At 45.8% G+C, this 71,670-nt stretch overlaps 4 long non-coding RNA genes across 4 annotated transcripts; 3 read left to right on the top strand and 1 right to left on the bottom strand.

Annotated features, from left to right (window-relative positions):
* The first annotated feature begins 12,020 nt into the window (after positions 1–12,020).
* LOC146754387 (uncharacterized) lies at positions 12,021–16,040 on the top strand. Its single transcript, XR_014939044.1, has 3 exons — positions 12,021–12,133; positions 14,768–15,287; positions 15,493–16,040. It is a non-coding gene; the product is annotated as an uncharacterized LOC146754387 (long non-coding RNA).
* Positions 16,041–35,747: 19,707 nt separating this feature from the next.
* On the bottom strand, positions 35,748–39,620 carry LOC146754386 (uncharacterized). Its single transcript, XR_014939029.1, has 3 exons — positions 39,003–39,620; positions 37,531–37,618; positions 35,748–35,867 (listed from the first exon to the last, which is right to left on the bottom strand). It is a non-coding gene; the product is annotated as an uncharacterized LOC146754386 (long non-coding RNA).
* Positions 39,621–55,963: 16,343 nt separating this feature from the next.
* Positions 55,964–56,705, top strand: LOC146754385 (uncharacterized). Its single transcript, XR_014938996.1, has 3 exons — positions 55,964–56,041; positions 56,169–56,240; positions 56,587–56,705. It is a non-coding gene; the product is annotated as an uncharacterized LOC146754385 (long non-coding RNA).
* Positions 56,706–59,086: 2,381 nt separating this feature from the next.
* Positions 59,087–60,828, top strand: LOC146754384 (uncharacterized). The gene is made up of 2 exons (XR_014938995.1): positions 59,087–59,197; positions 60,533–60,828. It is a non-coding gene; the product is annotated as an uncharacterized LOC146754384 (long non-coding RNA).
* Positions 60,829–71,670: the final 10,842 nt, after the last annotated feature.

Below are 71,670 nucleotides of genomic sequence, written 5' to 3'. Positions count from 1 at the left end.
TCTCAACTGGACTTTCTAGAAATGAGCTAGGCAGTGAAAATGGGTTTGAAGCATTCCTAAGAGCCCCGCAAGAGAATGCTGAGAGTTAATCTGGCACCCTCCTTTGGAAACGTCCGTTGTCCGTCAGCTCTTCAGCTGTGCCCTAACACCTCCCATTGCGCTGCCACACCAGGATAGAATTCCAAGCCCACACTGAGTCCTGGAATGTTGTGGTGCCGTGTTGGAATCAGATGTGACCACGTGGTCTTGGCTCCCCGCCTTGTGGGGGGTCATGGTGGACCAGGCTGTTGGCCGTTGGTGATGTCATAAGCGGCTGGAATGAGGGGAGGAGCGGTGCGTTCTGTGTTCCTTTGTGGGTGAGCTAGTGGTCGGAGTGGTTGGTTGTCTTGTTGTTCTTGTGCCTTTTGTGCCGTTAGTTAGTTAGTTTTGTTAGTTAGTTAGTGTTGTTAGTTAGCGTTGTTAGTTACTGTTGTTAGTTAGTGCCGTTAGTTAGTTAGTGCCTTTAGTTAGTTAGTGCCGTTAGTTAGTTAGTGCCTTTAGTTAGTGGCTTTAGTTAGTATCTTTAGTGCTTTTTCTTCTCACCGTCGTGTGCAGCAGCTTGTAGGTAAGCTGAGCTGACGTGGGATGGATGGGTGGGCAGTGAGGTGTTGAGAACTGCTGGCTGTTTGAGCTCACAGCACCGTATTGCTTACTCTTGACCATCAGACGTAATTTTCCCCGGTACACACGTTCCAAAGGGGGTATCAGTAAAGTTGGCACCTGTCCCGTGCTTCTTCCATTGTCTTTGCTCAGTAGTGGAAGCATTGTAAAGTTGCTGGGCGGACAGGCATCACGTAGCCTGAGACTCAGCATGTCTTGCAGCAAGTGGGTGGGACAGTTGTGCTGTGTGTGTTATTCCATGACTGTCTTAGCCCTGCTCACTGACCTGCTCTTTCTCTCTCCTCTCCTCACCCTCCGCCCACTGCCTCGGTGCAGCTTTTGCTCTCATTTCATCCGAGCAAAGCGACAAGGAACTGCTGCAGATAGCTTGTGGTGATCTCACTGCCAGGTACGTGCCATGTTTTGTCCCCCCGCATGGTTTTGCCGCAGGGTATGCGTGGGTAGCTCTGAAGAAGTCTGTCCATACTGTGCTGTGTGAATAGAGAAAACAGAAGTGTGTTTCTGCTCTGTTCCAGCTGTTCACACTTGCTGTGATGGGTGCTGCGTGCAGTGGGATCAGCCGTGAGCCTGAGTTGGCGGCGACAGAGGTACAGTATGAAGCTCTGGCCGGTCTTTTTTCCCTGTGTTGAGCCATTAGAAGGAGCTGCAGGTGTACTCTCCTGCAGGAAAGAATGGGCCAAAAAGGGCCTGGCCACTTGTCTGTGCCAGTGCCATTGCTGATTAGTCTGGGTAGAGAGAGATGCATCTTTGCATGGCCTGGCAATGCACGCCAGAAAGGGAAATAACTGTGATGAGACGTGCAGCTCCTTCTGAAGTGCTCCTGATAAGGACGGAGCGCATTTGCTGCAGCTTTCTTTGCAGATGTGCTCCTCACCTTGAAATCCTCCTGGTTTGTCCTCAGTGCCCTGACCACGGCCTGTGCTCTGTTTTGCAGGCTGATAACATGCGGGAGCCGCAGCTGGTGCGTGCTATGTCATCTTTAAACGTACCAGCGATTGCGGCAGCCCATGTTATTAGGAGCCACGTCGCCCAGGGGCCGGATGAGCTCTCTCTGGAGGTAAGCAGTTCCAGGCGTTCCTTGTTGTTGTGCACAGAATTAGTATAGAGTGTGAACGCCTTGGGAATACTCTCATATTTTGTGTCGTAGAAGAAGGCTTTTGTTTTAGCTGTGCTGAAGCTGGGATTGATGTTTCAATCTTTTGCAGGTTGGAGACATCGTGTGCATTGTTGATATGCCACCAAAGGAGATGAGCCCCTTTTGGAGAGGCAAGCGTGGCTTTGAGGTAGGCACACATTTTTGACTAGAGAGCACAGCTTCAGTAGAGTCGGGAATCTCCGGTTGGAGCTGCTCTGCCTGCACAGGATGGCTTCTGGATGCAAACAGTTGCCCTGTGTCGGTGTCAGAGGACCTTCCCTTTGGCTCTGGGCTTGGGCTAATGCCCACCTGTCTTTTTGTTCTTATTACAGGTTGGTTTTTTCCCTGGTGAGTGCGTGGAACTCATCAGGGGAAAACTGCCCGAGTCCATCCTACATTCATTGCCAAAGCCAGGTGCGTATTTTACATTTGACAATGCGGGTTAGTAAAATGGGGTCTGAACGTGGCTTTCAGGGGGTTCATTAATGCCCGAGTTGAGCAAGCTTAGAAAGAGAACTGCATTAAGCTCCTTGGGCACCTCCAGGGATGGGGAAAATCCGTTCTTGCGTGTCTTTGTTGGGAACATGCTTTCTGTTGTTACGTGTTCTGTTGAATGTGTTGCACTCGGCCTCGTCCAACCGAGCCAGGGCTGAAATGAACTTGTTTTTTTGTTTTGTTGCGCAGAGCCAAAGAAACGGGGCAAGTTCATCTCCTGCCTTCGTTCCCTGTTGAAGGCCTGCCCCAGGAGAGCGAAGCAGCCTGAGCCTCCAACATTCTCGGGATCCATGTCCCTGCTTGACATCGTTGAGAGGTATTTAGCCAACAGGACTTGAGGGCTGAGCTGTAGGAATGGAAGCATCCTCTGCTGTTTGAAACAGAGCGCTTTTCTAAGCTGTGTTTCAGCAGAAACCAGGCATTGCCAGGAACAGGCAACTATTGGCAAGGGTTCGGTGCAGCTCTTCCCTCACCCTGCACCACGACTGACAGCATGCTCTGTTTTCTCTGCAGAATGAGTTCTCCCAGTAAGAGGGCAGAGTCAGCAGCTTGCAGTTGGCGTTCCTGCTTCTGCCTGGGCAAACCATCCCCTGTGGCCAAACGCCAACTGCAGAGCAGTGCCAGGGAGCCCTCTGAAGCTGAAGTCTTGGTCCTGGCAGGTAAGCATGCAAATCCAGCTTTCAAATCACTGCTTGTCAGCAACACAGGTAGAATTCATGCTTTCAGTGGGCTTGTACATCCTTCTGGCATTCAAGCCTGTGCCTGACATCTTCAGTTGACCCCTGTCTTTCCCAAATGAGTCTCTTGTCAACACAAGAGCTGGACCTGCACGAGGATCACTTTCAAGACAGTGACACTGTTGCTAGAAGCCTATTTGCTTCTGCCCACCATCACTGCATAGCCAAATGTCAAGAACCTGTTTCATGATTCATCTTGTGAAACTTTGACACTAACTGCTGTGCGTCTACTCCTTCCTAGGTGACCCGAGCCCTTGTATATCTCCAAGGCGCCAGGCATGTTACGATGCAGCATCCTGTGATTCCATCAATGAAGTACTGTTACTAAGCACAGGATGCTGCAGTTCAGATGAAAGCCTTCCGTATAACATCAGTTATAAAGAGAAGAATGCCATCATCGTTGAAGCTCTCGTTCATCCCATACCTGTTGAAGCTGCTGACCTGAGCCTGCCAGACTCCTCAGGCACCAGCCTGAACCGAGTGCCTTTCGAGGACAGCCCAGCCCAAGCACAGCACGAGTGCCCCGACAGCAGCACAACCATGCAGGCTCAGGTCAGCATTACAGAGGAGAAGCCAAACATCTTGGAGGGGGAGGTAGAATCAGGCCAAGAGTCCCAGGCTCCGGGCAACAGCACGACTTCTGAGACACTCTCGTCAGACAACAGAGAATGAGTCCCATCTTTCCTCCAGACCTCACACCCCCTCCTTTTTCCTATTGAATAAAGGCACGCTCGTGCTCAATCAACGCCTTGACTGAATTCTGAGTTTTCATTCGCAGAGATTGGGATGAGTACAAGAAACAGCAAGACAGCTCAGCTTGCAACGCTCTGGCTGTGGGGTGCGTGCAGGGACACTGTAACCATACAGGGAAAAGCTTCCACTGCTTCCTCAAGCTGTAGTCCAGCCCTGCTACTGCTCTGTGGCACAAAGCCCTGAGGGATGTTCCATATTGTTAACCTAAGTGAAGCCAGCTTCATGCACTGTGTTTTGTTGTTGCTGGGTGAGAGGGGGATGCACGTTGGTGAGAAGATGAGCATTGCTGGATCTGCCACGAGTGTCCCTTCTGCCTCTAAGAATATGTCCTAAGTAGGATGTGAACACTGCTGGCACTTCCTCATTGCACGTGCTTGGAGGATCTTCAGTTCTTGCACATTTCAGGATGTCTGTCAGTGACTACGAGGAAATTCTCAAGTACTAGGAATTCCATGAAACAGTTGGAACGGGTAAGTGTCATCTTTGTACAGAAACAGCACGCCTAACAGTCTGTCTCACCACTCTAGAATTAATCTGAGAATAGATTAACAGCTCTTGTCAGTTCTTTAAGTCAGGTTTCATTTGTATAAATTTGAAATTCGTTTTTTAAACCAGTTGGAAATTGTAATGTTATATTAGAGAAGAATTCACACTCAACTTTAAGCATCTGTGTTTTGATTTGTAGGTGGTTTTGCCAAGGTAAAAATCGGGCGGCATCTTCTTACTGGTGAAAAAGTTGCACTAAAAATCATGGGGAAAGTTACTGTAGGGGTAAGCCAAAAGGCATTTAAATATGATAATATCTTCTGTTGGAGTTGTGGAGTTCTCAAGAACACGGGGGCAGGTGGGATGGTACATACGAATGCAGCCTACTGGTCCCATTGCCTTTTGAAAGATGCTGTAGAGCTGGAAAAAGTTTAACAGAGCACCACAAATCTTGTTGCTGGTTGTTCAGAGGGCAGTATTCTCTGGCTTTAAAATGGAGGAAGTTATTACATCATTACATTACATTACATTATTGTTACATTATTACAGCAACTTTACCAAAATGCCAATGAAAATGCTGAATGTTTTACTTTCCATTTTTCACAGCTCTGTTTCAGAATTTCTATGGGAGTGATGTCAGTCATTGCTGAGTTGATGTTGAATTGTGTACTGTCCCATATGTGCTTGTTCTGTTCCACAGCAGTCAGATGTGGTACCTGGTATGTCACAGTAGTTAGCGATTTCATCGCTTGCTTTTATGGTCTCTTAAGGATGACTTGCCTCATGCTAAAACAGAAATTGATGCCATGAAGAACTGAAGTCATCAACATGTTTGCCCATTGGATCACGTAAGAGAGACATCAAAGAAATATTTATAGTCATAGAGGTAAGAAATAGTTTCTGCTTTCTGTGCTGTCTTTCTTACTTATCTTTCTCTGATACTCTCTAAATGCATTTTCAGATAACCTTATCTTACAGGGAAGCTGTTTGATTGCATTGTTTCTAAGGACCGCCTTTTGGAAGAGGAAGCTCCAGTCTTTTTTTGACAGACTGTTTCAGCAATTGCTTCTGTTCACAGTCAGGGTTATGCCCAGAGACCTCAAACCAGTGAGCCTGAACTGCAGTCAGTCTTCCATAAATAATAATGAATGTGTTTTTATTTTTCTGTTGGCAGAGAGAGTTACAGTACTCCACTCCATTCCAGTGGACTGCAGGAGAGAACTGAAGGGGGGAGAAGTAACACAAAGTAGAACTCATGGGTTGAGATAGAATTATGTACTGAGATAGAGAAAAGGATAATAGTTATGATGAATGCAAAAGCAATTGCTCACCACCTACCAATCAGTGTCCAGTTAGCCTCCTAGTAGTGGAAGAGATTTACATGAAGTTATACCCCCTTCAAAACTCCTTCCACAATATGTCATATAGTATGGAATATCCTTTGGCCAGTTTAAGTCAGCTGTCCTAGTTCTGTTCCTTCTCACTTCCTTGGGCTCTCAGCTGAGATTGACTGTGGCTCTGTACAACGCTGCCTGGCAGCAACTGTAAGCATCACTGCGCTATCTCCATTGTTTCTCTAGAATGAAAACGTAGTATTATATCAGACACTGAAGAAGATAATTCAGTCCCAGCTGAAACTCAGACAATAACTTGTGCTTAGGATTCTTTCCCTACAGGAAATGTTAGATATTTATTGCTATGTGGTACTGTGTTCTGTAGCTGAGCTGGATTTTGTTATCCTTGAAGAAGTATCTTCCTCTGAAAGGGGAGTAAAACATGATGCTCCTAATGAGCGGAGCAGAGACACAGATCTGATCTGAGTGTTGGTTTCACATTTTTGTGATGCTCTTTGCTGCAGTTTGTATCTCGAGAGAAGCCCTTGTGGTGTCAGTCTGTTGTGTAACCTGCTCTAGTTTTGTGCCTCAAGGAAGAGTGATCCTTTAAACAAATGGTGGCTATACAGAGGGTATGGGGTGAGATGCATTCCTCTGGCCCCATCCAATGGATTTTCTGTCACAAAGATAATTCTCCCCTACTTCTCTTCTCTGAGTGGGAGCTTCAGCCCCCTGCACAGGCTGGAGGTCATCCATAGAACTTGCTTCAGAGTTTGTTTCAGGTTGTTATCCTTCCTGGCCAAAAACCAGATACAGTATTGTAGATGTGGTGCAATGAGTGTTGAAGCAGGAATGACTTGTCCTGGTCTGGTTGTGCTGCTTTTTATTGCAGCTGATGATCTTGTTGTACTTCTTTTCTGTCAGAGCACACTGCTGGCTTGCATTCAGCCTGTGGTCTCTCACCACTTGTCCTCCTAGTCCCCAGGTCCTTTCCAACAGATACAAGCTAGTATTTCCCACCTGGGATATTGGAAGATGGGAACTTGCCAGCAGTCAGTGAAGATCTCTGAGACAGCGAGAGCGAGCGAGCTTTGAGTAGACTGGGAACCACTGTCCACAGCAGGAAATAAGAGAAGAGAAAAGATGTTTCCTTGGGCATTTGGGTGGAAATCATTCCTGACTGCTTTCTCATCCACCGGGAAAATCTGCTGATTGACAATTTGAAGCTGATAGACTTTGGACTCTGTGCAAAGCCAAAGGTAAGAGTATCTGTTAAATCAAATACAATGTGCCCCCAAGTAATGCATGTTTGACCACCGTATGCAACAGGGGCTTGTCCAAACAAACTCCTTAAAATCAAGCTGTTTCTGTGGCTGACATGTCATTGCATCTTGTTTGGATTGGCCTGAACTGTATGAGAGTGGTTAACAGATTGCTCAGAAGCACAGGTAGATAATTTTCTCTAGCTAGACTCCCTGTTTTCATAGTCTAAGCTGTAGATAATCTTGTAGGTATATCACCTGTGTTATGCAAGGGTCTGTAATAGGAGCATGGGATTGGTGTGCCTAAGGAACCCTCTAAGGAACTGCATGTAGGATGAGATTGTGGATAGAATAAAATGACTTTTGCAGGTGACGTACAAATCCTGTGATTGCATATGCTTGAACTGAATTGTTTCTTGATCTTCAAACTGATTTCCAGAATCCTTTATTAACATGTAAGATGGGTGCTGGTAAGAAAGAATGGGAAGACTGCCTTACTGATTCCAAGAGAATTACTTGTCCTCAAATGATTTTTCCTGGCCAAAGTTAGAGCCTCTCACAGGTAATCGAGACCAACAGGCTGTTGTTGCACAATCAACAGGCACAATCTAGATGATCAGCTGAGGAAAATAAAGCATCATGCCAAGGGTACTAGATAAGTGAGCAGCTTGAGATCTGCACATTTATGTGATACTCATGGTCTTAGACAATATTTGTTTAGTGAGGTCACATTGAATGAAAACAAAATCTAAGATTAATGAAAATATACAAAGGAGAAGAAGCCTCTGAGGCTTCTGAAGTGTTATGACCAGAAGACATAAACTCTGTTTTTGAAAGAGCAATTTGCTCTGTTAATTATCCATCATTTTTGTGCAGTCTGTTTTGTCAGACTTGTCTTTAGCTTCCAAGTTGTATGTGAAGACTTGTTTGCACTGTAATGCACAATGTACGAAAAATTGAGAGATGAAAATGTGAAGAGTTTTTCTATCTTTGATTTCATGTCTGGAATTTTGGAACCCACTACTTGCAGTTGTTAATCTGTCCAAACTGGTCTGGTTTGCAATGCCCTCATACTTCTTGAAAAGCTCTGCTGCTAAAGGCAGAACAATTCCTACAAGTGCCATGGCCCCACTGTTGTTCTAATTCTTGTTTCTTTGTTTTCCACACGCTGCTTTTCAAGCCTCCTTTTTCTTTACAGTCCAAGTGAGAATTGCACTGTGAGGTGTCTGAACTTTGTTGTGCCTCTACATAAAGAGAACAGCAGCAAAGCCTGACAGGTGACTGTGCGGACAGCTCTCATAGCCAGTAACACGTAACTGTGCTAAATCCCTTGTGATGGCTTTGATTTAATTTTTGCCAGTGAAATCCTTGTAAAAGGAACTGCAGCAGTGTGATGAGCTAAGGTGAAGATGCTGGTTTTAGTAGTGCTCTAAGCTGAGTGGAAGGGCAATTGAATGAGGGTTATATGCTTTCTGTGGACAATAAGGTTGTGGAGCTGTTGGGGTGGGTCCAGAGGAGGGGCCACTGTGATGATCAGAGGGTTGGAGCAGCTCTCCTATGAGGAAAGGCTGGATTGTGGCTCTGGGCAGCCTGGTCTGGTGGTTGGCGACCCTGCACATAGCAGGGGGTTGGAACTGGATGATCTTTGAGATCCTTTTCAACCCAGGCCATTCTATGGCTGTACAGTTCCATACTGGAACAAATATAAAATGCTAACTATGTAAAACATGGAGTCAAACCTGTGTGATTTGTCCACACCAGGAGGTGATTAGAAAACAATTTTTTAAGCTACAAAGCTGCTTGCATGAAAGGAAAAGAAAATAAAACTACAAGAAAAAGGGAAAACCTTTCTTCCTGAAAATAGGAAGAATAATGGACCTGACATGAAATTTGGGTGAAGCTGCCTGATTTTATGAAGCTATTCCCATTATTTTCTTGGTGCTGTGTTTCCCAAATGAGTGGTTTCTGGCTGTGCTGCAGCACCAGTCTGCATGTGAACATCAACTCTATTCACCATCTGGGAAGATTAGGACTTCCCTTCTCCCACCAGCACCACTGAATTACAGTTACTCAGTGGTTAAACAAAGGAATCCTTAAAGAAGGGTTTACAGCTGTCGTGTTATCTGAAGTGCTTGGGGCATTCTGATGCTATTAAGCTCTATGTATTAACAAGTTCAAAAAGAAAAGGTAGGCATCTGATTGTTGTGACAGTTTCTAAGTTATTTGGAAAGCTGTACCACACCTTCTATTTGATGGAGGTGACAAAGCTCAGTTTAATTTCTGACTGCTGTTTAAATCCTGAAGCTGGAGCTGGTTCCTGGAGCAGAAAAAGCTCGGAAGCTGTCCCTCCTACAAGCAGGCACCTCTGAGCAAAATATGACATCTCGATTTCTGATGGTAAGGTCAGGAGATCTGATTCCAGCATCTAGCTTTCGGCTTCATGCTATGTTAGTGGGACCTTTGGCATCTAGCACTGACCAACAGCAACTGACAGGCTGGTAACAGTGCACCCCAAAACAGTTACGTTTCTATTTATGTTATGAGGGAAAATTGCATTGCATTGAGATTTCCTATTTTTACACTTTGCAGATCTAACTCGCTGCTGGAAGAATCCTGTACGCCTTGTTCACACCATTTTCAATGAGCTGGATGAGTCTGTTGTTGGCATTTTAATACCATTGACCAGGCAGGCAATATGTATGGAGTATTTGGCTCTCTCTACAGTCATGAATGTTTGAGTATCTTCAACATGTGGCTCATTGCTTCCATTTCAGGCTGCCCAGAGAAGCTGTGGATGCCTGTCCTTGGTGTTGAAGGCGAGGTTGGATGGGTGATGGGCAGCCTGAGCTGGTTAGTGGGCAGCCAGCCCATGGCAGGGTGTTTAGAACTGGATGATCTTGAAGGTTTCTTCCAACCCAAGCCCTCCCGTGATCCTATGATTCTGTGATTTCATTCAGGTTTATTAAGATGAGATGAGTTCTCCTAAATGCGCTGTTCTCCATATGATTATAATTGGTGTCTAGATGGATGACTTAAACCAGACTCCAAACTTTTTGATGGCCAAAATGAAATGAACTCAATCCTTTACTGTGTCAGTAGTCTGTAACTAGAGCCCATCAGGTAATTCCCAGCCTCCTGCCTGTATCAGTGGCTGCACACGGTGAAAAAGTCTGATGGGATTTTAACCTCTAAAATGTTCCAAAGCAACCAGAGGGTGAATATATTCACTATGCAAATACCTGCAGGAATAAGCTTGTCATGTATGTCCTCAGGTACCACAGTAGTTAATGGTGGGACTCAGTAGGTCATGCTGAAAGTTGAGTCTGCTGATCTTGAAGGTCTTTTCCAGCCTACATGACCTTATGCTAATATTTCTGTATTTCTTTCTGTTCAGCTCCCAGAAAACCTCCCACCCAGCCCCCAGCTGACCCCGTGGTGAAAAATAAAACAGAAACCTCAGTGACGCTGGCATGGTCCCCTCCGAAGATGCAACGCCCCATTCCAATCGATGGCTACATTGTGGAACGCAAGAAACTAACTGGCTTCACCTGGGTGAGGTGCCACGACTCTCATGTCCCCGTCCCAGAGTTCACGGTGAGCAATCTGTCTGAAGAGGCTGATGATCAGTTCCGAGTGTCTGCAGTCAATGCGCATGGACAGAGCCCGTCTCAGGAATTCCCAGGGAGCGTGCACCTTGGTAAGCACAAAAACCCCAATGGAAATGGGTCAGTGTGAGCTGAGCAGCTGTGTTGGTTCCCTAAAGATGTTTCCTTTGACTTTAAGGATAGTAGTGCATTAACACACCAAAGGCTTTCCTTTATTACTAGTTCTCCTGTCAACCTCCAGCTACCACTAAAGTGATACAAGTTCTGTTTCTGTGAGAGAGACATGAATATCCTTATCTTTTGATATCTCACATGTGCAAGAGGCAGAACTTTCTGTAACAGATCTTAAGCATAGAAGTGCTTCTTCCAGCACTCATGCAATGGGAGAAGTAGAAATGTACCTATGATTTAATCTTCCATCTCTAAATGAGATACCAGACTTGCATCTAAAGAGCATTAAGACATCCATGTTGTTCTTCCTCAGAACCAGTCCTGGCTGTGAAATCCCCCCTAACAGCTGGTGAAGCTGTACCTGGAGGGGATGCCATGTTTACTACTGATCTTACAACAATGTGTTGCAGCACTTGGTACCTCAGTGGTAAAGTCTTACAGGAAAGCGAGACCTGCATCATCAAGAGAACCCAAACTACTCACAGCCTAATCATAAAGAACATCACCAAGAATGATGGTGGAGCAGAAGTGAAATTTGTTGCCGAAAATGTTGATGTCAGCACCAAGATGAGAGTGAGAGGTATTTGCTTTGATCCTTCTCCTTTCCTCTTCCAGTCAAGGCATAGTTGCTGTGATCTGATGATTAGAACTGGGGCTGCAGGCATTCACTGACTGTACCAAATACCTGAAATTGCATCCCATGGACTGATGTGAGTCCTGGTAATGACCTAAACATGATAGCACTGAGTGTAGGGTAAGCCAGTCTACCCAGCTGCTTGGTATCTGAACCAGATTGCTTCATGCCAGCTGATGAATGTCTGCAGTTCACAGCTCTTGGCCAGTGCATTCAGTCAGCAGGTTTACCACTGCATCACCATAGGGCAGTACTTTCAGCTCCAGGTTCAGACAGCCTTTCTGATTGCACTGGAATAGTTTAGAAGTAGGGGAGCAATCATTCCAATAATATCTCTATCAATCAGCTTTGCATGACAAAATAGAACAAATAAACATTCATGATGGGAGGACCTGTTTGTCATTGGGTGGAAACCTCTGCAGAAGCATGTTTAGAGCATTATTAATCAGCAGAAGGAGATGTTTGGTTGATTTTTACTTAGTAAATCCGGCAAGAAGACCAAATGAAATATCTTGAATTGCTCAGCAGTGACACAATGATGAGTGCAGGAACAGAAGTTGATACTTTTTCAGAGATGTTGCAGCAAACATTGACCACGTTAGCCTGATATCAATTGAAATAACGAGACCTTTGCTCCTGACAGGTGCTGCAGTGAGATTTACCAATAAGAGCAAAGATGTAGAAAAGATCTCCGCTCGGCTGCGTGAGGAAGCCAAACTGCAGGCTGAGCTTTCAGACACAGGCGCTACTGTGGAGTGGATGAAGGATGGGAAGGAGCTCAAGGCCAGTGAAAAATATGAACTGCACATTGTGGGGAAGAAACACACCCTGAAAATTCACAACGTCTCAATGGATGATGCTGTAAGTTGTCAGTGCATCTGTGAGGGGGATAAAATGCATGAGTTTGCATGATGAGGCTCTTCATCATCTTCTGCTGGCTTGTCACCCTTGTTGATCCATGGAGAAACAAGAAAGGCCTAGAGTAGTGTATGCACTTTGGCATTGGAGAGCTTACTTAATTGCTTCTTCTCAAAGAACAAACTCCAGAGAGTCATGGAGACATCTCCAAACAGAATTGAATAATGGGACTAAATTGATGGAGAGCAGAACTTCCTGCCACGGCTTGTCAGCTAGTCTTAATTTTGCTTTTCTTCTCTCTGTCATGTTAGCATAATATTTCATACTGGCAGGTCTGCCCAAAGAATTAAATGAATTAGCTGATGGACGTTTCCATGTGCTTTGCACTGTAATGTGACTATCAAATGAGTAATCAATGCTGTTATTTTAAAATCTGTGTTGGCAAGCTGTAAGACAAACAGCTGCTGTTGGTAGCTTGGTTACTGCAGAATCAGCTTTTGTGTATCTCATAGATAGGGAAGAGACCCTTAAGGGTCAGCTAATTGGACTCCCTTGCAATGAACAGGGGCACCGCAGCTCCATCAGGTGCTCTGAGCCCTGTCCATCCTGACTTTGAACATCCTCAGGCTCACAAATCTTATACCTATGCCACACACTCGCAGTATTTCACCATTGAGCATCACCACTTGTATCTTCTCTTGCTGTAAATCAGAGCGAGCTGGTAAATCATCTGCTGTGCGGGTCAGCTGTGTCTCTCCCATGGGCATCACGTGGCTGCTGGGAGGCTCTGAAGAGCTGCAGCCAGAGGTGTGTCACCCGCTGGGCCTCGTGCCCAAAGGAGCCCACAGGAAAGTGTTGTTGCAGTTTGTCATGCACTGCACCTGCCATGAGACTTGACGTGCCAGACATCCTCTGACACGTGAGCTCCTGCATCCAGGCAGGACATCTGAGACGTCTCCTTCAGCCTGACGTGGCTGCAGTTTCACACTGGTTTTACTAAGGAAGGAGAAGGCACGTGGATGAAACTCTTTTCCTGCTCTTCCTGGCATTAGCTCATAGTACAAGTAAAGCACTGTCAGGTCAAGCCTGGAGGAGTAATGCTTGTCACTGACCTGTTCCTGTTCAGGGTGGAGCTGGAGGGTAAAATAACACAAGAAATTGTCATTGAAATTCAATATCTGTGAAATTCAGCTGGCTGCATTCACAGAACCTGGCGTTAAGATCTGTTTTCTGGTTTATTTCTTGAGCCTATTTTCCATAACCCAGTCCTCATTTATGAACTGAAGCTCTACTGAAAACCTTTCGCTGTGTATGCTCATGCTGCAGTGCAGCTCTTGTGACCTTTAACAGCACATTCAAGTTCCTCTGATCACAGGATCCTTAAGGTTGATTAAGACCCTCTAGTCCGACTGCTCACCCATCTCCACCAAGATGCTCACCATCAGCTAGCTAAAAACTCAGCAGAGATGATAGATCAAGCCCAACACTGGATTTGGGATGGCTAGAGATTCCTAAGATATTGAAGGATTGCTTGCAGGTGGTGTTGGCTCAGGTATTCACCCTGCATCCCACCTCCTGTTCTGTTTGGTTGAGAATCATGCATTCTGCAATTTCACTTTGTAATTCAAAGCCCCTTTCTTTATCTGTTAAAAAACTGATCTAAAACAAGCTGAGAAGACTCCGTTGGAACTGGTTGATGCAGAACAAAGGCATCCCCAAAGGACAAGTTGCAGTGTTTGATGAACATTATTGGATGAGAGCTAAGCTAAGATTTAAAAAGTTCTGGGGCTGTCTCTGAGCATCAAATCCAGAGGAAGCCTGCATGATTCCCTGAGAATGGATACCTCCTACTTTGGTGTAGGGTGAAGGGAACACTAGCAGTAACTCCTATCACAAAATGTCACATGGCTCAGACAAAAAAGCCATCAAGAGGGCTTAATTAGGAGCACCAAATGGTCACAAGATGGTCTTAGGGCAGGGAAATAATCTATCTACGTGACATTGATTGATGCTATTAGTTCTAAACAGCTTGACTCTAGAGGGACTGTTCTTCTTTGGTCACCTAGTTTTACAAGAATAGATGACTCCTGTCTATTACAATTTTTAACTCATTATTTGTTCACTGATGCCATAAATGTGCCTGGCATAGCAATTGGCCTTGGTATATTCAGTGACTGAAAGCAACAGTTGTTGCTGTAAGAAATGCAATGCTAAGCTAGGTCTGCCTGTAGCTGACAGCCATCAGCTTGCTCCTCAGGCAGGTTCTGTCTGGATGGAATGAAGGGCATGAAATACTGATGTGCTCTTCAAACGCTGCTTGTTAGCTTAGAGACAAAGTGTTGAATAGGTTTGTTCATGCATTGCAAACACGTTACTTATCTGCCTTCATTTTAGCTTCAGAAGAACGTGTGCAGAATACAGAATTGATTAAAAGAAATAAGAACTGTCTGCATAGAACTTACTCTTTCCTTACACAGGAGAATCAAGCACACGTTTGTATGTGAGTACCTCCAGAGGTGAAACTCAATCACCCAAATGTAATGAGCAGAGACATTACAATCAGTTCTAACTGTATCTTCATGCTGTGCTGAATAAGCCTGAGTCAGGATGTAAACCACTTTCTCTTTTTTTCTTCAGATGAAGCCATTAATGTTGTCAGCAAGCCCAAAACCACTTCAGAAATATCAGTCAGTCCTCCTGAAGACCTGGAGCTGGTGTGTGAGGTGTCAGCTGCAAGCGGAGCTGTCGTATGGAAGAAAGATGAAACAGAGGTGAAGCAGGACCAGAGGACAACCATCATCTCCAAGGGGACGCACCGCAAGCTCATGGTCAAAAATGTGACCCTGAAAGACCAAGGGAGCTACAGCTGTGAAACAAAAGATGACAAAGCAACATTCCAAGTGAAAGTCAGAGGTGAGAAAATGCTTGGAATCCCAGAGATAAAGGAACGGTTCATTTGGTGTGTCTTGCATTTGGAGGATCAACTGACAGCCTCTCTGGTGCAAAACATTTTGGCTATAGGACTTTCTTGGTCATCTAGTATCATAGCAACACTTTTCTACATGTGATTTACATCCAGGAATGAATTACTGCAACAAAGGGGAGTACAGCTGCGAGGCTGCTGGCTAGAAACTCACCTTCAAGATTCATGTAACTGGTAGGAAACACGTTTTGGTTGATATTCTTTGATTATTCCCTAGTCTGGCTGTGGAAATGTCTGTGTGAACGTGTCCTCTTTATTCTGCCATGAAACTGTTTTGAGAAGGATGAAAAGAAATGCTTACAAACGTGCAGCTAAAATGATTATTTGTTTTTAACAATATTTCATCCAGCTCTTCCCCTACAATTACTTTTATCATCAGCTGTCCATGGATGTCCAACTGTGATTTGTACAATGTGCAACACTGCTCTACCAGTTGATATTTCAACAGTACTATTTACACAGACGTCCTTTTCTGCTCCAAATCCACACCAGCCATGGGAGAGGGAGTAGGTGAGCATCTTCCTCCATTAGCTTGATCTAAATCTGACAGCTTCATCCAATCCAGGGCTTCTCCAAGACCTTTGAAAATTCTGTTACTGTTGAGGAGACAGCAGGCTTCTGGGCTTAGGTTAGAATATGGTGCCCTGTTGATGGGTCCTGAGAGTGTCCAAGCCTTACATGGAGAAAACCATCACTGCTCTTAAGATGTTTTGCAAGCAGGTGAAACTTGATTGAAGTGTGGCAGTGATGCTTTCTGAGATCTCTGGCCCCTAGTTTTTCTAGGCTTTTTGTTTGCCTCTTAAGATACAGTGAGCTGCTCTTAATTGTGGCTGTGTCCTTTGCCACGAGCATACCTCTGAGCACACAGTTATTTTGAGCTCCTCTTCTTCCAGTGGCTCGGATGAGCAATTCTGAGAGATATGCAGAATGGGGATGGCTGTGCTGCTGCTTCCTTTTCTGTCTTAGCTGTGGTTTTCCCTTGCAGGGCACAGTTCTCTGCCTGGGCCCAAGTCTGTGTGGGTCTCTCCATTCACAAAGCTGCTCACCGTGCAGGCGGCACAGGCTGAGAGGAGAGGCCAGAGCAGCTCTCCTGTTGCAACACGGAGCAGCAAGATACAAGTGGAGGAAGGGCCTGCAGCTGTACTGAGGAACTTCAACGCAATCATTGATTTTCCATCTGAAAGATAAAGAAAGAGGAATGCCCTTTCCAGCCCCTACCATCATTGTTCGGATGATTTTTATTGGTTTATTTTTTGTCCATTATATCTTTGAGGATTCAACTAACACACAGTTGCCCTATGGCCTCAGTGGAGCCACACAAGGTGCCTTTCCTTCCTGGTTGGGCAGGCAGTCACAAGATGCAGAAAGCCACGCTGGCGTCTATCCTGTTCTGTGCTGGCTGTACATGGAAATCTTGGGGTTTTCCAGATTTCAGGGCCACACACCTGAAACCAATTGTGCTTCTCCTGTAAGCAGAGCTGTTGGTCAGACTTGCTGGCACTAGAAATTAAAGGTGGCAGTGAGCTGAGGCCGAGGAGGTGTTAACGTAAGAGTCAGGGATGCTTTTGAGCTTCCCTTATAACTGTACGGTTCCTCAGAAAGCAGTTACGCCTGCCAGCTCCTTTCCTGTCCGGCTGTGGAGCCTTTGCTCACATGCTCCGAATCTTGCTTGAAATCATTGAGAGGAATGTAGCCAGCAGGACTTGAGGGCTGAGCTGTAGGAATGGAAGCATCCTCTGCTGTTTGAAACAGAGGGTGTTTCTAGGCTGTGTTTCAGCAGAAAGCAGGCAGTGGCGGGAACAGGCAACTATTGGCAAGGGCTCGGTGCAGCTCTTCCCTCATCCTGCACCACGACTGACAGCATGCTCTGTTTTCTCTCCAGACTGAGTTCTCCCAGTAAGAGGGCAGAGTCACCAGCTGGCAGTTGGCGTTCCTGCTTGTGCCTGGGCAAACCATCCCCTGTGGCCAAACACCAACTGCAGAGCAGTGCCAGGGAGCCCTCTGAAGTAGAAGTCTTGGTCCTGGCAGGTAAGGGTGCAAATCCAGCTTTCAAAACACTGCTTGTCAGCAACACAGGTAGAATTCATGCTTTCAGTGGGCTTGTACATCCTTCTGGCATTCAAGCCTGTGCCTGACATCTTTGGTTGACTCCTGTCTTTCCCAGATGAGTCTCACAAGCTGCTTGAAACCTGCTTGACAGGCAGCACCAAGCCTTTGCCTCCTTGGACAGTGAAAGTTTGACGCTAAATGCTGTGTATCTACTCTTTCCAGGTGAATCGATCCCTTGCCAATACAGGAACCCACCAGCAAGTTGCAATGATGCACGTTGTGCTTCCATCAATGGAGTGCAGTTAGGATGCATGAGTCACTGCAGTTCCAAGGACAGCCTTCCACATGACAGCAATGATGGAGAGAAGGATGTTTGACCTATTCAGTTTTGGGCCCCTCCCTGCAAGAAAACCTTGCGGTTCTGGAACGTCTTCAGCTACGAAGGTAGTGAGGGGTCTGGAGCACAAACCTTACGAGGAGCTGCTGAGGGAACTAGGATTGTTCAGCTTGGAAAAGAGCAGGCTCAGGGGAGACCTTATAACTCTCTATAACGTCCTGAAGGGAGGTTGTAGTGAGCTGGGGTTTGGCCTCTTCTCTCGTGTGATCAGTTATAGATCTAGAGGGAATGGTTTTAAGCTGCGCCAGGAAAGATACAGGCTGGACATTAGGAAATATTACTTCCCCTAAAGGGTATTCAGGCATTGGATAGCACTGCCCAGGGAGGTGGTGGAGTCACCGACCATGGGAGTGCTCAAGAAACGTTTGGATGTTGTGTTGAGAGGTATGATTTATCCGGGAAGTATTGGTAATGGTTGGACCAGATGATTTTGTAGGTCTTCTCCAACCTTGATAATTCTGTGATTCTGAGCTGAGAAACTTTTCTTGCTCAAGTCCAGCTTCCAAGCTTAACCACCTACAATGAAGTTGATGTCGTTTTTCTGGTAGCCCTCAAGACAGTGTCCGCATTTACCCAAAATCAGGAGGTAACCAGCTGCAGTGAAGTGAGCAATTTCAGTGCCTATTTCTGATGGTGGCAATGAGTTCAGAGGTCACACTTAATTGACGGTGCCTGTTTCCATTCTGACAAAGGATGTAGTTGCAGCTGACTTCCCGAGGCTGCCATACGTGGTGGTGACGCAGCCTTGGGCTTCTGCGTTTGCATGACTCCCACCTTTCCTTTCTGTGTCTTGCAGGTCAGCTGGTGCTGGAAGCGGCCGGTATCTGAGTAGGAATGAAGGTGAGTGCAGGAGCAGCTGCTGAGGGGAGGAAGGAAGTCCATGCTAATGAGCCCTGTAGCATCTGCGGGTACGGAACACGAGGAGGCAGCAGTGATGCAGGGGGCTCCCCAGCAGGAAGCTGTCTGATCCAAATGCTTGCTGAGAGTTTGGAAGCCCAAGCCCTTATGGTCTCTGTAAGGGTGGCTAGTAAAAAGATGTTAACCAAGATGGTGGTAAATAGTCAAAGATTATTAGCAAAGGAAAACTGACCAATGTTGATGCCTTGACCAGAAAGCTGAGGCAGTCTCAACTGGGGAGCAGTCTCCAAGAGATTCTGCCTTAGTGGTGGTCAGCCTTTAAATGAGGTGAGGTCTCAGAAGAGGTGCAGTCGAGGTCCACCCCTTCTGGGAGCACAGCTAGATTACTCTCACCTGTGCTCCCGCAGCTGACCCAACACTTGCCTCAGCTGATTAATCAGAGGTTCAAGCTGTGATTTCCCATACAGTCTCTAAGCTGAAGGCAGCATCTCCTTGATCTGATGGTGGTGTGCCTGAGTGAGGGAGTGATCCAAGCTGGATGCAGAAGAGTCATCTTAATTTCTCTCCGATTTTACTTCAGATGACACCTATTGGGTGTTGGTTTCTTAAAATTTGGATCTAGGAGGTGGCCTCTCCCTTTGCTTCTGGTGAAAGCACAGATGTGCAGCAGGAGTAGAAGACAAAGAGGTTTTCTTGGTGACAGCAACACCAATTATTTGATTCAAATGTAGAACTGTGATGAAGATGGTGAAGAACAGATCCGCCTCAAAGACATGCTTGATCACATAAGGAATGAGCATGTGATCCAAGACAGTCAGCGTGGCTTTAGCAGGGGAAGGCCATGCCTAACCAATCTGGTGCTCTTCTATGATGGAGTGACGGCATTTGTGGACAAAAGGAAGGAAACTGATGTCATTGACCTGGACTTGAGCAAGATCTTTTACATGGCCCTCCACCACATCCTTATCTCTAAACTGGAGGGATGTGGATTTGACAGGTGGACCACCTGGTGGATAAGGGATTGGTTGAAAGGCCACAGACAGAGGGTGGTGATTCATGGTTCGATGTCCAGGTGGAGGCCAATAACAAGTGGTGTCATCCAGGAGTCTGTCTTGGGACCAGTGCTTTTTTACATGGTTATCAGTGACACCAATGATGCAATGGAGTGCACCCTCTGCTGTTTGCTGAGTGGTGGGGCTGATGCAGTGGAAGGAAGGGATGCCATTCAGAGGGAGCTCAACCGAGAGGTTGGCCTAGGTGAATCTAATGAGGTTCAAGACAGCAAAGTGCAAGGTTTTGCACTTGGGCTGGAGGAATCCCAGGCATCTGTACAGCCTGGGAGGAGCAGTCCTTAAGAGAAGCCCCGCAGAGAAGGACCTGGGGGTCCTGGTGGATGAAAAACAGAACGTGAGCCATCAGCGTGCTCTTGCAGCTCAGAGAGCAAATGGTCCCCTGGGCTCCATCAGAAGAGGGGATGGCCAGCAGGGACAGGGAGGCGATTGATCTTCATGATCCTTGAGGTCCCTTCCAGCCCGGGCCATTCTATGATTCTGTGATTACACTTGCTGTCAGAAATAACGGCAGCTGTACAGAAGCTTGTTTTTTCTTTCTTTTTCTGGCTTTGAAGGAGAAGGGGTGGAGCAAGGGGAGACCCACTGGTCATTTGTCACCTCATGAACAGGATGGATTCTGCATTGACTGTGAAAAACCTGGGCTAGTAGCATGGGCATGTTTCAGGCTGGACTCTTCTTTTGCTGCTTGGTTTCCTTTTGGCTACAGGGAGACAGCTGTCTAAAGGTGTGTTTTCAGACCCACTCTCCAAAACTGTGTTTCATTGTTTCAGGTGGTTCAGTGAGCTCTTGCAGTGCAGATGCTGTAGTTTGCTGTAGAATCTGAATGGTTTCTGTTCCTAGGGGAGGACTGGGAGGAGGTAGTGAGAAGAGAATTCAATGCCTAAGGGGAGGGGAGATCGGGGATTGGTGGGAGAGGGAGCCAATAGGAGGGAGAGAGGAGTTGGGCGCAGGGTGATGGTAACACCCCTTTGTGATGTCATAATGCCCCTTTGTGACGTCATATAGCCTCTTTGTGATGTCATAATGATCCTTTGTGACGTCACAATGCCCCTTTGTGATGTCATAATGCCCTTTGTGACGTCATAATGCTTATTTGTGATGTCATAATGCCCCTTTTTGACATTATAGTGCCCCTTTGTGACATCATAATGCTTATTTGTGACGTCATAATGCCCATATGTGACATCATATCACCCCTTTGTGATGTCATACTGCCCCATATGAAGTCCAGGCAGAGTCAAAACTAATGGACCTGCACGAGGATCACTTTCAAGACAGTGGCTCTGTTGCTTCAAGCTTATTTGCTTCGTCCTGCCGCCACTCTATTACCAAGTATCAGCAACCTCTTGCATGATTCAACTTGCAAACGTTTGACACTAACCCTTGTGTTTCTGTGCCTTCCTAGATAATTCGAGCCCTTGTCAACCCCAAAGATCCAAACCAAGTAGTGATGTGCAGTGTGTTTCCATCAATGGAGAGTTCTTATTAAGCACAAATCGCTGCAATTCGGATGACAGCCTTCCACATGGTAACAGTGATGGACACAAGGGGCTCATCCACGTTCATGCTCTCATATCTCCTGGCTCTGCTGAAGCTCCTGACCTGAGCCTGCCAGACACCACAGTCACCTGCCTGGATTGTGACCCAGCGCCTTTGCAGTGCTGCCCATCCCAAGCACAGCCCGAGTGCCCCAACAGCAGCACCACCATGCAGGAGCAGGTCAGCATCAGTGAGGTGAAGCTGAGCATCTTAGATGGGGACTTGGAGTCAGGCTGCCAGTCCCAGGCACCAGGCAGCAGCACCAGCTCTGAGCCACTCTCATCTTGACAAGAGGAGTCCCATCTTCACCCTTGACCTCTCAAGCCCTCCTGTCTTTTATTGAATAAAGTCACTCTCATGCTCAATCATCGCCTTGGCTGCATTCCGAGTCTTCATTCACAGGGATTGGGATGAATGCAACAAACAGCAAGGCAGCTCAGCTTGCAATGCTATGGCTGTGGGGTTCGTGCAGGCAGAGCTCTGGGTTCCCATTTTGCCTGGCTTTGGGATGTCTGCAGCAAGATCTCTACCATTTTGTATGGGAGCAAATAATCTCTAGCATCCAGGTTGCTGCTCATGATAATCCCAGTCTTCCTGGCTGTTGCTTTGTGATACCTTTCAAAGCCTTCTGATACTCTTTGATGCCTTGGCTGCTCCCTAACACCTCTGTCCTCCTGCCATGTTGACTCACGTCTCCCACTTTTAAGCTGGCTTTGCAGATCATCTCCAGCCCTGTCATCATCACGCTGCAGCAGGAGGTGCTCACCTGGCCCAGTGTCTGGCAGTGCTGCTTGTTCTGCAGATGAGCAGCTGCCTCCTCATCTCTTCAGCTACAGTAGTTTTTCTCAGGGCAGTTAGATGCAGTCATGCTCCTCTGGATTTGGTGTGTTAAATCCATGCTGCATGGCAGCAGTCAGTGCAATACAAAGGTGTTCTGTGTGCCACAGCATTTATCCAGGGGCTGCCAAAGGTAGAAGCACAACACAGCACCATCCTTCTGACAGTAATGTCTGTGAGTGTTAGACATGTGAGCACTGCATCATCCCCAGCGTGTCAGTGCTTTTCCACACCAACCTGACTCTCACACTCTGCACTGAATGTAACTCTGCTCTTGTGGAGACAAATGCTTTCTGTCACATTCTCCATCCCTGCAACCATTTGCCGGTCGGCAGCTCTTGCAGAAGAATCAAGCAGCAGAACCTTTTGCTCACCCTACAGCATGCAAATGCTATGAAAGCAGAAATAACCTGGCGTGCTCTGGGTCTGCAAGGCTGCAGAGATGGGAGAGGTAGATTGTGTTTTTGCAGTGGAAGTTTCCAGTATTTTCAGTACATAGTGTAGGCCCTAACTGAATGTATAACCCTCTTGTAAAACAGCTGTATAAGTAGTTTTTCCACCAAGAAAGTTGCTGAACAGAGTTAAGTTCAGACTGGGGGCATTCTGACATGGGTAGAATTGAGACAAGCACAAGATAAATACAGGGTGGGTAGAGCCCAGCACAGGACAGAATGAATGTACTGACTTTTGGAAACATTGCCCTTCTCTCTCCGCAGAAAAGTACAAGGCAGACCTAAAAACAAGAGGTTGGTAATTGACCTTATATGGAAATGAATCCTAGCAACAGTCTCGAGGAGTGTGTGAGCCTGAGATGCTCAACCAATGAGAGCCATGAGAGCATCACCTGCATTGGGTTTAGGGCATAGAACAGAATTAATGTCACTGACTGGTGTGCAATTTCTCCCTTGCCAACAGGGGATGTGCGCGCAGTATTGCAGTAATGAATAAGCACTGCTGCTATCGCTGCCATCTTTGCCTAACTAGAAATCTTTGACTTTGAGAGTTTCTCACACAAGGGGAGAGGGTAAGAAAGTAAAGAGGCACAGAAAACTAAGGGAAACTGCTCTTCTTTATCTTACCTATAAAAATTGATACAATTGATGGTGTCGTGCATTTTTTTATTATTTTTATTTTTTTTTTTTGCCAATGTCAGTTAGATTGTTTTAAAATATCCACACACCAAAATCTGACTACCAAGCAAATGTAATGAAAATGAAATGAAGGTGAGTTAGCGGAAAGCACAAGGCCATATTATATCAGGCTCTTGCAAATTTACAGGCAGTCACTGCACGAAGAGGTAGATTTGAGTTGCACATTATATGATTCCCACAAAGATTAATGAAATCTGAAGCTTTCAATATATTTCCCCTATAATCAAAAGAGAACGGATCCCCAGAGTCTGTCCCGCAGACGTCCTTTCCGTGGTCTCTGCTGCCACCTGCTGGCCAATAAGCGGAACTGCCACTGTTGGGCGTTTGGTGCCGCAGGAAGCACAACGCAGATCTGAGTTCTGACCGGTCTACGCAGCAAATCCGCCAATCTTTATTGCGATAAGCCCTCCACATGGCATTGCACACGCACTCGAACACGCAACAGGCATAGATTTCTCCTAACTCCTCGAGGAGCAGGCAAGCAGAACAACTGAGCGCAGCACTGCTTGTGATTGGGCCACCCCCATCATAGAGATGTGTGTTAGATCTTTTACCCACCCCTGGCTTTTTTGGCTACAAGGGCACACTGCTGGCTCATGGTCAATCTGTCGTCCACCAGGACGCCCAGGTCCCTCTCAGCAGAGCTCCTCTCCAGCAGCTCTTCTTTCTGCTTACACAAGGAAGATAGTCTTGTCAATGCAGAGAAATGAATCACAGAATCACAGAATGACCCGGGTTGGAAGGGACCCCAAGGATCATGAAGCTCCAGCCCCCCTGCCTGGAAGGGCCACCAAACTTCCATGTTTACTAATGAAATAAACGAAATAAATGACAAAATTTCCTTTCAGAGAGTTGCATTCACACCTTGACTTAGGTTTGTACAGCTTGGGCATTTGGTCAGACGTGTACTGAAGTCAGGTTTTTCTTTGATTGAGAAAGCATTGAACTAGTTCCTCATTGATGTACAGTTCCTTAGGAATGGAGTAGTCCCCACTTCAGACCAGCTCCTACTGGATCCCATTTCCTGAGAGTCCCCCAAGAAATTCTGGAGGAATCAGTTTGCTTTCTAATCTACCAACTGTCTGATACTTTCAACACCTTGAATAAATTGCCAGTTGCTGACTTGTTTCTTTTTGTAAATCTGTTGATGCACGCACAAAAAATGGATCAGAGCACGGGGTCTTATCTGGAGATGGGAAAACAATTGGATAAACAGAAAATTGTTATTTGCAAGTTTTGCAGATCTGTAAGTGGCTTTTCAAGAGATTGTACCACTTCTGCACATTGATTGTCTGACAGTTTCCCTATGATTTTACTTAAAAATGAAGAAGCAATGAAAAGCTCTGTGCTCTGTGGGTGTGCATGGCTGGCTCTGCCCTTCTCATAGAGGAGAAAATCAACATTTTCACCCCTGGTTCCTACACTTAGATAAAATCCCCTCCACTTACCTGCAATTTTCCTATGTGTGGAAACAGCCTGACCTCAGATGGGGTGAAGCAGCTTCTATTTGTCCTTTCTCATTATTGAGGAAATAATCTGTATTCTTGGTATCACATCATTCACATGAATACTGTGTCTGAACTCCACTTGTACCTGCCAAAGATCCTGCTACCTTTTCAGCTCAGTGAAGATTTGGCCTGCTATCTGCCCTGAATTGTAATGCCAAGTATTGGCTTTTATTTAGCTTTTCCAGCAACGTTTTGTTACATTGAAACCTGCTTTTCTATTTTAACTATCACCACCACTTTGCTGTGATCAGTGGAGATGAAAGTTTATCCTGTGGATATATTATGCCTTGAGGAAACAAATGACTCCCTGACACTCAACCATCTCTCATTTTCAATATCCTTAAACAATTCTCTCACTGACTTCCTGCTGTTCATCTTCATGGCATCTCGCTCAAGCTGAAACCCATCAGAAATTCAAAAAGGTGCCACTTATCCTAAAGACCGGGAGGTGGGAGCTGATTTTACAGTTCAGTGTGAAAGAACATGAATGAGAGGAAGCAAGTCTTGAGAAACAACTTCACCAGCTGGAGTCAAACAGGCACATCTGGAAAGGACTGTCAGATGCAGCTTTTTCACTTATCAATTCAGATCCAAGCATGACATTCAGAAGACAAACGCAAAGTGATGCTGAGGGAAATAGAGAACTGTGGTAGAGGTCATGAAATACTGAGACAAACACAGGGTTTAAAAAGAGATTTTCAATAAAAGAACTACATAATTTCAAGTTGTATATTTTTCTCAGGTTGTATTACATGTCTAATGTCTGGACTGTGGCACCAAAGAGGCTGCAGTGTTGTTCTCTGTAGGAAGAGGCCAGTAGTTGCCCCATGTCAGACAGAACCAGTTCAAGTGCTGGCCAAAGCTGAGTCAAGGAGTGATGCTGCTGGCACTTCTGTGATAACTTTGTTAAGGAAGGTTCAAACCACTGCATAGCATATGTGAGAGCTAAGAGCAAGAATGGTGTGAGACAAACAGCCCTGCAGTCACCAAGGTCAGTGAAGAAGGAGGAGAGGAGGCTTAGTGGACATGGTGGTGATGGACTGATGATTGGGCTGGATGATCTAAGTGGTCTTTTCCAGCTCTCATGATTCTATCATTCTGTGACAGGTGATGTTAGTTTTGTTGACAGGTTCAGCAAGGTGAACTGGGACCAGAGGTACATCCCAAAACCTTTGAGTTGCTGGACTGGAGATAATCTTCCCAAAATAACTAATGAAAATAGTAGAACCATAAAAGGAATTTCTTTATCACTACGAGAAAAAGGGAGGGATCCTTTGGCTAATGAAGGCCTGATTTGGCAAAGCCAGAGACAGTTTGCTTTGCACCACATTTATTTGACTTTCCAGAATGGTGTACTTACTTTCCAGGTATTTCTAAACAGTGATTTTTTATTTACAAACATGGCTAACAGCAGGTTAAAAATTCTTTCTTTTCTTTGTTTCCTTTCTGCTAAGAATGAATGAATTTAATGTAGTCTTTTTCTTGCTTCCTTCTTTACGAAGGAGACAGCTGCTGCATCATGGCAAACAAACATTCAGATGGTTTGGAGAACAAGTCCTTACACAGACTACAGTGTACAGCAATAAAGGGCACACACAGCAACATGCAAGTGTGTAGTCCAACCACTGACTCATCCCCACCACACCCACTAAATCATGTCCCTCAGTGCTATATCAGGGACTGCACCACTTCCCTGGGCAGCCTGTTCCAAAGCATTGCAACCCCATCTGGGAATCATTTTTTCCTAATACTGAACCTCTCCTGGCACAACTTAAGGACATTACCTCTGGTTCTACGACTATCAAAAAGAGAATTCAGTAGATATAAACAGAAACTTATCCACCTGATATCTGATAACAGACACTGGGGTCCTGTTTCCTTTCTGTTAACCTAATCCATGGCAATGAAAATTGGCACTAAAAATCTTCAGCTACAGGACAATGGCCTCAAGTTGCACTAGGGGAGTTTCAGGTTGGATAGTAGAATAAATTTCTTCTCATCAAGAGTAGCAGTGCACTGGAACAGGTTGCCCAGTGTGATAAAGTGTTTGCTCATTAAGACCAGGATGTGGTCTTAGGAAAATTGATGATCATTATGGTCCTTTTCAACCCAGGCCATTCTGTGATTCTATGATATGCCTTGAATAGCTGAGACAATGCATCCTTTCTTGTTTCCCTCTCTGTGTTACACAGAGACAAGACTGATGGTGAACTGCCAGCACTGCTGAGCAGAGATGCAGCTTTAGTCTTCATTTGTGTGCATGCTTTTCTACAGGCCCACGCACTGCTAACATCACAGAAGATGAAAGTGGTTTTAATCAGAGCAGAAAACGTGGAGAAAAATATCACACTGTAGCCAATAAAGAAAAACTTTCAGTGATACTCAGTTCAGAAGGCATTCATTCTGGCCTCCTTTGTAGTTTGTTTCGTTTAGGCTCTTTTTGTTGTTATTACTGTTGTTCAGTTTTCTGCTAGAAAGAGACTAAATGAATGGAAATTGATTGGTGTATCTAAAGTTATGTACAGGGATAATAATAATAATAATTCTATAATCAGTGATTCCCATCTCACAGTAACCTTGAAGATAGAAATGTCAACATGGATGCATGGATACACCACTGTATAAACGAGCACTGCAGTCATTTCAACTTTTACCTGTTGAAATTCTTTTGTGGAGTAAAATTCAGAAGGCAAAATCAGCCCAGTCAAAGACATGTCCCTGTAAGGTAGTCTCGTAGAGAGAAGCATGCCGTACTTGTTATGAGAGAAGAGTTGACGTCTACACTTGAAATGCCTGCCAATTTAAGCAGGCAAATCGATACTCATGGTATTGTCTTGCTGCTCAGCTTTTTCTGACTCCCTATGTAGACCAGCCCTAGGCAGAGAGGTAGGGTACATTCTTATGTGCATCCCATAGTTTTAGATATAGTCTCAGTACAGCTTTTTGACAGAGCAAAGTAACTCCTCAAACAACTACCTCCCATTCTTTCTTGAAATCCCATTGAGCACATTGTCTTTCGCTGGCCCTGCACAAGGGATTCTCTGAGAAATTTCAGGCAAAAATGTTAATTCCCAACAATCTCTAGCTAAATTTAATATAAGGGTAAGACTTGTACGGCATATCTACAGAATCACAGAAGCGTTAAGGTTGGAAAAGAGCACTAAGATCATCTAATCCAACCATCCAACCATCACCACCATGCCTGCTAAATCTTGTCTGTTAGTGTCACAGGGAGCATGAGTTGAGATGGAGAAGACAGAAAGGGAGTAGACGTGTTCAGGGTATTCCTGCCACCCTTTCTAATGACACAGCTGTGCCATTGGCAGTCCCAACTTCATATATGCAAACCAAACAACTTAGCCAGTGTTTTCCTAGCCATACTGAAAAAAAGTCTTCAGTATTCACAGAATTAAAGAATCATTAAGGTTGGAAAAGACCTCAAAAGATCAAGTCCAACCATCAATCATATTGCCAAGGAATACTGTGTTAGTAAGACAGTTCAATACCTACCATCTGTCTGTGGATTGCATCACAAGTGTCTGGATACAAAACCTACTGTGCCCTTACCCCATACCTTTCTGTTCCATTGCCTCCAGCAGTGGGTTCCTAAAATTTGCATTAGATATAATGTGAAAGCAGTATGATACTCAGCAAGTTGAACTTTGTAAAGCACCACAAGCATTAAAGGCATTCAGTAAACAGTAACTGCTGCTCCTGAGCATGGGCTCAGGTCCATTTTGATACTTAGGCTGGCTTTCGCAAAGGCTGAGGAAATTCTTTCCTTTACAAACAATTAGAGAAATCATGTGTGTATCCATGCACAGCCTGTTCTCCACCAAGGCAAAACGTAAGTCAATTGCTAGTACCACAAATCTTAGAAATGGCAGGCTTCCTCATCCTACAGTTTAATTCTTGGCAGTTTTGATAGATTTCTAAGGCAGAGGTAAATAATCTTGAAGAGTCTTTTAAGGTGATTGTGCCAGCATCAAACCACCCTCATTTAAATATACAAAGAAATCTAAGGTAGTATCACAGACCATGTCTGAAAGTACTTTAAAAGGAGGTGACTAAATTAGAAATGTTTTATTTTTACACTCTTTCAACACTCAGAATAATTTCTTCCCATAGATTTAAAATAGGATGAATAGGCCCAGTGCTTTCCAGCTAGGGATCTCTGAGGACCATTTTCAAAACGGTTACTACAGCTACAGAAATTTAATCTCATCCAAATTTCTTACTGCTGATGCTCTAAGAACTGCATAGATTCAATATGAAAAATATACCATTTGTTGCCTCCACTTTGTATTGGTTTCCAACCTGGATTATCCCCATCTGAACTTTGCTGTTTTTTATTCTAGTTGGCTACAGTACTGAATGGGAAAGAAAGGAATTCAGCAATGACATTCAGCACAAGTTTGGAACTCATTCAGTCATGACCCCAGTGGAAGAGTTCAGACTAAATATCTCAATGAATTTCACTGTTTCTTGTTTAAGTAGTGATTACATGAGGGCAATAGGATTCTATGTCCCAACTGTTGGCTGAGTGATGCACTTGACTATTAATCTAGAGTTACAATGCAGGTTAATGCTGTTATCTTTACAGCTCCTGCGAGAGTTGGGGTCTGGGTCAGGTGTTTAAAAAATGAAATGAAAAAAGAATTAAAAAAATATATTGAAAGCTTCAGATTTCCTTAATCTTTGTGGGAATCATATAATGTGCAACTCAGATCTACCTCTTCGTGCAGTGACTGCCTGTAAATTTGCTAGAGCCTAATATAATATGGCCTTGTGCTTTCCGCTAACTCACCTTCATTTCATTTTCATTACATTTGTTTGGTAGTCAGATTTTGGTGTGTGGATATTTTAAAACAATCTAGCTGACACTGGCAAAAAATTAAGAATACAAAAAAAAAAAAAAAAAAAAGGAACGACAGCATCAATTGTATCAATTTTTATAGATAAGATAAAGAAGAGCAGTTTTCCTTAGTTTTCTGTGCCTCTTTACTTTCTTACCCTCTCCCCTTGTGTGAGAAACTCTCAAAGTCAAAGATTTCTAGTTAGGCAAAGATGGCAGCGATAGCAGCAGTGCTTATTCATTACTGCAATACTGCGCGCACATCCCCTGTTGGCAAGGGAGAAATTGCACACCAGTCAGTGACATTAATTCTGTTCTATGCCCTAAACCCAATGCAGGTGATGCTCTCATGGCTCTCATTGGTTGAGCATCTCAGGCTCACAGACTCCTCCAGACTGTTGCTAGGATTCATTTCCCCTGGAGAAATGCTGTGGCACACAGAACACCTTTGTATTGCACTGACTGCTGCCATGCAGCATGGATTTAACACACCAAATCCAGAGGAGCGTGACTGCATCTAACTGCCCTGAGAAAAACTACTGTAGCTGAAGAGATGAGGAGGCAGCTGCTCATCTGCAGAACAAGCAGTACTGCCAGACATTGGGCCAGGTGAGCACCTCCTGCTGCAGCGTGATGATGACAGGGCTGGAGATGATCTGCAAAGCCAGCTTCAAAGTGGGAGACATGAGTCAACATGGCAGGAGGACAGAGGTGTTAGGGAGCAGCCAAGGCATCAAAGAGTATCAAAAGGCTTTGAAAGGTATCACAAAGCGACAGCCAGGAAGACTGGGATTATCATGAGCAGCAACCTGGATGGTAGAGATTATTTGCTGCCATACAAAATGCTGCAGACATCCTAAAGCCAGGCAAAATGGGAACCCAGAGCTCTGCCTGCACGAACCCCACAGCCATAGCATTGCAAGCTGAGCTGCCTTGCTGTTTGTTGCATTCATCCCAATCCCTGTGAATGAAGACTCGGAATGCAGCCAAGGCGATGATTGAGCATGAGAGTGACTTTATTCAATAAAAGACAGGAGGGCTTGAGAGGTCAAGGGTGAAGATAGGACTCCTCTTGTCAAGATGAGAGTGGCTCAGAGCTGGTGCTGCTGCCTGGTGCCTGGGACTGGCAGCCTGACTCTAAGTCCCCATCTAAGATGCTCAGCTTCACCTCACTGATGCTGACCTGCTCCTGCATGGTGGTGCTGCTGCTGGGGCACTCGGGCTGTGCTTGGGATGGGCAGCACTGCAAAGGCGCTGGGTCACAATCCAGGCAGGTGACTGTGGTGTCTGGCAGGCTCAGGTCAGGAGCTTCAGCAGAGCCAGGAGATATGAGAGCATGAACGTGGATGAGCCCCTTGTGTCCATCACTGTTACCATGTGGAAGGCTGTCATCCGAATTGCAGCGATTTGTGCTTAATAAGAACTCTCCATTGATGGAAACACACTGCACATCACTACTTGGTTTGGATCATTGGGGTTGACAAGGGCTCAAATCACCTAGGAAGGCATAGAAACACAAGGGTTAGTGTGAAATGTTTGCAAGTTCAATCATGAAAGAGGTTGTTGATATTTGGTAGTAGAGTGGCGGCAGGACGAAGCAAATAAGCTTGAAGCAACAGAGCCACTGTCTTGAAAGTGATCCTCGTGCAGGTCCATAAGTTTTGACTCTGTCTGGACTTCATATGGGGCAGTATGACATCACAAAGGGGTGATATGATGTCACAAAGGGGCATTATGATATCAGAAAAGGACATTATGATGTCACAAAGGGGCATTATGACGTCACAAAGGAGCTTTATGATGTCACAAAAGGCATTATGATGTCACAAAGGGGCATTATGATGTCACAAAGGAGCTTTATGACATCACAAAGGAGCATTATGATGTCACAAAGGGGCTTTACGACGTCACAAAGGAGCTTTATGACGTCACAAAGGAGCACTGCGACGTCACAAAGGGGTATTATGACATCACAAAGGGGCATTATGACATCCGAAACTGACATTATGACGTCACAAAGGGGCATTATGATGTCACAAAGGAGCTTCATGATGTCACAAAGGGCATCATGACGTCAAAAGGCGCATTATGATGTCACAGAGGGCATTATGACGTCACAAAGGGACATTATGACGTCACGAAGAAGCATTATGACATCACAAAGGAGCTTCATGACGTCACAAAAGGACAATATGATGTCACAAAGGGGCATTATGACGTCACAAAGGAGCTTTATGACATCACAAAGGAGCTATATGATGTCACAAAGGGGCATCACGACGTCACAAAGGAGCTTTATGACGTCACAAAGGAGCATTATGACATCACAAAGCGGCATTATGACATCAGAAAAGGACATTATGACGTCACAAAGGGGCATTATGACGTCACAAAGGGACATTATGACGTCACAAAGGGGGCATTATGATGTCACAAAGGGGCATTATGATGTTACAAAGAAGCATTATGACATCACAAAGGGGCATTATGACGTCACAAAGGGGTGTTAACATCACCCTGTGCCCAACTCCTCTCTACCTCCTATTGGCTCCCTCTCCCACCAATCCCCGCTCTCCCCTCCCCTTAGCCCCGCCCCCCGCCCCCGTTAGGCCCCGCCCTGCCCCTCACACCCCACTCCCTGCCGCCATCTTGCCCCGCTCCGCTCACCCACCTGCCCGGTGTCGCCCGGCCCGAACCGGGAACGGCTGAAGGGACGGGGAGGGCAGCAGAGATGGGGACGGGGTCTAGGGCGGCCATTCTGAGAGACAGCCCTTCTGAGGGCTGAGCTGCAGGGCAGTGGAGAAACCCACCCGTGACCAGGGTCACATCAAAGCTGCATGAGGCTGTGTTACTAAACACGGTGCCACACGGCCTGCAAAACCATGCGGGGGGGACAAAACATGGCACGTACCTGGCAGTGAGATCACCTCAAGCTATCTGCAGCAGTTCCTTGTCGCTTTGCTCGGATGAAATGAGAGCAAAAGCTGCACCGAGGCAGTGGGTGGAGGGCGAGGAGAGGAGAGAGAAAGAGCAGGTCAGTGAGCAGGGCTAAGACAGTCATGGAATAACACACACAGCACAACCGTCCCATCCACTTGCTGCAAGTCATGCTGAGTCTCAGGCTACGTGATGCCTGTCCGCCCAGCAACTTTACGATGCTTCCACAACTGAGCAAAGAAGAGCTGCACCAAGCCCTTGGATGATGGATTCCCTGCTCCTGCTGGCTTCAGCCTTCTGCATTCCAATTCCAATCTAAACCATTCCTGCGGTGGTAGTACTTGAATCCTCATTTGGGGCTGGACCTCAACAGGTCAACACATCAGAAATAACACAACGTGCATCTGGAAGACGTGTCTCAAAGCCCAGAAAATCCAACTCTCTGACCTTGGCACAATTCACCAACCAAGAGCCAGGCCTTGACAACTTGGCTGATCTGGGCATGCGGGAGGGGGGCAGACAGTGGACCACAAGTGTCCATTTCCACTGCAGCTCCCTGTAGAGAACAGCACCAATCAGCAGGCGTGAATCAATTCATTCACAAGCTGCACAATGACTCTGTTCTTTACATGATAAAGAAACACACAGAGATTCCTGACCAAAAAGTTGGGAGTTAATAACGACCAAAGAGGTTCCTGTTCCTACACCTCATCCTCTCACCCCAACTCCTGGGTGATGCCCACAGGCTTCAAGTCAGCTCTCAAATCCATTGAACTCCAGTCACGGAACTCCATCAAAAAGGATGTCACACATGTGACACTTACATACATGAGAATGTATGTATCAGAAACACTGATGCCAGCAGGAGCAGAGAGGCGATTGTCCCCCTGTACTCAGCACTGGTGATGCCACAACTCGAATTCTGTTTCCAGTTTGTGGCCCCTCACTGCAATAAAGACACTGAGGCATTGGAACGTGTTCAAAGAAGGGCAACAAAGCTGGTGAGGGGTCTGGAGCACAATGGAGCCATATGAGAAGAGGCTGCGAGAGCTGGGAATGTCCAGCCTGGAGAAGAGGTGGCTCAGGGGAGACCTCATCGCTCTCTAAAACTTCCTGAAGGGAGGTTGCAGTGAGCTGGGGGTCGGCCTCTTCTCTCATGTCATTACTGATAGAACTAGAGGGAATGGTTTCAAGCTGCGGCAGGAGAGGTTCAGGCTGGACATTAGGAAATATTACTTCTCAGAAAGGGTGGCCAGGCACTGGAATGGACTGCCCAGGGAGGTGATGGAGCCATCCCACCTGGGGGTGTTCAAGGAATGACTGGATGTTGTGTTGAAGGACGTGGTTTATTGGGAGCTATTGGTAATAAGAGAACGGTTGGACTGTTCTTTTAGGTCTTTCCCAACCCTGGTGATTCTATGATTCTGTGATTCATACACTAAGAAGCAAGGAGAGGCTCTTTTGTTAAATCTTTCAATAGAGAGAAGAGTTGATATCTGCTTCTCCCAACAACAGAAACACGGAAACAACTTTCCAAGCCCACCTGCCATACAGTAGGCAGAAAACGCACATTGTAAAGGAGCACGCACATCCCCTCTGGCATAAGTCGAGCCCAAAACCCACCTTCAGATCTCTGTGCATTTCCCTTGTTTTACACCAATGCAGCCTCGCTGCAGCTCCGTGGGTGTCACACAAGGCCTGCATGTCCTCTTTCTCCGCAAACCCCACCCTCAGGCCTTGCTCTGTGAGGATTGACACCTGAGCAAAAACAAGCACTAAGAACGAGAGTAAAGCACACTGGATTCGCCCTGGCCTGGCCCAAGCCACAGTCCTACCAGACAGACCCTGGAATGAAAACTGCTCCACAAACCACAGATGGACACCAGCACACAAGAAGTTGATCGGATACAATCCCATGCAAGCACCAAGCCTCCTAAGGAAGCTCTTTGCCATCAGCTCCTTCATCGCCTTTCCTTCTCACCTCAATCTTAAAGTGGCTTCAACATCTGCCAGCACGTCTTACCACGCACCTGCTCATCACACAGTGCTTCAACAGCAACAAATTTGCTTCCGGGGCCCTCCTTCAACTCACTGTGCTAACACTCATGATTCAAATTACACAGAAATCCTAGCAGAAGTTCTCAGTGAGAACTGCACCTAACATTCCTCCTTCTACAAGCAACAGCCACAACAAGTGGTCATGAAAATGCTTTCATCAAAAAGAAGCAGAGACGGCACGGCAGGACAGATGTACTCTGTGTGCACGTCTGAAGCCTTTTGAGAACCTAGTCGTTCTTCCTGCAGGACCCCTGTCTTCTGTTAAAAGCTGAACGGTCCCCAGAGCACCTGTTTCCATCAGCTGCCACCATCCAAAGCAGCCAGCCTTCTTACAGTCACCTGGCCCAAACATCCCTTTTGCTCTACACTTGATTCACAGAATCACAGAATTGTAGGGCTTTGAAGTGATGGGAGCTCGGCATGCACACCATCCTTCCAACAGCACATCCCAGCAGCAAGGGATCACAGCGCTGGCACAGCTGAAACAAAAAGGGTGTGCGAGTTTCCTGTTAGCACTCAGTGTAAACAAATCTACCACTGAGCAACACCGTGAGCCCCCACTCACCTCAGCACAGGTCAACCTGTAACCCCAGCCTTCCCCTATCCATGTGCACATGCACACCCGTGTGCCACCCTGCCTGCTTTGCACACCTCCATGCACACACCGCATCGTGTGCCCTCCTTTGTATTCACAGACGTGTGCAAACCACCCCTGGGAACACGTACGTGCCTACACCTTCCACAAACACCCCTTTGTGTGCACCTGTGTGCAACCCAACTCCTCAGCACACGCACACGTTTGTGCCACCCTGTCCACGCACTCACCACGTGCCCTCCAGCATCACTGCTGCCTCCTCTGGTACCAGACCCGCAGATGCTCCAGAGCTCATTAGCATGGACTTCCTTCCTCCCCTCAGCAGCTGCTCCTGCACTCACCTTCATTCCTACTCAGATACCGGCTGCTTCCAGCACCAACTGACCTGCAAGACACAGAAAGGAAAGGTGGGAGTCATGCAAATCCCCAAGAAGCCCAAGGCTGCATCACCACCACGTATGGCAGCCTCAGGAAGTCAGCTGCAACTACAGACTTTGTCAGAATGGAAACAGGAATCGTCAGTTAATTGTGACCTCTGAACTCATTGCCACCATCAGAAACAGGCACTGAAATCGCTCACTTCACTGCAGCTGGTTACCTCCTGATTTGGGGAAAATGCAGACACGGAATTGAAGGACACCAGCAAAGTGACATCTACTTCATTGTAGGTGGTTAAGCTTGGAAGCAGGACTTGAGCAAGAAAAGCTTCTCAGCTCCTTCTAAGGCACTAAGTGATGGGATGATTTCCCATCCCTGCAGAAATCCTGACCTCTGCCACAGGTGGCTGAGTGACACAAAAGCTGTGTCCTTGGTTCCCAGCCTTACCTTCTCATGTCGTTCATCTTGCTCTGCAGCTCCTGCTCTGAATAGTCTTCTTATATTCCCACATGATGTACCCTGAAATACATCATTTAGTGAGTCTGAACAAAACATAAGACATTAATTGGAACTATGAAGAAATGTCTTTTGCACTTTACTTGGAGAATGTTCCATCCTATAACTTCTGCTCTCAATTGTAACACATGATTTTTTATAAAAAGAAAGATAACAAGTCAGCTCTTCAGTGTGCACATTGATGAAACTTGGTGAAATACAACTTTAAGAAAAGGTAATTTGAAAACTTCAATATTCTTATCAGAATCTCTGCTATTAGTTACCGTTCCAATGTTCTGATCTGATGATGTGTCTCTCAGAGCTGTTTTGTCACTCCCCCCCTCAAATGCACTTCAAGTGCTTTAGGAGCATCACTGGAATTTTGAATAAACTCGATATATCTTAGCAAAGCTGCTACAGCTGCACAACTGAAGTACTTTGGAAAAAAAAGAAATCTTTAATGAACGCTGAACAGTGTTATTTAATTATAATCCAGGTAATTAAATTAATTAAACCAAGGAAATCACCTTCCAGTCACTCAGCTCTCACCAGGGAAATCGCTTCCCTGCCAAGCAGATGCAACCAACACAAGCTGCTACATCACTCTAGGGCCCCACTGAGTCTTCCCAAGGGGTCTCCAAAGGCTTCCCTGTTGACTTCTGGGAACCTGGGAACACTCACATGGAAGCCAGTGCCCCCTAATGTGCCCCAGAGGTTTCTCAGGGCCCCACAATTAGCTCTACAGACATCCAGACATGCCCCAGAGCAAGTATGTGTGCTGTAGGGAGCCCAAGAGACATTCCAGAGCACCCTAGTACTCCTCAGTGCACTCATGGATGCTTCACCTGTCTCTAAATATGCCCTACTGGACTTTGTTTTCTCTTCTGGAGCTTTCCTTAGTTCTCAGCTTTGCTTTCTCATGCCATTTATCTCGCTCCACAGCTTTTGCTCGCAATATTCTCTCTTGCATTCCCACCTTCCAACAGAATCACAGAATTGTAGGGGTTGGAAGGGACCTCTAGTGATCATTGAGTCCAACCCCCCTGCCATGGCAGGTTCCCTACACCACGTCGCACAGGTAGGTGTTCAGGCGGGTCTTGAATATCTCCAGAGAAGGAGACTCCACCACCTCCCTGGGCAGCCTGTTCCAGTGCTCCGTCAGCCTCACCGTAAAGAGGTTCTTGCACACATTTGTGCGGAACTTCCTATGCAGAAGTTTCAGCCCATTACCCCTAGTCCTGTCCCCACGCACTACTGAAAAGAGACCAGCCGTGCCACTATGGCCCCCACACCTCAGGTATTTATAAACCTGGATCAAATCCCCTCTCAGCACTGCCAACGACAACCCTCTGCACTCTGCCAGTCAGACAGTTCTTGACCCACTTCACTGTCCACTCATCTATCCCATACTTCCTCAGCTTTGTTATAAGGATGTCGTGGGGGACAGTATCAAAAACCTTTCTGAAATCAAGGTAGACTACATCTACCACTCTAGCCCCGTCCACCCAGCTAGTGACATCTTCATAAAAGGCCACCAGGTTGGTCAAGCACGACCTCCCCTTGGTGAACCCATGCTGAGTACTCCTGATAACCTCCTTATCACCCAGTTCTCTGGAGATGGCATCCAGCACAAGCTGTTCCATCACCTTCCCTGGGACAGAGGTGAGGCTGACTGGCCTATAATTACCTGGCTCTTCCTTCTTGCCCTTTTTGAAGACTGCAGTGACATTGGTCATCCTCCAGTCTTCAGGCACCTCCCCAGTTCTCCAAGACCTCTGAAAGATTACAGAGAGCAGCTCAGCAATGACCTCCACCAGTTCTCTCAGCACCCGTGGATGCACCCCATGCACCCATCCCATGTATTTATGGACATTAATGTTTCCTAGGCAATCACAGACCACCTCTTCCCTGACTAAAGAGAAATCTCCTATTGTCCAGACTCTCTCATTAACCTCCAGGGTCTGGGATTTCTGAGGGAGAGCCTTTTCACTAAAGACAGAAGCAAAGAAGGCATTCAGTGTTTCTGCCTTCTCAGCATCCTCTGTTATCAGAACGCCTTCCTCCCCCCCTTGTTTTTTGTTTATTAGCAAACTATTAATATACTACAAAATAATAGCACTAATTACTAAGTAACATCACCATGCCAGCATCCCGACCACCTGCTTTAGAGATTTCTCCTTCATTTTGTGCAACACTTCAAAAACTGCAAAGGAAAAAAGCAAGTACAGAACCAGGACACCACTTCCCTCAGGATTTTACAGTCTCATTCATGTCTCACAGATGGAGGCCCTGACAACAAGAGCTGTGTCTGTCCATAACAAGGACTCACCTCTGCAGGTGCAGGGGCAGCTCTCAGAGAAGCCTTCTTCATTTCTGCTTTCTTCTCTTTTTGTCTTTTGACTGGGAGGTGGTGTTGATCTGCCTGAGGGAAGGGAGGCCCCTTCAGAGGGATCTAGATAAGCTGGATCAACCTCACTGGGCTGAGGTGAATGGGATGTGGTACACCCAGGGCAAGTGCCAGGTCCTGCACTTTGGCCACAATAACCCCATGCAGCGCTATAGGCCTGGGGCTGAGTGGCTGCAGGACTGTGCAGAGGAAATGGACCTGGGGCTGTTGGTCGATGCTCAGCTGAACATGAGCCAACAGTGTGCCCAGGTGGCCAAGAAGGCCCACGGCATCCTGGCCTGTCTAAGAAATAGTGTGGCCAGCAGGAGCAGAGAGGTAATCATCCCCTTGGACTCAACACTGGGGAGGCTGCGCCTCAAGTCTTATGTTCAGTTTGGGGTGCCTCGCTACAAGAAAGTCATTGAGGCACTGGAACTTGTACATGGAAGTCTGTCCCTCGAGCAGCTCCCATTCATCATCAGCTCCCATTCTGAACCCCACTGTGCAAAACAGCAAAACTTCTACTGCAAATGGCTGTAGTCACCAAAGCTCAGCCCACTATCCAGGTATCAGCCTTCTCCCTTCTGTTTTCCATCTTAGCCCATAGTTTTGCTTCCAGAAATGGAACTCCTCTTTAACAGCCAAAACACAAACTAATACATCACTTTCACTGCTCGTTTTACCTGACATCCCCTACAGCACAGCACCTGCTCACAAGTATCATTCAAACTCTATTCTTTCATACTTCTTGAGAGAGGACGGTAAAAACTCACTTATGCATGGCGGTAAGGACAGTCTGTCCCCATCACATCCCTCTGTGTGCTGAAAGCTGCCATTGGATCTCTTGCAGCCTGCTGGCTGCTGCTCACAAACACAGGGAACTGCACCACACTGATTCTAAAGAGAGAAAGGAAGAAACTCTGGTGGGAATGAGCACCCAAGGTTTGCAGAGATGCTCCAGATTGTGACAGAGGTGGAATATCAGAGTGCTGGGACATGATTGATCACTAAGGAAAACACTTGGAAGCACATTCAATCTGCAGAAGCTGTAATTACTGGGCACAGTCAGCTTTCCTATGGCTCATCTGGAGGAGGCGGGTGGTCTCACACATCTGCTCAGGGGCTTCAGCTGAGACACTTGCACAATGCTGGGATCATTCTGATGGAAACTATGTCTTCAGATACCATGGTTAAATCCATCCAAAATGATCAAGCGGAGCCTTAGCTCTTGAGCAGCACTTCTTCCCCACCCTTCACTACTCCAAGCAGCTCCAACAAACTTCTCAGAAGAAATCCAGGCCAGCACAGACCTGGCAGACCAGAACCAAGTGCCGCTTGTGGGACGGCAGTGCCCACTCCTTGCTTCCACCCTGCTCCAGCAGGTTAAGGAGTCTGAGCCTCACTGGCCTTTGACAGCTCAAGACTTTCAGCACTTCATGCCAACATTTCTCACTAAGATACACCTCAGGCATTGAATTCTCTTCTCACTACCTCCTCCCAGTCCTCTCCTAGGAACAGAAACCATTCAGATTCTACAGCAAACTACAGCATCTGCACTGCAAGAGCACACTGAACCACCTGCAACAATGAAACATGGTTTTGGAGAGTGGGTTTGAAAACACACCTTTAGACAGCTGTCTCCCTGTAGCCAAAAGGAAACCAAGCAGCAAAAGAAGAGTCCAGCCTGAAACATGCCCATGCTACTAGCCCAGGTTTTTCACAATGAATGTAAAATCCATCCTGTTCTTGAGGTAACAAATGACCAGTGGGTCTCCCTTTGCTCCACCCCTTCTCCTTCAAAGCCAGAAAAAGAAAGAAAAAACAAGCAGAAGAAACCCAGACGTACCTTTCCACACACAGAGCCGAAAGTGGAACAGCAGTTGGTCTCCTTCCTGAGACATGGTGGAGAGCATCCCAGAGGAAGCCCAAGTTCTTTGCTTCTCTCTACAGGGACTTCAAGCACTCTTGGCAAGAGCTGCTTTGGTTCTTTCTTCAACTGCTTCCATCACCAGAATCTCCTTTGGAAAAGGAACACTAAAGAAAGAATCAGCAAATGAGAAAGAATGAGCAATAACCACTTTCCCAGCTTTCTTCTGACATGCAATTAAGACTCACGACTTGGGCAAGGTCTTAAAATCAGCTGGTTACAAGAACTGTCCCAAAATATATCCAGCTTCTGTACAGCTGCCGTTATTTCTGTCAGTGAGTGTAATCACAGAATCATAGAATGGCCCGGGCTGGAAGGGACCTCAAGGATCATGAAGATCAATCGCCTCCCTGTCCCTGCTGGCCATCCCCTCTTCTGATGGAGCCCAGGGGACCATTTGCTCTCTGAGCTGCAAGAGCACGCTGATGGCTCACGTTCTGTTTTTCATCCACCAGGACCCCCAGGTCCTTCTCTGCGGGGCTTCTCTTAAGGACTGCTCCTCCCAGGCTGTACAGATGCCTGGGATTCCTCCAGCCCAAGTGCAAAACCTTGCACTTTGCTGTCTTGAACCTCATTAGATTCACCTAGGCCAACCTCTCGGTTGAGCTCCCTCTGAATGGCATCCCTTCCTTCCACTGCATCAGCCGCACCACTCAGCAAACAGCAGAGGGTGCACTCCATTGCATCATTGGTGTCACTGATAACCATGTTAAAAAGCACTGGTCCCAAGACAGACTCCTGGATGACACCACTTGTTATTGGCCTCCACCTGGACACAGAACCATGAATCACCACCCTCTGTCTGTGGCCTTTCAACCAATCCCTTATCCACCAGGTGGTCCACCTGTCAAATCCACATCCCTCCAGTTTAGAGATAAGGATGTGGTGGAGGGCCATGTCAAAGATCTCGCTCAAGTCCTGGTCAATGACATCAGTTTCCTTCCTTTTGTCCACAAATGCCGTCACTCCATCATAGAAGAGCACCAGATTGGTTAGGCATGGCCCTCCCCTGCTAAAGCCACGCTGGCTGTTTTGGATCACATGCTCATTCCTTATATGATCAAGCATGTCTTAGAGGCAGATCTGTTCTTCAGCATTTTCATCACAGTTCTACATTTGAATCAAATAATTGGTGTTGCTGCCACCAAGAAAACCTCTTTGTCTTCTACTCCTGCTGCAGCTTTCACCAGAAGCAAAGGGAGAGGCCACCTCCTAGATCCAAATTTTAAGAAACCAACACCCAATAGGTGTCATCTGAAGTAAAATAGGAGAGAAATCAAGATGACTCTTCTGCATCCAGCTTGGATCACTCCCTCACTCAGGCACACCACCATCAGATCAAGGAGATGCTGCCTTCAGCTTAGAGATTGTATGGGAAATCACACCTTGAACCTCTGATTAATCAGCTGAGGCAAGTGTTGGGTCAGCTGCGGGAGCACAGGTGAGAGTAATGGAGCTGTGCTCACAGAAGGGGTGGACCTCGACTCCACCTCCTCTGAGACCTCATTTAAAGGCTGACCACCACTGAGGCAGCATCTCTTGGAGATTGCTCCCCAGTTGAGACTGCCTCAGCTTTCTGGTCAAAACATCGACATTGGTGAGTTTTCCTTTGCTAACAACCTTTGACTATTTACCACCATCTTGGTTAACATCTTTATATTAGCCACCCTTACAGAGACCATAAGGGTTTGGGCTTCCAAACTCTCAGCAAGCATTTGGATCAGCCAGCTTCCTGCTGGGGAGCCCCCTGCATCACTGCAGCCTCCTTTGGTACCGTACCTGCAGATGCTTCGGAGCTCATTAGCATGGACTTCCTTCCTCCCCTCAGCAGCTGCTCCTGCACTCACCTTCATTCCTGCTCAGATACCGGCCGCTTCCAGCACCAGCTGACCTGCAAGACACAGAAAGGAAAGGTGGGAGTCATGCAAATCCCCAAGAAGCCCAAGGCTGCATCACCACCACGTATGGCAGCCTCAGGAAGTCAGCTGCAACTACAGCCTTTGTCAGAATGGAAACAGGCACTATCAGTTAAGTATGACCTCTGAACTCATTGCCACCATCAGAAACAGGCACTGAAATCGCTCACTTCACTGCAGCTGGTTACCTCCAAATTCTTTTACTTTTAGGAAAATGCGGACACGGAATTGAAGGACACTAGAAAAGTGACATCTACTTCCCCATAGGTGGTTAAACTTGGAAGCAGGACTTGAGCAAGAAAAGCTTCTCAGCTCAGAATCACAGAATTATCAAGGTTGGAAAAGACCTAGAAGATCATCTGGTCCAACCACTGCCAATACTTCCCGGATAAATCATATTCCATACATCACATCCAAACGTTTCTTGAACACTCCCATGGTCGGTGACTCCACCACCTCTCTGGGCAGTTCATTCCAGTGCCTGACTACCCTTTCTGAGAAGTAATATTTCCTAATGTCCAGCCTGAATCTTCCCTGGCGCAGCTTAAAACCATTCCCTCTAGTTCTATCACTGATTACTCGAGAGAAGAGGCCAACCCCCAGCTCACTACAACCTACCTTCAGGAAGTTATAGAGAGTTATAAGGTCTCCCCTGAGCCTCCTCTTCTACAGGCTGAACAATCCCAACACCGTCAGCTGCTCCTTGTAAGGCCTGTGCTCCAAATCCCTCACTACCTTTGTAGGTGAAGACATTCCAGAACCGCAAGGTTTTCCTGCATGGAGAGGCTCAAAACTGAATAGGTCAGACCTCCTCCTCTCCATCATTGCTGTCACGTGAAAGGCTGTCCTTGGAACTGCAGTGACTCATGCATCCTAACTGCACTCCATTGATGGAAGCACACCGTGCATCATTGCTACTTGCCGGGGTGTTCCTGCACTGGCAAGGGATGGATTCACCTGGAAAGAGTAGATACACAGCAGTTAGTGTAAACTTTCACTATCCAAGGAGGCAAAGGCTTGGTGCTGCCTGTCAAGCAGGTTTCAAGCAGCTTGCGAGACTCATTTGGGAAAGACAAGTGTCAACCAAAGATGTCAGGCACGGCTCGAACGCAGGAATACAGAAAGAGGTACAAGCCCACTGAAAGCATGAATTCTACCTGTGTTGCTGACAGGCAGTGTTTTGAAAGCTGGATTTGCACCCTTACCTGCCAGGACCAAGACTTCAGCTTCAGTGGGCTCCCTGGCACTGCTCTGCAGTTGGTTCTCGGCCACAGGGGATGGTTTGCCCAGGCAGAAGCAGGAACGCCAACTGCCAGCTGCTGACTCTGCCCTCTTACTGGGAGAACTTGGTCTGGAGAGAGAAAACAGAGCATGCTGTCAGTCGTGGTGCAGGGTGAGGGAAGAGCTGCACTGAGCCCTTGCCAATAGTTGCCTGTTCCCAGCACTACCTGGTTTCTGCTGAAACACAGCTTAGAAAAGCGCTCTGTTTCAAACAGCAGAGGACGCTTCCATTCCTACAGCTCAGCCCTCAAGTCCTGCTGGCTACATTTGCTTTTCTCTGGGGCTGGATTCTATATGAATTTGGTCTTGTCCCACATAACACAGCCAAACAACTTCTCAGCCTGACATTTTATTGAGTCTGGCCCTCCAGAATAATTGGTGCACTAACAAGCTCACAACATGCTTGATTAAAGCACGGAATTAAAAAGAAAGTCAGCCAAACAGAGGGTCACATAGAACAAGAAATGACAAATAAACACTCCTGAAAGGCTACGTACTGCAAACAGAGGGAACGGTGCGGAACAGGCTGGGTAGGGTTTATTCCACATCGAGCACAACAAAATCTGCACTAAAATGGGATGGGGGAATTCCATTCCACCACCAAATACAGGTGTCTCCAAGAGGCAAAAAAAAAAAAAAGAAAAAGAAAAAAATCAACCCAGAAGTTTGAACTTCAGAAGTTCAGTTCCTTTTCCCATTTCTGTTACTGTGAAGAAAATAATGCCATTTGTGTCCAAACTAAGGGCAAAAGAAATAAGTAACTCACATGACAAATGCACAGGTGTTGAATCTTCAGCATCCATTAAATCCAAGTTCCTTGTTTTTGTGGGTTTTTGTGTGTGTGTTCTGCTTTGTGTTGTGGCATTTATTTATTTATTTATTTTGTTATTTTTTAGTCAAAAGTTATTAGCAAAGGAAAACTCACCAATGTCGATGCCTTGACCAGAAAGCTGAGGCAGTCTCAACTGGGAAGCAGTCCCCACATCCCCCTCTGCCCCCCCCCACAATGGCCACTCCCGCGCACTGCAGCTCAGCCAATCGGAGCCGGCGGAGCTGCCGCTGCCCAATGGGAGGCCGGGGGAGGCCGGCGCTGGGACGGGGAGAGGAGAGAAGAGACAGAGGCAGCACTGAGGTGGGATGGGCTGATGGGGAGTGCGGGGAGGACAGGGGGGTGTGGGGCTGTGGGGGGGCAGAGGGGGATGTGGGGCTGCAATGTGTCAGCGTCTGGAGCACAGGTGAAGGCAGCTGAGCTGTGTGAGCAGTTGTGTTTGAGTCTGGCTGCAGCTCTCTTAGACCCCACTGAAGGGCTGAGTGCCACTGGGAAAGGATCTCTGTGTGGAGATTGCTTCTACTAGAGGTAGTTCTATCAGACTGTTCTATAGAGCTGTGCAGGGGCTGTAAAGGGAGCTGAGGGGGACTGTAGGGGGGATATGGGGCTGTGGTGGGCCATAGGAGGACTAGGGGCTCTAGGGGGCTGTGAGGGTGTGTAGGGGTTGTGGGGAGCTATTGGAGGATATGGGCAGGTATGGGGCTTGAAGGGGTGGTGTATGGAGAGATAGAGGGTTGTGGGGGCCTTAGGGTGATATGGGGCTACTGGGGGCTGTCGGGGGCAAATATGGGGAGGAATATGGAGTTGTAACAGATTGTGGGGGTGTAGGTGTGGTATATATATATCTATATATATAGATCTGTCATTGTCTTCATTCGAAGAAATCTGAAAGAGTCCCAGCTGATAGTAAAGACTACCCAGAGGGATGGGATGACCATATGGACTGTGCTGAGGATGCTTTATAATGTGTGATAAACACTGTGAAGCAGTGTTGCTCCAGGAAATGGCCCAATACGACACAGAAGCAACTTTAAATATCTTCCAGTCACAAGCTGTTCATATCTAATGTCTATTTTACCCAATGTTTTCCAGTTCCAGAAGCAGAGGATGCCTTTATCAACAAGCAGAAGGTGCAGAAGGAGGTGAAGGCTGCACCAACAGAAAATGCCACGCTGAGCTGCGAGGTGGCCCAGGAGAAGACGGAGGTGAAGTGGTACAAGGAGGGGAAACTGATCACCTGGTGCAAGAAGTTCAGGGTGGAGTCAGAGGGCAAACAGCGTCGGCTGGTGCTGAGCCAGGTGGAGAAGAAAGATGCAGGGGAGTACAGCTGCGAGGCTGCTGGCCAGAAACTCACCTTCAAGATTCATGTCACAGGTAAGACAGGTGTTGTCTGAAATACAGCAGAGAACAGTAAAGTAAAATCTAGTTTCTATTATACAGTGATCCAGTTGCAGTAGTCTGTGCTGAGGTTTTTTCCCTAGACTTGATTGCCTGGGTTTGTAGAAAGTATTTGGTTTTAGTATGGCACAAAGACCTGTTTCAGTCTGTCTGTAGAATAATAATTACTGATATATGTACAGTGGAAGCAATATTCAAGATATTATTCAAACCTCTCCTGTGCCTGAGGTCCCAAACTGTAATTCCTGTTCACAGAAACATTTGACTAAGAGAAGTATGTGCAGTGAGGCTGGAGTGCATGTTGTACGTGCAGCCTTTCATGGCAGGAGAAGCAGGAACTTCTCCTAGTAGTACACTGCCTTTTTACTATGCCTTTATGTTGGAGGCTGCATCTGGATAGGTGAGTCTGCTCCTCACAGTAAGAGACCTGGTAGAGCTGACTATTCCCAGAGCTCAAAGCAAAATAGATAGCTGCAAATCACACACAAAGAACAAAGGACTGCATTGGTGAGCATATTTCCTTTGTGCCTTTGACAGTCACAGTTGTGGCAATGGTAGAGGCCATGAGGAGTCTGTTCAGGAAGCCAGGAGTACTGTTCTGGGTCATGAAAAGGCAGCCAGTGATTTGACTATCACACGTTTATGTGTTTTGATGTTTCACAGTGGGTCTTAAGTAAAAGGAACTCAGGTTTTGGTTGCCTGCAGGACAGATGTTCTTTTGGGTTCAATATGTTTGCATAGTGACTTGCAACCATGGGACTGGTGTTCAAGGACCCTCTTCGTTCCTTCAGTTCCTCGGTTCTTTCTTGCCTAGATTTGACACTTAGTTTCAACAGAAGAGCTGATATTCTCTAGTGAAGGCTATTAGTTTGGGCACAAGTGGTAACCTAAACCTGTTCCAACCTGTACATACAAACCTGCAAGATGGTCTCATTTCAGTCCCTCAGTCAATACTTTTTCTTTTCTTCCCTCAGAGCCAAAACCTGTGTTTATAAACCAGGAGAAGGTGCAGAAAGAGGTGAGTGCTGCCCTGGCAGCAAGTGCCTCCCTGAGCTGTGAAGTAGCACAGGATCCAAGCGAAGTAAAATGGTTCAAGGATGGAAGACTGCTTGCCTCCTCCAGAAAGTTCAGAATGGAATCTGTGGGCAAAACACGGTGTCTGGTTGTGGAGCAGCTGGAGAAGAAAGATGCTGGAGAATACATCTGCGAGGCTGCTGGCCAGAAGATGACCTTCAAGTTGGAAACAACTGGTGAGCATTCGCTTTGGGAGCACTAAGCAGCTTTGGTGGGATGTGGATGTGAGGGAATGGGTGGTTTCATTGACATGAGAGAACAGGCAGTGATGCTGTGAAACCAGATGGATGATGCTCAGCCTGGCCATGTGCCTCAGAGCTCTTTGCTCAAGGAAGCCAAGTGTAGTTGTGGGTTTGCTCTCAAGAGCACAGTTTGGTAGGGATGAGTTGGCGGTTGGACTAGATGACCTTAGTGGTCTTTTCCAGCCTTAGTGACTCTGTGGTTCTCTGCTTCAGGAAAGACCTACTCGCTGACTTACACACGCGTCCAAGTCAAGGATGCAGCAGAAATAAAATCTATAGCAGAAAAGGCAGAATCTCGTGCCCATCTTAAAGTTAAAGGTAATTATGCTTCTGATGATCATTTTGCTTAAATTATCTTATGTTATAAACCAGCTAACATCCTTTGCTTGAATGTCAAGGAAGTTAAACACCACCAGGACCTTTCACAGAAATAAATACTCCTACCTACCTACCTTTCTGCCCTCAAAATATCCAGCTTCTCTTTTGGGATTTACTTTTGCTAAGTAAAACAGATTATTTTCTTAGGAGGTTGATTTTCTACCGCTAGACTTCAGATTTATGTTTGAACGTTGAGGGATAAAAAACATAGCTTGTCTTTTTCTTCACTTTCTCATGCTGTTTGAAAAGAGCACAGAGTTTGTTTGTTTTTTTTACTATATACAATGTTAGGGTATATATATGATGTTAAGTGTGATAAAGAAAAGGGAGACATTTGAGTTAGCACACTATTCAAGAGTTCAGTCCCCAGCTTCGTAATGCGAGGAGTTTGATATCGGGGTGGGAAGGTCATGTTTTGATTTGGATGTTGGACTGGGAATCAGAAGATCTGGGCTCTCTTCAGGTTGTCAGTCATATTGTCTGACTTCTTAACAACATTCCTTTCTTTCTAGTATTTTTTAATGATGTTTTAAGGCATTTTGAGCTGATAGGTGTAGTGTTCATGTGCAGTAATGCTGACATGAGTAAGTAGGGTGATAATGTAAGGGTTTTTTACATTCCTTCTAAATCTCTGCTTTCTCTCCTTCCATCCTTCTTAAAGAGCAATCCATTAATCTAGTAAAGGAGCTGTGTGATGAGGATGTGACTGAGCCTGAAGAAGCCAAATTTGAATGCGAGATATCCATTCCTTCTATGAAACCTCCCAAGTAGTATCTACGTGGGGAAGTCTTACAGGCTGGCAGAAACTTGATTATGCAGCAAGAAGGCACCATCCACCGGCTGACCATACTGAAAACCACCACTGATATGACAGGCACCATTCAGTTCTCAATTGGCAAATCAAAATCCACAGCCAATCTGCTCGTCAGAGGTAACATATCCTGGCTTGGTTTACATCATGAAGATGGAGAATTAATTAATGTACAGTCTTCCTTCACTGGGGTCTTTGAAATATTGTGTGTGTGTCTGGAGGTTCTGCTCCATTTCCAGTTCAAAGTCATTGGACACTAAATGAGACCGCTGCGTCTTAGTAAAAGATCTGTATGAATAGTTGTGATGTGCTTACTATTCAGATCTACAGAGATGAGGTTTTGTCCTTGGCTATACCAAAGAAGTCAAATCAGGTGAAATTAATTGTATTTCTGAAGTAGACAAGTTTAAGTTTGGTAGCACCTAAATTTGATGCAGTTTGTCATTGATTTTATCTGAAAGAAACTTGCAGGCTTTTTATCTCCTGTTGTCCCCAGTGTAAGAGTCTCCATTCACATCCTAAAGTACTTATTATATTTTCAAGTCACTCTTATTTGAATAAAAGCCTCAACTGGGAGCAATTTAATAAGCACAGAGCAAGAGCTGGAGCTTGCATTTGGTAGATACTATACAGTATTACTTTATAGAAATGTAATCAATGGCCTTCCCTATAGACAATCATTTGTTTTATCTTTAGAGTTGTTCAAAGAACCATTGTGAACATGAAATTAATTGGAATGGAATAGATGCAAGAGACTTTCCTCTTCTTCCAATTGTCCTCATCCTTTCTTCTCTTCCACCCCTGCTTTTCAGATTACCATATACAAATCACCAGGAAGTTGGAGGAAAAGACAGCTTTGGAATGTCATTCTGTCATCCTGTCCTGTGACTTCAGGCCTTCTCCAAAGGTTGTGAAATGGTTCAAGGGCCACACACCCATCGAGCCCTCTGAGAAGTACAAGATCAAGAGGGATAAGCATTCAGCAGAGCTCCAGATTCTGAAGCTGAAGCCCAATGATGCTGGTGTGTACAAGTGCAAGGCGGGAATTGCAGAGACTGAGGCCACGCTGACAGCTGAAGGTATGAGCAGGGAGGGTGGCCTCTTCCATGTCCTATTTCACCTCAGATTTCTCTTCTTGAGGTTGATTTCTGCCGTTCTCTCCTGCTAACTTTGCAAATGTATAAACTTCACTGAGAAGATTACACAAAGATTATCTAGTCCAGCCATTCTACCACATCCCAGTATGCTTTATAGTAACAGTGGTAACAGTTCACCTTGTTTCCCTACAGCCCACGATGTAGAAGTAAGGAAGCACCTGCAGGATGTGGAAATTGAAGAAGAGAGCTCTGCTGTCTTCTCCTGCGAGCTGTCCCATGATGACGAGGATGTGGAATGGTTTCTGAATGGCAACCTCCTTTACACCAACAATTACAATGACATCAAGAACGTTGGCAACTGCTGCACACTGACAGTGAAGCAGGTTAAGCCTGAGGATGCTGGCCCAGTGACAGTGAAGTCAGACAAGGTGTCAGAAAGCGCGCGCCTGAAGGTGAGAGGTGGGTCTGATCACAGCCCTCCTGGATGTAAGAGATGCTAAGGAGCGACAGTTCATTCCATTGTGCAGCAATCCTGCTTCTAAAGCTCACCTCTCTGGGGTGACAAGTCATCAGGGGCTTTCTTCCAGTGGAAGGTTCCATTGCAGCAGATATCAACGAAGGAGGATGGTTTTGGTGTCCTGCCAAAGCATTCCATTGCTTTTTATCATCATTTTACTTAACACAAGGAGAGTTACAGGAGCAAATTTTTTTACTGCTTCAGTGCCATGCAGTGTCAATGCTGTTGTCTCCAAGGATTTATGACTGCAGGGAGAGATCATTCAGTGTGTGTTTTGCCTCTGGAATGACTAATGACCAGGCTGTGAGCAACCCGATCTAGCTGTGAATGTCCCTGTTTATTGCAGGGGAGCTGGGCTAGATGGCCTTTAAGGGTCTCTTCCAATTCTAAGGATACTGTGATTCTAATCTGCTCTCCCCAGTAATTAAGCTCTTTTACTCTACGCGCTCAGAGTTTGAAGGATTTCCTCTTTCTCCTTTCCTTTGCATTTGGTGGATCTTTTTTCCCCAGTGTAAACCTCTGATGTGTGAAATAGAAGATAGATAAAAGGAGTCAATAAAGAGGAAAATCAAAAGTGTTCAGCAGCTTATCCTCTTAATACTGTGGCCTGCTGTATGAGCTGTGCTCCACGTGAGGGCAATGCCAGCTCTCCAGCTTTAGAAGAGCTACATCTCAATTTTTTCATATATCAGTCCCACCCACGGCAATGCAGGCTGTCCCTCCTGTTCCCTGTATTCTCCTACTGAATACTTGAGAATTCCATAAAGCGTATTCAGTCAACAGACATGAAACCACTTTAGGTTCTATATTGGTGTTGTCAGTAATGGTAAAGATTTATTGATACCTCTTTAAAAATCTGAACACAACTGGAAATGTCTCAACTTCCGTATCACGTTGTTCTGTTTTGCCTGTTTAATTGCAGAGAAGCCTGCTGTCTTCATGAAGTGTTTGAATGATGCTTTTGTCGAGGAGTGGGGTGTGATTAAATTGGAATGTGAAGTCTCTAAAGAGAAGGTCAAACCAGTGTGGAAAAAGGACGGTGTTGTGCTCACTTCTGGCAACAAGTTTGAGCTGCTACAGTCTGGGAAGACCCTATGTCTCCTTCTCCATGACCTCGAGAAGTCAGATGCAGGTTTATATACCTGTGATATTGGCACTGATGTTGCCAAGTCAAATGTCGGCGTTCAGGGTAAGTACTGTGGAAAGTGAAGGAGTGCTAAAAGCACATTCAGTGTGGTCACTATGTCTTACACCTATTCCCCCACGAGCCTTAATAGTTTCTACAATAGAACTGTATTTCTGCAATTTAGCGCAGTGATGTCTGGAAAATTCCCATTGCTTTTAAAGTAAATGTATCTCCTTTTGCCATGAAAATCACCAAACACGTCAAGAATGTCCTGGAAATGTTTCCTTTCTAAACATCCCTAAAATGGAGAAATGGTTTGAACACCAGTAGGGGTAGGATGGTAACAAATTAGCTAATAGAAACATTTAATTTCTTGTCGTAGGCAAAACCCTTTTTCTCACGCAGCATCCTAGAGTTGTCCTCTCTGTTAGGTTTTTCCCTCTGTAGCTCATTGAATCTTCATTGTGCTCCATGGACTGAGCTGCTCTCCTTGTAGTTCTTCCAGAGCAAAGACAAGAGATTCACGTCTCTTTTTTTTTATAGCTTTCTGGTAATTCTGAGAGGAGAATGTCTTAGAGAATACATCAGTGAGGAACGCAGCCATGATCTGCAAATCCTGAGTTCAAACACCAGTACTGCTACTCACATTGGTCACGAATGCCTTTTCTCCATCTAAACCTCATACTAACCTATCTCTTATCTTCCAGAGCTGAATATTGGCATTAGCAAACGGCTGAAAAACAATGAAATCCAGGAGGTAGAGGTGTGACTCCTACTGACTCTGGGGAAGTCGTTTTTATTGCCCGTGGTCTAACCTCCAAAGCCTCTCTGTCTGTGAAAGGTAATGAGATGGGAGAGATTCTGGGGTCTGATTCCTTCAACTGTCTTCTGATAAGATTGTCATGAGAGCTAACTCATAATATGGTTAAAGTGAATAGCAACCTTCTACTTGAACCTTGAAGCACTGAGAATTTCTCTTAAAAATAAGTAAAAGGAGCAACCATTTGACACAAATGTGAGAACTACCCAAAGCTCTGGGGTAGTGTTGGAAATGGGCATCTCACTACAGCTTGTTCCATTAACAGTAAATCAGGAATGATCTGTTGAGGGAACTGTGGGAGCAATATCCTCTAAGTATAAGCTGAAGGGATGGCCTTCACATCATCTAGCTGTACAACAAATTCCTATCTAGAACATGTGCATCTGAGAGCATCATCTGAGGCTCCCAGTGTGATCAGTGGAGAGAAGGAAGAGGCAGTTTTCAGACATGGTTCATCATCCTCAATGGGGTAGATTTAAGAGAGAATTAATGGTGCCTGGAATTCTATTGTCTGTACTTTACAGATTACTGCTGGCTGTAGGATGGCGTCTGTTGCAAGTGCCTCTCTAACTTATCTCCAGCATGTAGATGCGTGTATTTTGAGAGAGGCATCCTACCCTAAGTGTATGTTACTCAAAAAGCATGTTTTCTTTCAGAAAAACCTACTGAGGTAACAAAACAGCTGGAGGATAAGACCGCAGCAGCAGGGCAGGACATCAGCCTGAGCTGTGAGCTGTCGAAACCAGATGTGAACATCAGGTGGTACAAGGATGGCAAAGCAATCAGAAAAAGCCAGAAGTACGACTTGCAGCAGGAGGGAACTGGGGTCATTCTGATCATCCATGACTCTACCGCCAAGGACAGCGGGGAGTACACCTGTGAGACAGAGGACTCTGAAACAAAAGCCAGGGTCACTGTGCAAGGTGAGTTGAAAAGCACACTGGGGAAGGCATGTAGAGAAGTCGAGGTAAATATCTGCAGCCTGTGGGTGATGTTTTTCTCTTCTGTTTCCTTGAGCGGGATCAATTCTTAGTTTTCAGAAAATATGGTGGATTAAAATATTTTAGTTAAAATAATCTCTAAACTGAATGATAAATGGCATGAGAAAGCAAAGCTGAGAACTAAGCTCCAGAAGAGAAAACAAAGTCAAGTATGGCATATTTAGAGACAGGTGAAGAACCCTTGAGCGCACTGAGGAGTACTAGCATACTCTGGAATGTCTCTTGGGCTCCCTACAGCACACATACTTGCTCTGGGGCATGTCTGGATGTCTGTAGAGCTAATTGCAGGGCCCTGAGAAACCTCTGGGGCACATTAGGGGGCACTGGTTTCCATGTGAGTGTTTCCAGGTTCCCAGAAGTCAACAGGGAAGCCTTTGGAGACCCCTTGGGAAGATTCAGTGGGGCCCTAGAGTGATGTAGCAGCTTGTGTTGGTTGCATCTGCTTGGCAGGGAAGCGAGTTCCCTGGTGGGAGCTGACTGACTGGGAGGTGATTCCCTTGGTTTAATTAATTTAATTACCTGGATTATAATTAAATAACACTGTTCAGCGTTCAATCAAGATTATATTTTTCCAAAGTACTGCAGTCGTGCATCTGTAGCAGTTTTCCTAAAATATATCGAGTTTATTCAAAATTCCAGTGATGCTCCTAAAGCACTTGAAGTGCATTGGAGGTGGCGAGTGACAGCTCTGAGAGAATCATCATCAAATCAGAACATTGGAACGGTAACTAATAGCAGAGATTCTGATAAGAATATTTAAATTTTCAAATTACCTTTTTCTAAAGTTGTATTTCACCAAGTTTCATCAATATGCACACTGAAGAGCTGACTTGCTATGTTTCTTTTTATAAAAAATCATGTGTTACAATTGAGAAAAGAAGGTATAGCATGTAACATCCTCCAAGTAAAGTGCAAAAAACATTTCTTCACAGTTCCAATTAATGTCTTATGTTTTGTTCAGACTCACTAAATGATGTATTTCAGGGTACATCACATGGGAATATAAGAAGACTATTCAGAACAGGAGCTGCAGAGCAAGATGAACAGCATGTGAAGGTAAGGCCGGGAACCAAGGACACAGCTTTTGTGTCACTCAGCCACCTGTGGCAGAGGTCAGGATTTCAGGAGGGATTTCTGCAGACGTTCCTTGAACACCCCCAGGGTGGGTGACTCCACCACCTCCCTGGGCAGTCCATTCCAGTGCCTGGCCACCCTTTCTGAGAAGTAATATTTCCTAATGTCCAGCCTGAACCTCTCCTGCCGCAGCTTGAAACCATTCCCTCTAGTTCTATCAGTAATGACACGAGAGAAGAGGCCGACCCCCAGCTCACTGCAACCTCCCTTCAGGAAGTTATAGAGAGCAATGAGGTTTCCCCTGAGCCACTTCTTCTCCAGGCTGGACATTCCCATCTCCTGCAGCCTCTCCTCATATGGCCCCATTGTGCTCCAGACCCCTCACCAGCTTTGTTGCCCTTCTTTGAACACGTTCCAATGCCTCAGTTTCTTTTTCTCAGTGAGGGGCCACAAACTGGACACAGAATTAGAGTTGTGGCCTCACCAGTGCTGAGTACAGGGGGACAGTCACCTCTCTGCTCCTGCTGGCATCACTGTTTCTGATGCAAAATGTATGTAAGTGTCACATGTGTGACATCCTTTTTGATGGAGTTCTGTGACTGGAGTTCAATGGATTTGAGAGCTGACTTGAAGCCTGTGGGCATCACCCAGGAGTTGGGGTGAGAGGATGAGGCGTAGGAACAGGAACCTCTTTGGTCGTTATTAACTCCCAACTTTTTGGTCAGGAATCTCTGTGTGTTTCTTTATCATGTAAAGAACAGAGTCATTGTGCAGCTTGTGAATGAATTGATTCACGCCTGCTGATTGGTGCTGTTCTCTACAGGGAGCTGCAATGGAAATGGACACTTGTGGTCCACTGTCCAGCCCCCTCCCGTGTTGGATTTTCTGGGCTTTGAGACACGTCTTCCAGATGCACTTTGTGTTATTTCTGATGTGTTGACCTGTTGAGCTCCAGCCCCAAAGGAGGATTCAAGTACTACCATTGGGACTGTAGTATTTCTTGCTAAACAGAATTCGTGTGCACCCTTGTCTTTCGTCTGCACAAAGGATCTTGTAATCATCTCTGTCTGTGTTTCTTTTAGACCCAGAGATGGAGCAGAGAGGAACACAGACTTGGGTGGATCTTCATTCAGGAGCAGGGACACGTCATGCTCATCTGAGGTGTCTGGCTGACAGCAAGAGCAGAGAGGTAAGTTTCATAGGGTCGCGTGCCCATTTTATTTTATTTTTCATTCATGATGCATAGAGGCGTTCCCCAGACAAAGTGAGCATTTCTCAACTGGACTTTCTAGAAATGAGCTAGGCAGTGAAAATGGGTTTGAAGCATTCCTAAGAGCCCCGCAAGAGAATGCTGAGAGTTAATCTGGCACCCTCCTTTGGAAACGTCCGTTGTCCGTCAGCTCTTCAGCTGTGCCCTAACACCTCCCATTGCGCTGCCACACCAGGATAGAATTCCAAGCCCACACTGAGTCCTGGAATGTTGTGGTGCCGTGTTGGAATCAGATGTGACCACGTGGTCTTGGCTCCCCGCCTTGTGGGGGGTCATGGTGGACCAGGCTGTTGGCCGTTGGTGATGTCATAAGCGGCTGGAATGAGGGGAGGAGCGGTGCGTTCTGTGTTCCTTTGTGGGTGAGCTAGTGGTCGGAGTGGTTGGTTGTCTTGTTGTTCTTGTGCCTTTTGTGCCGTTAGTTAGTTAGTTTTGTTAGTTAGTTAGTGTTGTTAGTTAGCGTTGTTAGTTACTGTTGTTAGTTAGTGCCGTTAGTTAGTTAGTGCCTTTAGTTAGTTAGTGCCGTTAGTTAGTTAGTGCCTTTAGTTAGTGGCTTTAGTTAGTATCTTTAGTGCTTTTTCTTCTCACCGTCGTGTGCAGCAGCTTGTAGGTAAGCTGAGCTGACGTGGGATGGATGGGTGGGCAGTGAGGTGTTGAGAACTGCTGGCTGTTTGAGCTCACAGCACCGTATTGCTTACTCTTGACCATCAGACGTAATTTTCCCCGGTACACACGTTCCAAAGGGGGTATCAGTAAAGTTGGCACCTGTCCCGTGCTTCTTCCATTGTCTTTGCTCAGTAGTGGAAGCATTGTAAAGTTGCTGGGCGGACAGGCATCACGTAGCCTGAGACTCAGCATGTCTTGCAGCAAGTGGGTGGGACAGTTGTGCTGTGTGTGTTATTCCATGACTGTCTTAGCCCTGCTCACTGACCTGCTCTTTCTCTCTCCTCTCCTCACCCTCCGCCCACTGCCTCGGTGCAGCTTTTGCTCTCATTTCATCCGAGCAAAGCGACAAGGAACTGCTGCAGATAGCTTGAGGTGATCTCACTGCCAGGTACGTGCCATGTTTTGTCCCCCCGCATGGTTTTGCCGCAGGGTATGCGTGGGTAGCTCTGAAGAAGTCTGTCCATACTGTGCTGTGTGAATAGAGAAAACAGAAGTGTGTTTCTGCTCTGTTCCAGCTGTTCACACTTGCTGTGATGGGTGCTGCGTGCAGTGGGATCAGCCGTGAGCCTGAGTTGGCGGCAACGGAGGTACAGTATGAAGCTCTGGCCGGTCTTTTTTCCCTGTGTTGAGCCATTAGAAGGAGCTGCAGGTGTACTCTCCTGCAGGAAAGAATGGGCCAAAAAGGGCCTGGCCACTTGTCTGTGCCAGTGCCATTGCTGATTAGTCTGGGTAGAGAGAGATGCATCTTTGCATGGCCTGGCAATGCACGCCAGAAAGGGAAATAACTGTGATGAGACGTGCAGCTCCTTCTGAAGTGCTCCTGATAAGGACGGAGCGCATTTGCTGCAGCTTTCTTTGCAGATGTGCTCCTCACCTTGAAATCCTCCTGGTTTGTCCTCATCTCCTGACCACGGCCTGTGCTCTGTTTTGCAGGCTGATAACATGCGGGAGCCGCAGCTGGTGCGTGCTATGTCATCTTTAAACGTACCAGCGATTGCGGCAGCCCATGTTATTAGGAGCCACGTCGCCCAGGGGCCGGATGAGCTCTCTCTGGAGGTAAGCAGTTCCAGGCGTTCCTTGTTGTTGTGCACAGAATTAGTATAGAGTGTGAACGCCTCGGGAATACTCTCATATTTTGTGTCGTAGAAGAAGGCTTTTGTTTTAGCTGTGCTGAAGCTGGGATTGATGTTTCAATCTTTTGCAGGTTGGAGACATCGTGTGCATTGTTGATATGCCACCAAAGGAGATGAGCCCCTTTTGGAGAGGCAAGCGTGGCTTTGAGGTAGGCACACATTTTTGACTAGAGAGCACAGCTTCAGTAGAGTCGGGAATCTCCGGTTGGAGCTGCTCTGCCTGCACAGGATGGCTTCTGGATGCAAACAGTTGCCCTGTGTCGGTGTCAGAGGACCTTCCCTTTGGCTCTGGGCTTGGGCTAATGCCCACCTGTCTTTTTGTTCTTATTACAGGTTGGTTTTTTCCCTGGTGAGTGCGTGGAACTCATCAGGGGAAAACTGCCCGAGTCCATCCTACATTCATTGCCAAAGCCAGGTGCGTATTTTACATTTGACAATGCGGGTTAGTAAAATGGGGTCTGAACGTGGCTTTCAGGGGGTTCATTAATGCCCGAGTTGAGCAAGCTTAGAAAGAGAACTGCATTAAGCTCCTTGGGCACCTCCAGGGATGGGGAAAATCCGTTCTTGCGTGTCTTTGTTGGGAACATGCTTTCTGTTGTTACGTGTTCTGTTGAATGTGTTGCACTCGGCCTCGTCCAACCGAGCCAGGGCTGAAATGAACTTGTTTTTTTGTTTTGTTGCGCAGAGCCAAAGAAACGGGGCAAGTTCATCTCCTGCCTTCGTTCCCTGTTGAAGGCCTGCCCCAGGAGAGCGAAGCAGCCTGAGCCTCCAACATTCTCGGGATCCATGTCCCTGCTTGACATCGTTGAGAGGTATTTAGCCAACAGGACTTGAGGGCTGAGCTGTAGGAATGGAAGCATCCTCTGCTGTTTGAAACAGAGCGCTTTTCTAAGCTGTGTTTCAGCAGAAACCAGGCATTGCCAGGAACAGGCAACTATTGGCAAGGGTTCGGTGCAGCTCTTCCCTCACCCTGCACCACGACTGACAGCATGCTCTGTTTTCTCTGCAGAATGAGTTCTCCCAGTAAGAGGGCAGAGTCAGCAGCTTGCAGTTGGTGTTCCTGCTTCTGCCTGGGCAAACCATCCCCTGTGGCCAAACGCCAACTGCAGAGCAGTGCCAGGGAGCCCTCTGAAGCTGAAGTCTTGGTCCTGGCAGGTAAGCATGCAAATCCAGCTTTCAAATCACTGCTTGTCAGCAACACAGGTAGAATTCATGCTTTCAGTGGGCTTGTACATCCTTCTGGCATTCAAGCCTGTGCCTGACATCTTCAGTTGACTCCTGTCTTTCCCAAATGAGTCTCTTGTCAACACAAGAGCTGGACCTGCACGAGGATCACTTTCAAGGCAGTGACACTGTTGCTAGAAGCCTATTTGCTTCTGCCCACCATCACTGCATAGCCAAATGTCAAGAACCTGTTTCATGATTCATCTTGTGAAACTTTGACACTAACTGCTGTGCGTCTACTCCTTCCTAGGTGACCCGAGGAATTCCATGAAACAGTTGGAACGGGTAAGTGTCATCTTTGTACAGAAACAGCACGCCTAACATTCTGTCTCACCACTCTAGAATTAATCTGAGAATAGATTAACAGCTCTTGTCAGTTCTCTAAGTCAGGTTTCATTTGTATAAATTTGAAATTCGTTTTTTAAACCAGTTGGAAATTGTAATATTATATTAGAGAAGAATTCACACTCAACTTTAAGCATCTGTGTTTTGATTTGTAGGTGGTTTTGTCAAGGTAAAACTCGGGCGGCATCTTCTGTCTGGTGAAAAATTTGCACTAAAAATCATGGAGAAAGTTACTGTAGGGGTAAGCCAAAAGGCATTTAAATATGATAATATCTTCTGTTGGAGTTGTGGAGTTCTCAAGAACACGGGGGCAGGTGGGATGGTACATACGAATGCAGCCTACTGGTCCCATTGCCTTTTGAAAGATGCTGTAGAGCTGGAAAAAGTTTAACAGAGCACCACAAATCTTGTTGCTGGTTGTTCAGAGGGCAGAATTCTCTGGCTTTAAAATGGAGGAAGTTATTACATCATTACATTACATTACATTATTGTTACATTATTACAGCAACTTTACCAAAATGCCAATGAAAATGCTGAATGTTTTACTTTTCATTTTTCACAGCTCTGTTTCAGAATTTCTATGGGAGTGATGTCAGTCATTGCTGAGTTGATGTTGAATTGTGTACTGTCCCATATGTGCTTGTTCTGTTCCACAGCAGTCAGATGTGGTACCTGGTATGTCACAGTAGTTAGCGATTTCATCGCTTGCTTTTATGGTCTCTTAAGGATGACTTGCCTCATGCTAAAACAGAAATTGATGCCATGAAGAACTGAAGTCATCAACATGTTTGCCCATTGGATCACGTAAGAGAGACATCAAAGAAATATTTATAGTCATAGAGGTAAGAAATAGTTTCTGCTTTCTGTGCTGTCTTTCTTACTTATCTTTCTCTGATACTCTCTAAATGCATTTTCAGATAACCTTATCTTACAGGGAAGCTGTTTGATTGCATTGTTTCTAAGGACCGCCTTTTGGAAGAGGAAGCTCCAGTCTTTTTTTGACAGACTGTTTCAGCAATTGCTTCTGTTCACAGTCAGGGTTATGCCCAGAGACCTCAAACCAGTGAGCCTGAACTGCAGTCAGTCTTCCATAAATAATAATGAATGTGTTTTGATTTTTCTGTTGGCAGAGAGAGTTACAGTACTCCACTCCATTCCAGTGGATTGCAGGAGAGAACTGAAGGGGGGAGAAGTAACACAAAGTAGAACTCATGGGTTGAGATAGAATTATGTACTGAGATAGAGAAAAGGATAATAGTTATGATGAATGCAAAAGCAATTGCTCACCACCTACCAATCAGTGTCCAGTTAGCCTCCTAGTAGTGGAAGAGATTTACATGAAGTTATACCCCCTTCAAAACTCCTTCCACAATATGTCATATAGTATGGAATATCCTTTGGCCAGTTTAAGTCAGCTGTCCTAGTTCTGTTCCTTCTCACTTCCTTGGGCTCTCAGCTGAGATTGACTGTGGCTCTGTACAACGCTGCCTGGCAGCAACTGTAAGCATCACTGCGCTATCTCCATTGTTTCTCTAGAATGAAAACGTAGTATTATATCAGACACTGAAGAAGATAATTCAGTCCCAGCTGAAACTCAGACAATAACTTGTGCTTAGGATTCTTTCCCTACAGGAAATGTTAGATATTTATTGCTATGTGGTACTGTGTTCTGTAGCTGAGCTGGATTTTGTTATCCTTGAAGAAGTATCTTCCTCTGAAAGGGGAGTAAAACATGATGCTCCTAATGAGCGGAGCAGAGACACAGATCTGATCTGAGTGTTGGTTTCACATTTTTGTGATGCTCTTTGCTGCAGTTTGTATCTCGAGAGAAGCCCTTGTGGTGTCAGTCTGTTGTGTAACCTGCTCTAGTTTTGTGCCTCAAGGAAGAGTGATCCTTTAAACAAATGGTGGCTGTACAGAGGGTATGGGGTGAGATGCATTCCTCTGGCCCCATCCAATGGATTTTCTGTCACTGAAGTCTTGAAGCACAGGTTAGGTACTGGAAGGCTTGAATATTTCCTCACCAATAGGTTAGAGCTTGGCATTTTTTAAGCTGCTGGTATCACTCAGTAAAGCAAATCATTACAGCACGAGCATTTTCCTAGGCATCTTATGAAATCCCTCTATCTAAGGAACCTTTCCCCTCTGAAAAATGAATCATTGTCTGTATGTTTTAGAAGCAACTGGCTTCCAGCTGAGAAGCTGATGGATTTATGGGCTTGGACAGGAACTGGGTGTGGAGGTGACTTGTAGAGATTTGTGCCTGAACCTGCTGCTCTGGGAATCGTGAGACCAAGTTTCTCAAGAGCTTTTCCCACTCTCATCATCACTTTCTGCGAGGGATGAGGCTGCATGTTCTCTCTGGGTAATATGTTCAGTGCTTGGAAAGCTATTTCCTTCTATCTAGTCTGCTGTTTAGGTGTATGACTGTTTCCTGTCACAATCCCATCGTGACCTGCTGGCCAGAGCCTCAGTCAATCTGCATACGCACCCCCTCTCCCCACCCCGTAGGCATTGAGAAGCTGCCATGAGGTTCCTCTGCACCCTGAACAAACATCTTTCTCCCCAGCTTCTCTTCTCTGAGTGGGAGCTTCAGCCCCCTGCACAGGCTGGAGGTCATCCATAGAACTTGCTTCAGAGTTTGTTTCAGGTTGTTATCCTTCCTGGCCAAAAACCAGATACAGTATTGTAGATGTGGTGCAATGAGTGTTGAAGCAGGAATGACTTGTCCTGGTCTGGTTGTGCTGCTTTTTAATGCAGCTGATGATCTTGTTGTACTTCTTTTCTGTCAGAGCACACTGCTGGCTTGCATTCAGCCTGTGGTCTCTCACCACTTGTCCTCCTAGTCCCCAGGTCCTTTCCAACAGATACAAGCTAGTATTTCCCACCTGGGATATTGGAAGATGGGAACTTGCCAGCAGTCAGTGAAGATCTCTGAGACAGCGAGAGCGAGCGAGCTTTGAGTAGACTGGGAACCACTGTCCACAGCAGGAAATAAGAGAAGAGAAAAGATGTTTCCTTGGGCATTTGGGTGGAAATCATTCCTGACTGCTTTCTCATCCACCGGGAAAATCTGCTGATTGACAATTTGAAGCTGATAGACTTTGGACTCTGTGCAAAGCCAAAGGTAAGAGTATCTGTTAAATCAAATACATTGTGCCCCCAAGTAATGCATGTTTGACCACCGTATGCAACAGGGGCTTGTCCAAACAAACTCCTTAAAATCAAGCTGTTTCTGTGGCTGACATGTCATTGCATCTTGTTTGGAATGGCCTGAACTGTGTGAGAGTGGTTAACAGATTGCTCAGAAGCACAGGTAGATAATTTTCTCTAGCTAGACTCCCTGTTTTCATAGTCTAAGCTGTAGATAATCTTGTAGGTATATCACCTGTCTTATGCAAGGGTCTGTAATAGGAGCATGGAGTTGGTGTGCCTAAGGAACCCTCTAAGGAACTGCATGTAGGATGAGATTGTGGATAGAATAAAATGACTTTTGCAGGTGACGTACAAATCCTGTGATTGCATATGCTTGAACTGAATTGTTTCTTGATCTTCAAACTGATTTCCAGAATCCTTTATTAACATGTAAGATGGGTGCTGGTAAGAAAGAATGGGAAGACTGCCTTACTGATTCCAAGAGAATTACTTATCCTCAAATGATTTTTCCTGGCCAAAGTTAGAGCCTCTCACAGGTAATCGAGACCAACAGGCTGTTGTTGCACAATCAACAGGCACAATCTAGATGATCAGCTGAGGAAAATAAAGCATCATGCCAAGGGTACTAGATAAGTGAGCAGCTTGAGATCTGCACATTTATGTGATACTCATGGTCTTAGACAATATTTGCTTAGTGAGGTCACATTGAATGAAAACAAAATCTAAGATTAATGAAAATATACAAAGGAGAAGAAGCCTCTGAGGCTTCTGAAGTGTTATGACCAGAAGACATAAACTCTGTTTTTGAAAGAGCAATTTGCTCTGTTAATTATCCATCATTTTTGTGCAGTCTGTTTTGTCAGACTTGTCTTTAGCTTCCAAGTTGTATGTGAAGACTTGTTTGCACTGTAATGCACAATGTACGAAAAATTGAGAGATGAAAATGTGAAGAGTTTTTCTATCTTTGATTTCATGTCTGGAATTTTGGAACCCACTACTTGCAGTTGTTAATCTGTCCAAACTGGTCTGGTTTGCAATGCCCTCATACTTCTTGAAAAGCTCTGCTGTTAAAGGCAGAACAATTCCTACAAGTGCCATGGCCCCACTGTTGTTCTAATTCTTGTTTCTTTGTTTTCCACACGCTGCTTTTCAAGCCTCCTTTTTCTTTACAGTCCAAGTGAGAATTGCACTGTGAGGTGTCTGAACCTTGTTGTGCCTCTACATAAAGAGAACAGCAGCAAAGCCTGACAGGTGACTGTGCTGACAGCTCTCGTAGCCAGTAACACGTAACTGTGCTAAATCCCTTGTGATGGCTTTGATTTAATTTTTGCCAGTGAAATCCTTGTAAAAGGAACTGCAGCAGTGTGATGAGCTAAGGTGAAGATGCTGGTTTTAGCAGTGCTCTAAGCTGAGTGGAAGGGCAATTGAATGAGGGTTATATGCTTTCTGTGGACAATAAGGTTGTGGTGCTGTTGGGGTGGGTCCAGAGGAGGGGCCACTGTGATGATCAGAGGGTTGGAGCAGCTCTCCTATGAGGAAAGGCTGGATTGTGGCTCTGGGCAGCCTGGTCTGGTGGTTGGCGACCCTGCACATAGCAGGGGGTTGGAACTGGATGATCTTTGAGATCCTTTTCAACCCAGGCCATTCTATGGCTGTACAGTTCCATACTGGAACAAATATAAAATGCTAACTATGTAAAACATGGAGTCAAACCTGTGTGATTTGTCCACACCAGGAGGTGATTAGAAAACAATTTTTTAAGCTACAAAGCTGCTTGCATGAAAGGAAAAGAAAATAAAACTACAAGAAAAAGGGAAAACCTTTCTTCCTGAAAATAGGAAGAATAATGGACCTGACATGAAATTTGGGTGAAGCTGCCTGATTTTATGAAGCTATTCCCATTATTTTCTTGGTGCTGTGTTTCCCAAAAGAGTGGTTTCTGGCTGTGCTGCAGCACCAGTCTGCATGTGAACATCAGCTCTATTCACCATCTGGGAAGATTAGGACTTCCCTTCTCCCACCAGCACCACTGAATTACAGTTACTCAGTGGTTAAACAAAGGAATCCTTAAAGAAGGGTTTACAGCTGTCGTGTTATCTGAAGTGCTTGGGGCATTCTGATGCTATTAAGCTCTATGTATTAACAAGTTCAAAAAGAAAAGGTAGGCATCTGATTGTTGTGACAGTTTCTAAGTGATTTGGAAAGCTGTACCACCCAACCACTCCTTCTGTTTGATGGAGGTGACAAAGCTCAGTTTAATTTCTGACTGCTGTTTAAATCCTGAAGCTGGAGCTGGTTCCTGGAGCAGAAAAAGCTCGGAAGCTGTCCCTCCTACAAGCAGGCACCTCTGAGCAAAATATGACATCTCCGTTTCTGATGGTAAGGTCAGGAGATCTGATTCCAGCGTCTAGCTTTCAGCTTCATGCTATGTTAGTGGGACCTTTGGAATCTAGCTCTGACCAACAGCAACTGACAGGCTGGTAACAGTGCACCCCAAAACAGTTATGTGTCTATTTATGTTATGAGGGAAAATTGCATTGCATTGAGATTTCCTATTTTTACACTTTGCAGATCTAACTCGCTGCTGGAAGAATCCTGTACGCCTTGTTCACACCATTTTCCATGAGCTGGATGAGTCTGTTGTTGGCATTTTAATACCACTGACCAGGCAGGCAATATGTATGGAGTATTTGGCTCTCTCTACAGTCATGAATGTTTGAGTATCTTCAACATGTGGCTCATTGCTTCCATTTCAGGCTGCCCAGAGAAGCTGTGGGTGCCTGTCCTTGGTGTTGAAGGCGAGGTTGGATGGGTGATGGGCAGCCTGAGCTGGTTAGTGGGCAGCCAGCCCATGGCAGGGTGTTTAGAACTTAATGATCTTGAAGGTTTCTTCCAACCCAAGCCCTCCCGTGATCCTATGATTCTGTGATTTCATTCAGGTTTATTAAGATGAGATGAGTTCTCCTAAATGCGCTGTTCTCCATATGATTATAATTGGAGTCTAGATGGATGACTTAAACCAGACTCCAAACTTTTTGATGGCCAAAATGAAATGAAATCAATCCTTTACTGTGTCAGTAGTCTGTAACTAGAGCCCATCAGGTAACTCCCAGCCTCCTGCCTGTATCAGTGGCTGCACACAGTGAAAAAGTCTGATGGGATTTTAACCTCTAAAATGTTCCAAAGCAACCAGAGGGTGAATATATTCACTATGCAAATACCTGCAGGAATAAGCTTGTCATGTATGTCCTCAGGTAGCACAGTAGTTAATGGTGGGACTCAGTAGGTCATGCTGAAAGTTGAGTCTGCTGATCTTGAAGGTCTTTTCCAGCCTACGTGACCTTATGCTAATATTTCTGTATTTATTTCTGTTCAGCTCCCAGAAAACCTCCCACCCAGCCCCCAGCTGACCCCGTGGTGAAAAATAAAACAGAAACCTCAGTGACGCTGGCATGGTCCCCTCCGAAGATGCACCGCCCCATTCCAATCGATGGCTACATTGTGGAAGGCAATAAACTAACTGGCTTCACGTGGGTGAGGTGCCACGAGTCTCATGTCCCCGTCCCAGAGTTCACGGTGAGCAATCTGTCTGAAGAGGCTGATGATCAGTTCCGAGTGTCTGCAGTCAATGCACATGGATAGAGCCTGTATCTGGAATTCCCAGGAAGCGTGCACCTTGGTAAGCACAAAAACCCCAATGGAAATGGGTCAGTGTGTGCTGAGCAGCTGTGTTGGTTCCCTAAAGATGTTTCATTTGACTTTAAGGATAGCAGTGCACTAACACACCAAAGGCTTTCCTTTATTACTAGTTCTCCTGTCAACCTCCAGCTACCACTAAAGTGATACAAGTTCTGTTTCTGTGAGAGGGACATGAATATCCTTATCTTTTGATATCTCACATGTGCAAGAGGCAGAACTTTCTGTAACAGATCTTAAGCACAGAAGTGCTTCTTCTAGCACTCATGCAAAGGGAGAAGTAGAAATGTACCCATGATTTAATCTTCCATCTCTAAATGAGATACCAGACTTGCATCTAAAGAGCATTCCATGTTCTTCCTCAGGACCAGTCCTGGTTGTGAAATCCCCCCTAACAACTGGTGAAGCTGTACCTGGAGGGGATGCCATGTTTACTACTGATCTTACAACAATGTGTTGCAGCACTTGGTACCTCAGTGGTAAAGTCTTACAGGAAAGCGAGACCTGCATCATCAAGAGAACCCAAACTACTCACAGCCTAATCATAAAGAACATCACCAAGAATGATGGTGGAGCAGAAGTGAAATTTGTTGCCGAAAATGTTGATGTCAGCAGCAAGTTGAGAGTGAGAGGTGTTTGCTTTGATCCTTCTCCTTTCCTCTTACAGTCAAGGCATAGTTGCTGTGATCTGATGATTAGAACTGGGGCTGCAGGCATTCACTGCCTGTACCAAATACCTGAAATTGCATCCCATGGACTGATGTGAGTCCTGGTAATGACCTAAACATGATAGCACTGAGTGTAGGGTAAGCCAGTCTACCCAGCTGCTTGGTATCTGAACCAGATTGCTTCATGCCAGCTGATGAATGTCTGCAGTTCACAGCTACTGGCCAGTGCATTCAGTCAGCAGGTTTACCACTGCATCACCATAGAGCAGTACTTTCAGCTCCAGGTTCAGACAGCCTTTCTGATTGCACTGGAATAGTTTAGAAGTAGGGGAGCAATCATTCCAATAATATCTCTGTCAATCAGCTTTGCATGACAAAATAGAACAAATAAACATTCATGATGGGAGGACCTGTTTGTCATTGGGTGGAAACCTCTGCAGAAGCATGTTTAGAGCATTCTTAATCAGTAGAAGGAGATGTTTGGTTGATTTTTACTTAGTAAATCCGGCAAGAAGACCAAATGAAATATCTTGAATTGCTCAGCACTGACACAATGATGAGTGCAGGAACAGAAGGTGATACTTTTTCAGAGATGTTGCAGCAAACATTGACCACGTTAGCCTGATATCAATTGAAATAACGAGGCCTTTGCTCCTGACAGGTGCTGCAGTGAGATTTACCAATAAGAGCAAAGATGTAGAAAAGATCTGCGCTCGGCTGCGTGAGGAAGCCAAACTGCAGGCTGAGCTTTCAGACACAGGCGCTACTGTGGAGTGGATGAAGGATGGGAAGGAGCTCAAGGCCAGTGAAAAATAGGAACTGCACATTGTGGGGAAGAAACACACCCTGAAAATTCACAGCGTCTCAATGGATGATGCTGGAAGTTGTCAGTGCATCTGTGAGGGGGATAAAATGCTCTATCAGCTTTCAGTGAAAGGTATGTGACAGTCTGGGCTGTCCTCTTCCTGCCCAGGGCCAGCAGACTGCATTCACCTGACTCCCCGACAGTCCAGCTGTTGTCAGACAGCATGTGGGGTGTTTTCAGTGGCTGTTTTGACTTGAACTGGCCAATCTGCTTTGTAGAGCCATTTGATTTCTGTGTTCTGTCCTGTGATTCGTCCCTAAGATATAGAGGAAGTCAAGGGAAAGATAGGAAAAAGAGTATCCCAGCCTTCCTGCTCTTCTCTCAGGGTGGCCATGAGAGATGATGTCAACAGCTCTTTTTGTTGCAGTGATCCAAAATGTAGAAGAGACCTGTGAAGAGTCACAGGGACTAAATTGATGGAGAGCAGAACTTCCTGCCAAGGCTTGTCAGCTAGTCTTAATTTTGCTTTTCTTCTCCCTCTTTGTCACGTTAGCATAATATTTCATACTGGCAGGTCTGCCCCCAGAATTAACCGGCACAGGCTGCTCAGGGAGGTGGTGGGATCCCTGGAGGTGTTCAGGAACTGTGGAGATGTGGCCCTGATGGATGTTATCAGGGGGCATGGTGGGGTGGGTTGGGGTTGGAATCAAAGGAGGACCCCCATGTATTTCATCAGGAAGGTAATAAGACCTTTGGAGCAAATCCTGGTAGGGCCACGCTCAGCTGGTCCAGTCCGGAGGCTGTTTCTCCTTCCTGCAGTATCTGCAGTGAAAACCAGCACCTGCTTTTGTGTGGCTGGGCTCACATCCAGCAGTGGTGAGGGGACTACAATGATAAGAGACAGTTCCTGAAAAAATGAATGAAATTTGACTGTATGATAGGATGGAGTTAAATGTATTGACAGGATCTCAGTGATCCCAGTGTCCATCAGCTGGCTCTCGAGCTCCTAAAAGACAGGCGTTCTGTAGAATGTTGTTGAATTTGTGTTATACATGCGTGTTCTTGGAACTGCAGAACAAATGCATGCAAAATCCGGACTTGATTTTAGCAGCTCTGACTGCGCTGTCTCAACAGACCCAACTCAGCTGTGTGCGCTGTTTTGAAATGATATGTTAACAAGAAGTTGGAAAACAAACTCCATTACCCGCAGTAAAATAGGACCATGGCCTTAGGCTTAAACTTTTGGCTAAGACAGTGGTGAGATTTTGAATCTTTGAAGTCAATTATTCCAGTGTGTGTTAATAGGGGCCAGTTTCATCATCTAACTTTTGAGCTCCAATTAATTTCCATAAAGGAATTCTTTTTTTCTTTTCGGTCCTGAATGATATCTCCATCTTTTAGGCTCAATTTGTTTGCAATGTCCTGGTGAAGTGGTACAAAAATGGCAAAGAAATCATGACTAGTAACAAGTTCAAAATGGAAGATAAAGGGAAACTGCAAAATCTTCTGGCTTCACCTGTAACGAAAGAAGATGAGGAAACATACATCTGCAAAACTGGAGATGACACTCTGATTTTTGATTGGAAAGTCTCAGGTAAGTTTGTGAGGCAAACATGGGATCACAATCCATGTAAAGCACTTCAGACTTAATTCATTTGATTTGTCCAACCCTGTGGGTTTCCAGTATTTAGGACAAAGATTGCATAGCTCTATTGAAGCAATTCTGACCTTCCTGTTGTTCCTATGCAAATCCACAGTATGAGCAAATAATGTAACTGTGTTGTGATGAATTCAAGACAGCCTTAGCTGCAGCTGGGGCTGGAGTCACGACTTGAGCCCTGACATCTGGGCTTCATTCTTCTAGTTCATCTATTGCCTCAGTACTTACATCATCTTTAAACCGATGACTGAAATGGTCCTAAGTTCTTAGCATGGGAATCCTGTCTCCTCTTTTGACAAATTAAACTCCACATTTGGAGAGTTGAGTGTCTCCTGCTGTACCCGAAGGATATTGTGATCTCTGAGGTGTCTCCCTGAGGTGCTGTAAGCACAGCCATTAGCTCATAGTGCAAGTAAAGCACTGTCAGGTCAAGCCTGGAGGAGTAATGCTTGTCACTGACATGTTCCTGTTCAGGGTGGAGCTGGAGGGTAAAATAACACAAGAAATTGTCATTGAAATTCAATATCTGTGAAATTCAGCTGGCTGCATTCACAGAACCTGGCGTTAAGATCTGTTTTCTGGTTTATTTCTTGAGCCTATTTTCCATAACCCAGTCCTCATTTATGAACCGAAGCTCTACTGAAAACCTTTCGCTGTGTATGCTCATGCTGCAGTGCAGCGCTTGTAACCTTTAACAGCACATTCACGTTCCTCTAATCACAGGATCCTTAAGGTTGATTAAGACCCTCTAGTCCGACTGCTCACCCATCACCATCATGATGCTCACCATCAGCTAGCAAAAAACTCAGCAGAGATGATAGATCAAGCACAACACTGGATTTGGGATGGCTAGAGATTCCTAAGATATTGAAGGATTGCTTGCAGGTGGTGTTGGCTCAGGTATTCACCCTGCATCCCACCTCCCGTTCTGTTTGGTTGAGAATCATGCATTCTGCAATTTCACTTTGTAATTCAAAGACCCTGGCTTTATCTGTTGAAAAACTGTTCTAAAACAAGCCAAGAAGACTCCGTTGGAACTGGTTGATGCAGAACAAAGGCATCCCCAAAGGACAAGTTGCACTGTTTGATGAACATTATTGGATGAGAGCTAAGCTAAGATTTAAAAAGTTCTGGGGCTGTCTCTGAGCATCAAATACAGAGGAAGCCTGCATGATTCCCTGAGAATGGATACCTCCTACTTTGGTGTAGGGTGAAGGGAACACTAGCAGTAACTCCTATCACAAAATGTCACATGGCTCAGACAAAAAAGCCATCAAGAGGGCTTAATTAGGAGCACCAAATGGTCACAAGATGGTCTTAGGGCAGAGAAGTAATCTATCTACGTGACATTGATTGATGCTATTAGTTCTAAACAGCTTGACTCTAGAGGGACTGTTCTTCTTTGGTCACCTAGTTTTAAAAGAATAGATGGCTCCTGTCTATTACAATTTTTAATGCATTACTTGTTCACTGATGCCATAAATGTGCCTGGCATAGCAATTGGCCTTGGTATATTCAGTGACTGAAAGCAACAGTTGTTGCTGTAAGAAATGCAGTACTAAGCTAGGTCTGCCTGTAGCTGACAGCCATCAGCTTGCTCCTCAGGCCGGTTGTGTCTGGATGAAATGAAGGGCATGAAATACTTATGTGCTCATCAAACTCTGCTTGTTAGCTTAGAGACAAGGTGTTGAATAGGTTTGTTCATGCATTGCAAACACGTTACTTATCTGCCTTCATTTTAGCTTCAGAAGAACGTGTGCAGAATACAGAATTGATTAAAAGAAATAACAACTGTCTGCATAGAACTTACTCTTTCCTTACACAGGAGAATCAAGCAGACGTTTGTATGTGAGTACCACCAGAGGTGAAACTTGATCACCCAAATGTAATGAGCAGAGACATTACAGTCAGTTCTAACTGTATCTTCATGCTGTGCTGAATAAGCCTGAGTCAGGATGTAAACCACTTTCTCTTTTTTTCTTCAGATGAAGCCATTAATTTTGTCAACAAGCCCAAAACAACTCCAGAAATATCAGTCAGTCCTTCTGAAGACCTGGAGCTGGTGTGTGAGGTGTCAGCTGCAAGCGGAGCTGTCGTATGGAGAAAGATCAAACAGAGGTGAAGCAGGACCAGAGGACAACCATCATCTCCCAGGGGACGCACCACAAGCTCATGGTCAAAAATGTGACCCTGAAAGACCGAGGGAGCTACAGCTGTGAAACAAAAGATGACAAAGCAACATTCCAAGTGAAAGTCAGAGGTGAGAAAATGTTTGGAATCCCAGTGAGAAAGGAACGGTTCATTTTGTGTGTCTTGCATTTGGAGGATCAACTGACAGCCTCTCTGGTGCAAAACATTTTGGCTATAGGACTTTCTTTGTCATCTAGTGTCATAGCAACACTTTTTTACCTGTGCTTCTCCATCCAGGAATGAATTACTGCAACAAACAATAGGCAAGGAGGGTAACTTGTGCAGCTCTTGTAGTCAGCTGGTGTCTGCAGGGTTACAGTGCAAGAGCACACCAGGCATGCAAGGAGTGAGAAAAGGGGAGGTGGTTGAAGAGATCTGGTTACAAAATTTGAATGACACAATGAGGTGGAAAATGCCAATAATCAGACTCATAAATGGCCTGGGTTGCAAAGGCCCACGGTGCTCATCCAGTTCCAGCCCCCTTCTTCCTATGTGCAGGGTTGCCAAGCAGCAGCCCAGGCTGCCCAGAACCACATCCAGCCTGGCCTTGAATGCCTGCAGGGATGGAGCATCCACAGTCTCCTTGGGCAACCTGTTCTAGAGGGCTGTTCCCTTCTGATTTACTGGAAATGTAGAGAGACACGAGAAGAAAAAAAGAGAAGGGAGGAGGTTCAGCAGTGCATGCAGGTGTTCTAAATCTCATGTCCAAATCTGCTGTCAGACTGCAAAATCTTTAGCTTTGTGATATGATGTGAAATGATATGAAATTATATGATATGATATGAAATGATATGAAATGATATGCCTATCATTTCCCAAGGCAAAATAGAGGGAAAAGTGTTTTCCTGTCATAATGAGGCATCACGATGCTCCCTGTGAAGGGCAAGTATAGTGAAAATGGGGAACTGGAGTAAGCTCTGCAGCAGACTACAGCAAAACGGTGTGGCTGTTGTGATGTCCCTGCAGAGAAAGAAGACGTGTTTACAAACAAGGACAAGGTAGAAGAGGAGGGGAAGGCTGTACTGACTCAAAATGCCAAGCTGAGCTGCGAGGTGGCCCAGAAGAAGACGGAGGTGAAGTGGTACAAGGAGGGGAAACTGATCACCTGGAGCAAGATGTTCAAGGTGGAGTCAGAGGGCA

The sequence above is a fragment of the Coturnix japonica genome, chromosome W (assembly GCF_054131305.1).
Source record: "Coturnix japonica strain WE chromosome W, WE-NBRP24, whole genome shotgun sequence".
In the NCBI taxonomy this organism is placed as follows: Eukaryota; Metazoa; Chordata; class Aves; order Galliformes; family Phasianidae; genus Coturnix; species Coturnix japonica.
The sequence above is the reverse complement of the archived record's forward strand: the minus strand, read 5'-3'. Positions and strand labels throughout refer to the sequence as shown.